Source organism: Symphalangus syndactylus, chromosome 3 (assembly GCF_028878055.3).
Source record: "Symphalangus syndactylus isolate Jambi chromosome 3, NHGRI_mSymSyn1-v2.1_pri, whole genome shotgun sequence".
Taxonomy (NCBI): domain Eukaryota; kingdom Metazoa; phylum Chordata; class Mammalia; order Primates; family Hylobatidae; genus Symphalangus; species Symphalangus syndactylus.
Genome location: NC_072425.2, coordinates 68,920,228 through 68,992,316, shown reverse-complemented (window position 1 = coordinate 68,992,316; position 72,089 = coordinate 68,920,228). Strand labels below are relative to the sequence as shown.

At 39.7% G+C, this 72,089-nt stretch overlaps 1 long non-coding RNA gene across 1 annotated transcript; it reads right to left on the bottom strand.

Annotated features, from left to right (window-relative positions):
* Positions 1-16,732: 16,732 nt before the first annotated feature.
* Positions 16,733-67,975, bottom strand: LOC134736239 (uncharacterized). The gene is made up of 3 exons (XR_010120136.1): positions 67,877-67,975; positions 20,336-20,399; positions 16,733-16,794 (listed from the first exon to the last, which is right to left on the bottom strand). It is a non-coding gene; the product is annotated as an uncharacterized lncRNA (long non-coding RNA).
* Between the last annotated feature and the right edge of the window lie 4,114 nt (positions 67,976-72,089).

Sequence of the window (72,089 nt, the reverse complement as noted above, 5' to 3'; positions counted from 1 at the left end):
AAAATTTTATTTAATTTTAATTAATTTCACATTAAATATATATAGTCACATGTGACTACCACATGGGTCAGTACAGCTCCAGGGTCTCCCTATTTAAGCCTCCAGGGTTATTTCCATGTCTCAGAACTTCCTGACTTTATTTCTTTTTAAATCCACTAGCACCACTTCTCTCTCTGTAACATTGGTAGCTCAGTGGATCATTTTAGTAGTTCCCAAAGACAAGCATACAGACCCTGCCATCTTAAGGGTTTTAATGGTGATCACCATGGGTAAAACAGAGGGCATAGCACAAACGGCAACCTTGGAGGAGTTACCATGATGGGAGGGGGCCGCGAGGGGGGTAGGGGAGATAGGGAGGAGCAGAGACTGAGCAGCCCACGCAAGATTCTGGCACTAGAAGGAAAAACGAAAAAGCGTCTTGCTGCTTATGATCCGGTAGGAATGACGCAACACACTTTTGAGGCCATGTTATGGTTTAATTAGAAAGGAGAGGAAGGTTTAGTCCACCCTTAAAATATAAATAAGAACCCCATCACCATTTTACTAATTAAGGAACTGGAAATTCAGTTATAAAATGTTTGGACTCGCGCATCTGAATGAGAGGCATGTGTGGCTGCTGCTAACACACAGAAGTCTGAGAGATGGAGGCGGAATGGAATGCTGTCCTTTTGAGGTTTTAAACTTCCCTCCCAGCTAAGCAAATCATTTGGGCGTCTATTTCAGGATTTAAATATTTTAAAAAATCAAACTAGCAGTCTGTGTATTTATTTTCTTTTTCTTCTGTGGAATATGAAAGCAATCACGAATGATAACATAGGCTTTATTAGAAGAAAATCTAAAGAAATTCTGGCCAGACAGGCAATGAAGAATGCAGCTCCAAGAAGAATCTGTTGCTGGGTGCCTGCACTTCATGACCTCCACCTCTCCTCTTCTCTTGTTTGGTAAATTCCCTCTGGGAGAATCAATATTGCTTCCCAAGTCCCCCCGTGCTCTCAGAAGGTCAGGTGGACATGAGAAGAGTTCAGGAAAAGAGTGTAAGGAGAGCGAGGTATGGGAGATTCCTCTGGTGGGTGAGAAAGGGGAACTGAGGGTTTTATTATTTCTGTTATTTGGGTTTGTCTGGGTTGAGCTGAGAAAGAAGTGCTGTTGGTGGGACTGTAAACTAGTTCAACCATTGTGGAAGTCAGTGTGGCGATTCCTCAGGGATCTAGAACTAGAAATACCATTTGACCCAGCCATCCCATTACTAGGTATATACCCAAAGGACTATAAATCATGCTGCTATAAAGACACATGGACACGTATGTTTATTGTGGCACTATTCACAATAGCAAAGACTTGGAACCAACCCAAATGTCCAACAACGATAGACTGGATTAAGAAAATGTGGCACATATACACCATGGAATACTATGCAGCCATAAAAAATGATGGGTTCATGTCCTTTGTAGGGACATGGATGAAACTGGAAACCATCATTCTCAGTAAACTATGGCAAGGACAAAAAACCAAACACCGCATGTTCTCACTCATAGGTGGGAATTGAACAATGAGACCTCATGGACACAGGAAGGGGAACATCACACTCTGGGGACAGTTGTGGGTTGGGGGGAGGGGGGAGGGACAGCATTAAGAGATATACCTAATGCTAAATGACGAGTTAATTAGTGCAGCAAACCAACACGGCACATGGATACATATGTAACAAACCTGCACATTGTGCACATGTACCCTAAAACCTAAAGTATAATAATAAAAGAAAAAAAAAGAAAAAAAAGAAAAAAAAAAAGAAGTGCTGGCTGAAGTTTGAGAAGCCATATTACCACTGTGATAATACTACATGTGAGAGGTTGGGACGAGGGGGCACAAAGAAGGTCCATTTTCTCCATGATTTTGGTTCCTTTGAGCAAACCAGATTTTCTAAATTGTGGTGGTAGCTGAGTGGGGGTAGTGCAATTTGTTACCTTGAATTGTTTTTTTTTTTTTTTTTTTTTTTTTTAAATAGTTTGGGTAAAACTACTAAGAGAATTAATGGATGAATGGATAAACAATATGTGGTATATCTGTACAATGGAATATTGTTCAGCCTTAAAAAGAAGGAAATTCTGACACATGCTCCAACATGCATGAAGGCTGAGGATACTATGCAAAGTGAAGTAAGCCATAACAAAAGGACCAATTCCGTTTGATGCCATTCATGCGACGAACCTACAGTAGTCAAATATATAGAGACAGAATGTAGAATGTGGGTTACAGGGACTGGGGGAGGGGGAATGGAGAGTTATTGTTTAATGGGTACAGAGTTTCAGTTTGGGAAGATGAAAAGTTGTGGAGGTTAATTGCACAATGTGAAAATGCCTGACTACTGAATAGTACACCTAGAAATGGTTAAGATAGTAAATTTTATGTTGCACAGTTTTTTATCACAGTAAGAAAAGAGATAAGGCATTTCTGATTTTTTGTTTTTTGGATTCTTCTTAAATTCTGGTGTATGTATTTAAAGGAATTTTTTTTTTTTTTTAAACGAGTAGCAGAAATTTCCAGTGAGCTGGGTACCATAAGCCTTTTTTTTTTCTTCTCCTAAAGATCTTGCTATGGAGAAGAGAGTTTCTTTTTGTTCTTATTTTTGTGTTTCCTACTCATAAGCCCATACAACTTTGGGGGAAGAAAGAAAACATTTAATGAGCACTTTCTCTGTACCTGCCCCTTTTACATATGTTAACTTAATATTCATAATAACTGTTGAAGTCAACATATAAGTAAAACCGAAGGTCAAGAGAGGTTCAATTATTTACCTAAATCATACACGTGGTAATACTAACACATGTGATGATACGTGTGGAGCAACATCCTTAAGACTACTTGGCATTTATTAAACACTTACTGTGTGCCAGACACTTACTATGTGCAAGGGTTTTACTCATTTAAGCACTAGACCTGCGTTAGAATCTAACTGCTTGATCTTCTGACTGCATTCCCCCATTTGTAGGCCAGGTGACTGAGGCTCAGAGAGGATCAATGACATGCCCAAAGTCACACAGCTACTTAACACCAGAGCTAGGATCAGCGGTCATATCAATGCTGTTTCCAATTCATATTCTTTGCTATCTTCTGATTTAGACAAAAGAAGTATAAACCCTATTTAACTGGGAAACACGTTTTTAAAAAATTAAAAAATTATAATTAAAAAATAAAATATTAAAATAAAAAATAGTAATTAAAAAATGGAGATATCTCTTTTAAAGGGAACATTTAGCAAACTCTAGACTGGTTTTATGGGTTGTGTTTCCCTTTGGCATATCTACTAGAGTCATTTAAATCACGAATAAAGAGACAATAAGATCACTTTCCTAGATGTAATTTCAACTCTAAAATGTTGTACTCCATGTAACTTTATGAATAAATAAATATACTGTTCTGAATTTTCTGGGGTGTGGATGAATCAAAGATTATTCTTACTTGTATTACACACTATTTTTTATGGCTACAATGGACATGTCTGACTAATGGGAAGCCACCACATCACAAGAAAATAATAAAGCTGAGGCATGAAGTGCTTGTCTAGGATGAGCTGGAAATTTTTCTGGGTTCCACATTCTGTCTTGTGATGAATTCTTTTTGGTTTTGAATAAATGCCATTGACTCTCAGACCAAGGCCATGCATCAACTTGAGCTATGTTGCTCGTTCTGTCTTTGCCTTTCCTTGTCTCTTTCTTGCTCCTCTTAGGTTCAGCATGGTAACAGTATGCTTTAATTTTATGCTTTTTCCTGGTATCAGAACTGAGCCTTGAAGCCACACAAACCTCAATTCTTTTTTCTTTCAATTTTCTGCTGGAGTCCAGAAGAATTCGGATTTGGAATCAATACATGACATGTCAAAAAAGAATTAAACAAAGTTGGTAACGTGAAGATAAAATGTTTCTTTCATCCCTTGGGTTTAACTTTGTCTAAAGTAATAATAAAAGGGGGAGCTTACCATGAGTAAGCAGTTTGCTCCGCTTCTGTCTAACCTAACAGCCAACTGATTTTACGACACAGGTTGTAAGATGAATTAAACCAATATTATTTATTTGCTTTTCAGCATGAAAAAATAGATCTATCTGTTTCTAAGGTTATTATATGCAGCATTGAAGGAAATGCCACCCAGAGATATGATCTTTCCTGTACTTTGAAGCCTATCATCCTTCTTTCAGAGAAAGCAAACATACGTGTACACATGTACACAAACACACAAACACATACTATATTTTATTAGTTAGCCCCCTTTTTTCTCCTAGCACGCTGAAGGGAAATAGAGACAGTAAAATGCTGCCCACACAATTCAGCAGGCTTCACTGTGGGCTTCTATCAATATTTACTACTGAGGGGCCCTAGGGTTTCTTGCAAGACTGTTTTGGCCTCTAGTGAAAAACCTCTGCGTTCTGACTCTGATTTCAACACTGTTCAATTTCCTGACTGTGGAAAAGGATTTCCACTAAATTTCCCCTCCGTAAACCTGGTATTGTAATAAATAAATGCTTTCTTCTCACCACCTCTTACCCCTAGGACCTCCTTGTATCTGTGAGGATTCAGTAATATTTGTGAGAGACTTTGTACCTAGGATTATCTCTTGTAAGTGTGAATTTCAGGTTATTTGGTTTTTCTGCTGTACTTAAGGATTTATTCCCTTGGATCAAACCTGGATTTGACCTCTCAGAGGTTTAAGTTTCTATCGTGCGACATCGTGCTTGAATCAGAAACACTCTACTTCTGTGTTTTGTCAAAAGCCAATCCTATGACCTTTTTCATAATCAGTTTTGATACTGTCCATCCTACTTTCCATTTCGGTTTCTGTCACTTCTACATCGGGGTAATATCTGAAACAAGACTAGAAATTTGCTGTTCTAATTCTTGATTGAGTGCTGGCTCCTGGGCCTATATTGATGGTGAAGGCCGGGGATTGACAAAAAGGCAAATGACTGATCTCTAAAGTTGTCTTGTGGCAGAAGAACAAATTGTTGAAAATGCAAATTCCTTCAAAACATAACATTTGATTGCCTTGACCTTGTTTTCTGAGTTGGCTTTTTCTTTTGAGTGAGGATAAACCACAGTGATGTTTCAGCTCCATAAACTCCAAAGAGTAGTAGGAGAAGACATACAGTCAGGATGAGAAGAACCAGATCAAGGCCGTTGTCCAGGCTTGAAGACTCACATGGGAGCAGGCTAAACTCTAGGGCTACCCAGAGTGTCAAAATCAGCATTCTCATAGTTGGTGACAATATTCCCTCACTCGTCTCCTTGCTTCAGTCTTTCCCTGGACCTATGAACAATATAAATGGGATCACAGTCATTCTGCTGCTTAAAATTCTGTAGTGGCTTCCACAACCTTAGACTAGAACACCAAATTTTTTATTTTTATTTATTTATTACTTAAACATTTATTTTAGGTTCAGGGGTACATGTGCAGGTTTGTTGTATAGGTAAACTCGTGTCATGGGGGTTTGTTGTACAGACTGTTTTGTCACTAGATATTAAGCTTAGTACCCATTAGTTATTTTTCCTAATCCTCTCCCTCCTCCCACCCTCTGCCTTCCAATAGGCCTTGGTGTGTGTTGTTCCCCTCTATGTGTTTATGTGTTTTAATCATTTAGCTCTCACTTATAAGTGAGAATATGTGGTATTTAGTTTTCTATTCCTGCATTAGTTTACTAAGTATAATGGCCTCCAGCTCCATCCATGTTGCTGCGAAGGACATCATCTCATTCTTTTTTTTTATGGCCGCCTAGTATTCCATGGTGTATATGTATTACATTTTCTTTACCCAATATGCCATTGATGGGCATTTAGATTGATTCCATGTCTCTGCTATTGTGAATAGTGCTGCAATGAATATATAGATCAGATCACACGTGGGCTTGGAGAATGAGTGAAAGGTTTTATTAGTAGAAGTAGCTCTCAGCAGATGGGGGAACCAGAAAGAAGACGGTTTTCCCCTAGAGTTGGGCCACTCGGCAATGTGTGTTTTCCCCTCTATGTGTTTATGTATTTTCATCATTTAGTTCCCACTAATAAGTGAGAACATGTGGTATTTAGTTTTCTGTTCCTGCTTTAGTTTGCTAAGTATAATGGCCTCCGGCTCCATCCATGTTGCTGCAAAGGACATCATCTGCATAGTATTCCACGACGTATATGTATTACATTTTTTTTTAACCAAATATGCCATTGATGGGCATTTAGGTTGATTCCATGTCTTTGCTATTGTGAATAGTGCAATGATTGAACTTCATTCGAGGACTCTGATTGCTCCCACCGAGCCAGCCAAACTCCTTGTAGTTCTGCTTCTTTCTGCCAGTGGATGGCCTGCTCTTCCGCCGGCATGCTCTCGATGACCAGCCGCTTGTGTCTTCCTCACTGATGTGTTCCTCTTGATGTCCTCTTGCTTGTGTCCCTCCCCCTGATGTGTTCCTCTCGCCATCCAGCAACTTCTGTCTCTGTCTTGCTAGGGTCTCTGGTTTTTATAGGCCCAGGATAGGGCATGGCAGGCCAGGGTGGTACTGGAAAATGCAGCATTTGGGCGAGAAGGCAGAGGTGCCTGTCCTTACCTAGGTCTGTGGGGGTGGAGCCCTAGCCAGGGACCACGCCCTCCTCTACCGAGCACTTTCCTTCCCACTTTCCATATCATTTAAAGGGACCACGCTCTTCCCTTCCCAGCGCTCCCGTATTACTTGCTGTTGTGAATCGTGCTGCAATGAACATACGTGTGCCTGTGTCTTTATGGTAGAATGATTTATATTCCTTTGGTTATATATACCCAGTAATAGGATTGCGGGTTGAGTGGTAGTTCTGTTTGCAGCTCTTTGAGGAATAACCACACTACTTTCCACAATGATTGAACCAATTTACGCTTCCACAAACAGTGGATAAGCGTTTCCTTTTCTCCACAACCTCACCAGCATCTGTTAGTTTTTGACTTTTTAATAATAGCCATTCTGACTGGTGTGAGATGGTACCTCATTGTTGTTTGGATTTTTATTTCTCTAATCATCAGTGATATCGAGTTTTTTTTTCATATGCTTGTTGGCCACAGGTATGTCTTCTTTTGAAAAGTGTTCGTGTTCTTCCCACTTTTTAACGGGGTTATTTATTTTTTTCTTGTAAGTTTGTTTAAGTTCCTTACAGATGCTAGATATTAGCATCCTTGCCTTGCACTGGTTTCCAAGGCGAATGTTTCCAACTTTTGCTCATTTAGTATGGTGTTGGCTGTGGGTTTGTCATAGACACCTCTTATTATTTTGAGGTATGTTCCTTCGATACCTAGTTTGTTTAGAATTTTTAACATGAAGGGGTGTCGAATTTTATCAAAAGTCTTTTCTGCATCTATTGAGAAAATTATATGGTTTTTGTCTCGAGTTCTGTTTATGTGATGAGTCACATTTATTGATTTGCATATGTTGAACCAACCTTGCATCCCAGGGATAAAGCCTACTTGATCGTGGTGGATAAGCCTTTTGATATACTGTTAGCTTTGATTTTTCAGTGTTTTGTTGAGTATTTTTACATCAATCTTCATCTAAGGATACTGGCTTAAAGTTTTCTTTTTGTTGTTGTGACTCTCCCAGGTTTTAGTATCAGGATGATGCTGGCCTCATAGAATGAGTTGGGGTAGAGTCCCTCCTTGTCAACTTTTTGGAATAGTTTTAGCAGGAATGGTACCAGCTCTTCTTTTTACATTTGGTAGAATTCAGCTGTGAATCTGTCTAGTCCTGGGCTTTTTTATTGTTGGTGGGCTATTTACTACTGATTCCATTTCAGACCTTGTTATTGGGCTGTTCAGTGAACCAATTTCTTCCTGGTTCAGTCTTGGGAGGGTGTATATATCCAGGAATCTCTCCACCTCTTCTATGTTTTTTAGTACGTGTGTGTAGAGGTGTTCATAGTAGTCTCTGATGGTTGTTTGTATTTCCGTGGGGTCAGTGGGAACATCCCTTTTGTCATTCCTAATTGTCTTTATTTGGATCTTCTCTCTTTTCTTCTTCATTAGTCTAGATAGTGGTCTATCTTATTAATTTTTTCAAAAAATCACATCCTGGACTTCAGAACACAAAATTCTTACTAAGACCTTTTGTTGTCTTGTCCCTGCCTATTCCTGTAACCTGATTTCATTTTCCTCTTGCTCACTACTCTCCAGTCACATTAACTTGCTTTAATTTTCTTGCACTTGCCAAGCTCTTTCTTGCCAGCACATCTTTGGCTATGTTGTTTTTCTTGCCTGAAAAGCTCTTTGTCCATTTGACTCCTACTGATTCTTCAGGTTTTAGCTTAATGTTACTTTCTTGGAAAGGCCTTTCCTGCTGGTCTATGTTTTTTTCATGGTATATGTCATAATTTGTTAATTTGTATTTATATGTTTATTGGGGCATAAGAGAAATATCTGTCTTAATCACTGGATAGTGAGATTTGTAAAGGTAGGACAGAGATTTGTTTTATGTACTATCGAGCTTCCAATAATTGGCAAGTAGATAAATAATGTATGTGTGCATGTGCGTGTGTACATGCATGTATATCTTGGGGTCAAGAGCAAGAGGAACAGCTCATACTCAGATCACATACAGCACCAAGCCAAGTAATGAGATAAAACTAGGCAAGCTGTTGAATATCAGGAAACCCAGTTCCTCAGGAGTAAGGTTGTATATCAAAGACCTGGCAAATAGCACAGGATGAGGAAATGTGTGTGCTCTAAACATAGAGGAGGAATCCAAACAAAAAATTGGGAAAGCTGATAGTGCCAGACATAGGACCTTAGCAAGGTAGTAGATAGCAGACACACAGCACCAGCAACAAGGACACTACAACACAGCAGGAGTGTCCTGGCTCGGCAAGCAAGATTCTTATAGGAGAGCATTTGGATTTCACTAAAATGATTCAACTCACAAGGTCTTACTGTGGGTCTCCTATAACAGCTACCAGGTCTGACATCCCTTTTTTGCCCTACAGGCTACTTGGAATGTCTACATTTGATTTCTCACCTGTGGATACTCAGTGTGCACAATCCCTCATCCTTCATCCCAGCCAGAGTGTGCTGTGCAACCACTGCGTGACCATTTTCAATATTCACCATATAGTTTGTAATTATCATGGCTCTCGTCTCTTCCCGAGGGCATTTAGATTGGGTGATAGAACATTCTCATCTATTTTAAATGAGTTGTATCAGATTAAAAGATCCTGGGGCTGGAAAACCCACACAAGTAACAAAAAGGAAGAAAAATCATTCAAGGCTGCTTTTACAAAATGATTTTTTGCTTTGTAAAGGCTACCCACCCTTATCAGGGAAGAGAGAGACACAGAGGAATGTTCTGGCATCTTGCTGGGTTGATAAAACAAAGGCTGTTTGAATAGGATGTTGTCGACCATTTTCAAATAATTTTCCTTTCTTGAGTAAAGTTATGTGTTTTAAATGAATGAATTACTGCTATTATTATTGATCAATCTTTTTTTCCCCTTCAAGGTTGTTCTTCAAGTGTTTCTATAATAAAATAAGACACAAAATCTAAGACAACATCAGCACAGTTTTCTCCTTCCAACCCATTTCTTCCACTTAAGTACGTATTTCAGTAATGTTGAGAAGGAAGGTTTTCTTTTCCTGACATAAAAGCAGCCCAGTAAAGTGCATCCCACATCCTGTGGCCCTACCTTTTGCCTGTGTGGACACTTTCTGGGGAAACAGTGTCCACGGTAAATGAAAATAAGCAATAAGTTGTGAATTAGGATTGACTTTCCCAGGAACGAGTTTTTAAATGGGCGATCCACCATATCAAAACCAGAGGGGGAAAGTAATAGCAACTGTTAAATTTGGGCCCTAACACTTTGGGAGGCTGAGGCGGGCGGATCACCTGAGGTTGGGAGTTCAAGATCAGCCTGACCAACATGGAGAAACCCCCATCTCTACTAAAAATACAAAAAAATTAGCCGGGCATGGTGGCTCATGCTTGTAATCCCAGCTACTCAGGAGGCTGAGGCAGGAGAATCGCTTGAACCTGGGAGGCGGAGGTTGCAGTGAGCGGAGATAGTGCCATTGCACTTCCAGCCTGGGCAACAAGGGCGAAACTCCATCTCAAAAAAGAAAATAATAATAATAACAATAATAATAATGTGGGCCCTAAGCAAGTGCAAAGCTGTAAGGGTTGGAGGCTGGGGAACTGCCAGGATGACCTAGCTGAATTGGATTATCCCATTGGTATCACAATAGAAACCTGAGGAGCCATAGATGCTAACACTGAGGGCTTCACACTGCAACATGGCTTTGCAACTCAGCAGGTCAGCACTGAAGGCTTAGCACCCCAGGCATCCTGTGAAAGCAGGCCTGAAGTGGTAATGGAATGGCTACATAGTTCAAAAGAAAGGTAACTGCGTTTAAACAGAAGGTAAGGAAACCTGTCTGAGTTGTAATTGTCAATGCACATGGAAGAATATGACAGATGCCCAATTTCACTGCACACTAAGCCAGAAAGGAAGGAAGAGACATAGTGATTACTTCTGGAAATGTACATGTTATTTATTTACCGCGGATTCATCATGATAGTGCATTGTGTGGCTATAGAATGCTTCTTAATGAAAATCCTCATGAGTAGATGGATGTCCTCTTATTTTATAATTTAATACATGGCTCTTCTGTGAATACAGATTTAGTAAATGATGTTAGGAACAGAACAAGAAGATTTTATTTATAGCTGTATGTCCACATCCAGGTACTTGTAGTATGATTTTTCTTTTTCTTTCCTCTTTCCCTCCTTCCCATCCTCCCTCCTCTTCTCTGCTGCTAATGAAAACAGCCCAGCATTAGATAATTCCCTTGATTCTTTTTTAGGGATGATGCAGTAATTTTCAGTCAACAATTCAGCTTATCAGGAGAAAATGACACAGGGTGGGGAGTAAACAAGATAATAACCAGGGGCCTACTTTGAAGTTCATTATTGAAAAGCAGGCAAGTCTTCCTCCTTCCTCTTACAAAGAGAACTCCCTCACAGGCATCTTCCCTCTCTGCCTGGGAGATATCCCTTCCCAACTACTTGTCTGCATGCTCCAAAAAGAATTTTGACTGTCTTCTCACCCAGGCACACTTTTTTATTTAAAAAAAAAAAAAAATCCCCCAGCTATAAAATGACAACTGAGCGCACACATGCAGAGCTACCAGGAAATTACGGTTCTCGCCAGCTTGGATGGCCCAGCCTAGACTATTTGCACTGAGGCTGAGGGTGTATAAACCACTGCTTTGTTGGACTCTCAGGGTGAGAGGAAATTTCTTAACCAAGAGCTCCGCATGGAAAACATTGTTTCTGTAACAGCCTGAGGTCAAACTCTGGGGATAGCTAGCAAGAATTCCACTGGCAGCGTTCAGTTGTCTTGAGGTTATGAAGGGAGAAAGGAATCCCTTTCCCTCTCACCACCTCCAAGATTCAGCGGGGCCTGGATTCTGAAGAACTCTGTCTGCCTCAGCCATTTTTGAAGTGTTCTTAAAAGCAGAGGTATGAATTGCAGCTGAGGTTGTCTTTGTGGTGAAAAAACTCTTAGGCCTGAGGAAGCACTGCCTTTTTATCAGAAATACCCACCGGGTAGGAAAAGATAGAGATTGGAGGCGCTGAGGAGTTGTAGGCCTCCAAGATCTGGCTTATGTGCTTAGAAAATGATACAGCATCATCATGTGTTTTGTTTTGCAAAGGCTGTTATTTTCAAGGAACTGGTCCCACTAGGATATTCTTAGAACAGTTTGAAGTAACATCCTTAGGAGATCGTAGTCATAGGCACTATTCAATCACAAAGGAGACTTTTAAGCCAACTGTTTTCAAATCTTATTTTAAAAAGTTTAAAGAAACAACTTTCAATAAGTTTGGAGATGAGAAAATCCAAATGCAAGGAACTGGGGCGGTGGGAGCCGGGGAAAGGGGAGGGTGGAGCAATTGCTTGGGAGTGAAAGTCAATAGCCACCTGAAAAATCTCTGACTCAGCAAACTTCTTAATTGTTTTTCCCTCTAAACTTTCTACCTTCTAACATCCCTTTCTAGGAGATGAATAGATGGAGGAGGAAAAAGGCCTACCAGAGGTGTCTGGGACTTCTGCACGTATTATCTCTGTGGCTGGTATTAGTACCTGCCTCAAAAGCAGACGGATGATCAGGCACTGTGGCTTGCGTCTATAATCCTAGCACTTGGGGAGGCTGAGGCCAGAGGATAGCTTGAGGTCAGGAGTTCGAGACCAGCCTGGGCAACATAGCAAGACCCGTCTCTCCAAAAAATAAAAAAGATTAGCTGGGTGTGGTGGCATGTGCTTGTGGCTCCAGCTACTCAGAAGGCTGAGGCAGGAAGATCACTTGAGCTCAGGATTTTAAAGCTGCAGTGAGTGATGATTTCAGTACTGTACTCCAGTGGGTGGCAGAGTGAGACCCTGTCTCTGAAATTAAATAAAAATGAAAATAAATTTTAAAAAGCAGATCAATATGAGATGATCAAGGTCCTCTGAATGGCAGAAGGCAGGGCCATGCTTACCTTGGAGCTCCGAGGATATTGACTGGTGCAAGATGGGTGCTCAAATAATACCTGATGAATACAAGAAGAGTGGAGGGGAAAGAGGGAGGGAAGCAAAGAGAGAGAGAGAGTACAAGACAGAAGGGGGAGGGAGATCCCTCAAGTGTGTACTCTGAAGCCTACCTGACTTAATGACTTGATTTTACTGAATTATTGCTTTGAGGAATCAAAGAAATGTACAGGAACTTAAAAATATTTTTTAACCCTAATTCAGCCTCCATTTACATTTTGGACTTACCCAGTGCAAGGATCTTTAAAGTTCAATTTGTGAAAACACCTGATTTTTAGTATCTACTATCTTCCTTCATTTGTTCTCTGGCATACAGCCAGCCATGCCCACCTGCAATGAGCTTCAAATTTGGAAGAAGAGGAAAAAGTGCATTCTTAGAACAAGGTGACCAGAGGTACTGCGTTTGAGATATGCCTTGGGGGCCTCTATGTAGCCCTCATCTTTCTTATTCCCTCATGCTTTTGTCCTCATTTGGGGTCAAAAACTAGAGCGTAACCTATTGTAACAACTGACCACATATGTAGGGAAGTGATAGACATCTATCTGGACTTCCTCAAAAATAATCAAGAACTGTCCCAAGCTGGGGACATAAGTACGTGGGAGGAATGGGATCAAGGACACAATCAAGTGTGGGAGGATGGTTTAATCTCTTACGCTATATGGATTTTCATGTGATTAGTACTACCTGGTAGTAGTTTTCAAATGCCTTGCAGTACCTGGATTACAAAGATCAAGACATGACATTTTCCACTCTTGACTTTTAGTGATTATGCTTTTGTGAATCACTCCATGTTCTTAGATATGAAATATATATGATCTTGTAGTAGGATTTTATTGTGCCTGTTTTTTGGAAGGAGAGAGCTAGGGGACTCATTGCATCAGGAATCAATAGTAAGTTGACACCTTTTCGGGCTTCCCGTTGTTAGAGGTGGGGCTGCAGAGGGATAGAGAGTGCATAGAGGTGTGTAGCCCTCTAGGTGTGCCTGCTCCAAATGAGGCCGTTGGGCCTGCAATTTTGTGAAAAATTTGCTGAGAATGTTCTGGGAGGCAAGAATATTCCTTTCCCAAATACCTCTCATCACAGCAGGAGGTAAAACAAGACACCCCAGAATTAACCTGAATTGAAGGGGAAAAAGATCCTTGAAAAAGCAGTATTGCAAAGCAATATGACATTAATCATGCTTCCTGACCTTTGATTTGCTACAGTCTAGGTCATCTTTCTGACTTTGAAGAGTCTCCAGTTCTGATCATTTGAAGAGGATTTTAGGCTCTGGCAATGAGCCATATGAAAAAAAAAATGCCCACCAGGTGTATCACTCTGGCTTCATTTTTTGTTCTCTCTTTGCTTCAGGCACACTGAACTTTTCTAGGACCTGAAGTTGCCTATCTATCCCTGCTGTATCAAGCACTTATGCCTCACTGGTGCCTTACCTACTCGTTGGCTAATTTCAATGCATTCTGTGGTCACTGAGAAGCCTTTTCTAACCCCCAAGGCTGGGCTAAGATCCCTGCTCTGAGCCCCACATCATCCTGTGTTCCCTCACGCCCGGGGATTAACCCATTGCATTGGCAAGGTTTGTCTACTTGTCTGTGTCCCATAGACAATGGGAAAGTTATATTTAAGTTTTCTGTGCCCCAATGTCCTCATCTGTAAAATGGGACCTTTAGGTATACCAATCATGAGATATGTGAAGATTAACTGAGTTAAAGTATGTGAAGCAAGAGAGGATCTCTGGCATATACTAAATGCTGACAATTGTGAGCTATTATTTTTATACTTGAGGGCAGGACCCATATCTGTCACTTGTATGTCCCTACAGCTTGCCTCAGGGCCAGTGCAGAGTAAGCTGCCAAAACTACTTATTAAATACATGGGAGATACTCAAGAGCTCTGTAAAGACTGAGTCACTGTTTTAGGAACATTGATGTCTTTGGCAAGATTCCTGTGGCTTTGTAAATGTCCAGACTCACTCCAGCTGCCTCTCTGATGTGTGGAGGCAGCAATGCCTTTGACCTCAGCACAGGTGCAACTGGGTGGCCCTGTGGGAATGACAGAGCCCCTCTTCCCCTCTTCCCTCAGTAGTTAGGATTCTGCTGAACTGCTTACAGGGAACTAAATACCTGAGGAGGCGGGAGCTTGGAGAAAGCTGAGAGGTACCTACCCCCATCTACCTACTCAGAGGATTTTAAGAAACGCAGATAAATGCAAGAGACAACGTGGTCATATAATGGGAAAAGAGTGTGGCTTGGAGGTGGATACACTTTGTTTTGCATTCCAGCTCTGCAGTGTAACCAGATGTGGTTTAGTTATTAACCTCTCTCATCCCTGGTGTCTTCATCCATAAAATGGGAATTGTGGGCTGTGGAATTAGTAGGGCTGGAGTTAGAAAGCCAGTTTTGCTATTTACTAGTTGTGTGACATTGAAGCAGTTACATAACCTCTTTAAGCCTCAGTTTCACTAATTAATAAAATGTACTTAATAATCATATCAGATAACAAGGTTGTTAGGAGATTAAATAACATACATAAAAAAGTTAGCTTAGGAAGAGTATGCAATAGTGAAAGCCTCGACTCTCTGTAGTGGTGCTGTAAATTATTTCCTGAAATATAGCGATTGCACATGATAAAAAGAATTCTGATGTGTTGGGCAGAAGCTTACAAGGATGTCTTCCAAATCGCAAACAACATGCATTCCTCTCAGGAGACAATTTTATTACAAAGAACGGCAACCGAACTGGAGGCACAGACATCTAATTTGTTTTAACTCTCTGTAGCATTCAGAATCATTTGTAATATTCCATTGGCCCTGGTTGCTTTTAGCAAGAAGTGTTTTATCACATAGAGAAACACATCAGTGACCATCTCCTCCTTAATAAGCCATGTCTTTAGACACAGCATTGTGCAATATGATTACAAGCCATAATGGGATGTTCCTCTTACTACCAAGAGCAATGGAGCAAGTGATGTTAATATTATTGAGACTTCGCCTGGCTCAGCTGAATTCCACTAATACTTTTAGAAAGCAGTCCCCAAAAATGGCTGATGAATCTGATTGCCAGCCCAGCTCAACAGTCTTCAGACTACATTTTTGCATGTTTTATGCTTTGGAACCGAACACTCTTAAATTGTTCTGTTTTTAACTGCTGAATTGCATTTCATCTTGAGATCACACTAAGGGGGGAACATCTTAACAACTTTAGCAAAATTTTTGGTTTAGCTGTTTCACATTCCTCTGCTTTACAATGAAAGTATTTCTTTATGCTTCTTGGCATCTGGGAGTAGAATATTGTGTATTTAACAGGGTCTTGGGTGACAGTGGTGTCGTGCTGTTGAGTAATTTATTGGCAGGTCTTCTGCAGTGGATCCATCAATATAAGCATGTGGCCCAATTTCCAATTACAGTGTTTCCATTAGAAATGCCTTCAGGACATAGTCTCTAAGACAGAAGGAAAAGAGTAAGGACTCTTACTCTTATCTGCCTTAGAGCCCTGAGGACAAAGAACGGAATATAAAATGGGCCACACTGCACTTGTTGGTCCCCATCCTATCGTCATATTCTTGTCTTTAACTTCTGCTGCTCCAGGCCCAGCCTTTATGAAGTTTCTAAAAAGTGTCCTGTTTCCGTGCCAGTGATGGCCTAGAGGCAAAAAGGAAGTCCAGAATAAAACCACTATCTGAGAACTCTTTTGTGCAAATATTTCTTGTGCAAACACAATGTGCAAGGCCAATGCCAGGCCCCAAGTATTCAATGTAGGACTCCTGAGCTTTGAGGACCTTAGAGGGGGAGACACACACATGCAATTAGAATATGCAGTGAGGTATATCAGAGGAACTAATGAAAAGCTTGAGATGCACAGATGGAGAGTAAATGTGCCTGGAAAACTGGGGAAGCTGTAATTGAGGACACAGCGTTTGGGATATGCCTCAAAGGATGTGCCATGCCTCCAAGAGTGTCCAAAAATGACCAAAAGGCTCTTCTGTCAGATAGAAACGCAAACAGTAGTAACAGCATACTTTTGCAAAATGCATCTTAGGTTTATGAAGTAGACAAGACAGTTGGTATTTCCTCCAATGTATAGCAGAAGTAACGATGTCTGAAGAGCAAGAATCATTTACCCAAGTTCCCATTGGTAAGCAAGGATAAAGCTGGGACAAGGAAATAGATCAGGATCCAAATTCGGGTTTCCTTAATGGCTTCTTGGTCAGCGTGCTTTCACACTCAGCACCTGTGAAAGGACAAGGTCCACGTGCATTAGCGGCTCTGATTGCTGTGCAACCCCTCCTGAAGTGCTTCAGGTTATAGTGCAGCATTTTGTCAGCTGCCTAGATTGGGCCAGCCCGGGCCACAGTCCTGTGCATTTGGGAACCCATGATGGGGAGAAGGGCTAAGGCAGGAGGGATGTCCCGACAGTTACCCAGCTCCCTGTACTTTCCCATCTGAGCGTCTGTCTCTGTATGTGTTGTTTTATGAGCCTTATTACAACAGCTCTGTGATAGTGGTATGACAGATAGGATTTTCTTATTGGAGACAAGGATACTGAAGTGCAGAGAGGTTAGACGACTTGCCTACATGACAAATAAATCATAAAACTGGGGCTGAAATTCAGATATACTTTTAGTCCCACTGGCTCTCGGTCTGCTGAGGAATGTGGTGTCTCTTCATTGTGGTTCCTAGAATTCTTTTGATAGGAAACAATGCCTTTACCCTCTAATTGAGCTATAGTTTAAAATGAAGTATTAGTCTGCCCTCAATTCTTGTCAAATCATAAGTCATCTATATTAGGTCTATCCCTGATAGAAATTTCTGATGAGTGGGAAGGGCTGTAGGAGGGAATACTGAGATATTAATATTCTTCAGGGATGGAAGGAGAGAGAGAGAGGAAAATGCCCTCTTCTGCCAAAGTGGGTGTGTGAAAACAAGAACCGAATACCGAACACCCTCACCTGTGACCCCAACTTCCCCATAATCCCCCTGTTCTGTGCACATATGTTCTACATCAGCCCCTTTTCCTCAGACATGACACTGCTTCTCCACTTTGAAGCTTGGCTCATGCTGTTTCATTCAGCATTTTTGCTTGTAAACATGACACCATTTTCCCATGGTCATTTCAAGTTTTTTTTTTTTTGATGCTGCTACCTGGATTCATTCTCTTGTTTAATACAAAAGGTCTGAGCACTTTTGAGGTTTCTTGGCACTTGCTGTATTGTACCTTGAGCTAGAGTTGAGTTGTGTTCTTGGCTAATTCCTCCCACTGAGTGCAGAGGGCAAGACTTATGTCTTAGTCATCTTAGTAGATAGTAGATATATAGAGATACCGATATAGATATGTACTTACACCAAGAATACAGTAGGTACATGATCAAAGAACAGGGACCATCTAAGTTTTTGAATATACTTTATGATTCTGCTTAGGATCAGCTCTGCTTCATGGGAGGCCCAGTTATGAGGCCATAGACAGCACCTGGACCTTAGGAGGGGCACTAAGTTTCCTGAGTGAACTACTTCAACCATGGATAAGGGTTGGGTGAAGGAGAAACCCTCTGGAAAAAAGATGCCCAGGTCCAAATAGTTGACCATCTGTAGCCTCTTCTCCAAATCTGTAGCACACTCCACTGTAGACAGTCCTATCCAACTGTTTAACTCTAGTGACCTGGCCAGGGCAATGTAGTCAAGGGGAGAGACAGGCCATTATGTCCCTCATTCCTGATTCTGAAGTGCAGCTGCTCAAATGCTGTTTACCTGTGAATGCATTGGCTTCTTTCCAGCCAATGTGTAGAAATCTCTGACTCACAGTAAGAACTTTGCAAAATGACCTCAGTATAGTGAATGAGAAAAGGCAATTGAAGTGTAGGTGTTTCTGGGTGCAACAAGGATCCTTGGATGTCAGCAGCTCATTTAATATGCATAGCACTTGACAATTTACAAAACAGTTTTACACATCTTTCTTCATTTGACCTCCACAATTGTTTCCAGAAATCAGTAGAAGAGTAATTTTACTTCCTTTTTACAGATGGGGCTCAGAGAAGAGCCTTGGCTGTGACCACACGGCTAACAATGGGCAGGTGCGGGAGAGATTCTTGAATCCAGAACTTCATTTGCCAAGTCTAGAGGTATTTGTGTTATCCTCAAAGCATCTTAGATAACATCCACCCACCCAAATGAAAAGGATAAGAGTGTCCAGGAAGTGAAATAAATACATAAAAGAAGGGAGAAGAGTACAATAAGTGAAGCTATCTGAGAATATGCAAACCAGAGCCAGTGCAGGGAGGAATGTATTAGCTTTATTTTGGCAGGTAACTTTTTTTTTTTTGCTTTTTAGAGAAAGAAAGAGAATGAGAAACATGCAGAAGGAGTAATTTGTTGTCTACCCCAACATTCCTCCCTTGGCACCAGTACTTATTCCCAACAGAAGGGCTGGAAATGGCCAACACTGCTTTTCTAGGCTCCCCTGTAGAAAGGCATGCATGTGTGACTTAATCATGGCCAGTGAGACCAGAAGATATGTCTTCTGAGAGCCTTCTGGGGCGGATTTCCCTCCCTGTGCTGGGTATGCACCTTGCTCAGTTCAATGCCTGTGGGATTCACTGACAACACGAAATACACTGATGCACAGCTTGTCTGAGATGAATGCATGTGCTGTGTGATCCTGAAGTTCTTTATGCCTGTGTTGGCTTTTCATAGTACATCTGTTGGAAAGAAGAGCCTTTTTGGACATTTGTAAGCCCTTTGTGATGGGAGGGGGGTAAGTCTGTAAGTATATGTGAAAAGGGGCTGCTATAACGTAAAGCCAACTCACCAAACACGGGCTTTGCAGTAATAAGGATGAGAAGCTAAAGATCAGGCCTCATGGAAAAGAATTTCCCCCTTTCTTCTACTTGGCCTATAAATGTAGTTTTTCTGACACTTTTGAGGCCCTGCTCCTTGTCTTGTATTCAGCACCTAATAATGTTGCAAATGTCAGGACTGCAACAAGCTCCGTTGTGTTGTAGCAAGTAGGAGACTGCTACAAAATGTGAAGAGTCACTAATTGTTTTGGCAACAAAACATGACAAGGTGCGTATTACCAGAGGCAATTATGTGCATCTCATGGGTATTCAATAGACTCTAGGACTGACTTTAATGACCTGAAAATCCACTTGCCCTTTTCGTTTTCTCTGTTATGTCCAAGTAATGAAAATATTGAGAAAGTTACTGTAACTATAAAATTGCAGTATGGTTCCTTTTTTAAAAAAAATAAAGCCTGATCTATCCTTTGACTTGGAAAATGGTTCATTATACTTTGATTCAAAGAGAGAATAAAACTGAGATAGTGGGAAGGGACCAGCTCACTTTGTCTGAGTCACTTGGTACCAAACCATTTGGGCACCAGCCCAGGATAGATGAGTTTTTACACTGCTACATCGGAGCAGACAGCCAGTTCCACATTCAGTTTTCAGAAAGTCTCCAAAGACCAATGGTCAACTATAATCTGTATTTATTTATTTATTGCTAATTTTTAAAATGTGTATAAATTGCTGGGGTACAGTGCAATTTTGCTATATTGATATATTGCACTGTGGTGAAGTCAGGGTTTCACTGGGGCCATCACTAGAGTAGCACATGTTGTATCCACCAAGCAGCCTCCCATTAGCTATAATCTTATTAATGTTATTCCTGAGAGGCTTTGGAAAGACTTTGCCAAATTGGATGAGAAATTATTCATAAAATGTAAAATGTAATCAACAAACACAGAAGTAGATTCCTCATTTTAGTCAAACTGTTGTTACCTGTGGTCTCATTTGTGCTACTGCTCGGTTGTAGCTCTTGGAGTGAAGCTACCCCTTAGGATGCCTGTAAGTGACAACAACAACAAAAAACTCAGCAAATTAGGACTACATCTAAATATTTTAGCTTAATAATAGGTGTCTACCAAAAATAAAACATCAGACACAATTCCTAACAGTGAGATGTTAGTGGAATGCATTTAAAAATCAGAATAAGATAAGCCTGTCAGCTCCCACCACTTCCATTCACCACGGGAGGTCCTTACCTGTGTAAAGGTATGAAAATAAAGGATATGGATTTGATTTCTAAAACCGGAAGCAAACAGAGAGTAGCATACAAAAAGAGATACTAATGGCAAAACGGTTCAAGAATATATTTAGTAAATGATGCACAAGATCTGTATGAAGAATAGTGTTGTTTGTATATCAGTAAAAGTTTATTGAAATTCACTAAGAAGACCTCAATAAATACAGAAATATGCTATTTAATGTATAGAATGCCTCAATATTATACATTTGTAACTTCTCCCTAAGTTGAATTATAGATTTCTGGTAACTTTCTTTAAAATCTCGACTGGTTTTTGGAGAATTTAATGAACCAATTATAACATTTAAATGGAGCAAAGTCTCAAGGAGAACCAGGATTCTTCTCAAGAAGAAAACATCAGAAGGGCTAGAATTACCAGATAACCAGGCATAAAGTTATTATAATCAATGTAATGTGGCATTTTCACAGAGAGTTACAAATTAAACTAAATAAGGAGAATAGATGGCCCAGACACAGATCTACATATGGAACTTTACGTAGCAGAGGTGGCATTGTAAATGACTAGGAGAAGAGGTAGTATTTAATAGATAGTGCTGAGAAAGTTAATTATCCATATGGAAAAAAATGAAACTAGTTCTATTTTCACACTGTAAAGAAAAATCAATTCTAGTTGAATTAATGCATACATATAAAAGGCAGAACTTTTCCAAGAAAGTGTGGGATGATTTGCATTCTTGGGTAAAGAAATATACATTTGAATAAAATGTAGCAACTACTAACCTAATTTTTAAAAATTAACTACATTAAGTTAGGAACTTATGTTCAAAGACAAATAAGGTAAATGAAAACACAAGGAGATGGCATTTGCCTGACATATAACAAATAGAATTTATTTCTGAAATATACAAAAAAAAATTCTACAAATCAATTAAAATGGAGATAACCCAAGAGAAGAATGGGGGAAAGACATTTTACTGAGGAGGCATCATGAATGGCAAATGTATGTAAGAAAAGATGTTTAACTTCATTTGTAAGCAGAGAAATGCAAATTAAAACTCCTTTAATAAAGCTCAAAACCAAGCAAGAGTACATAATATATTGCTTATTTATAAATACATGTGCTAAAATTAGAAAGCAAATCAACGGTGACTACTACATTCAGTGCAGTGTTCACCTCTGGAAGGAAAGCTTTAGGGTAGGGGAAGAGGAAGCCCACAGATGGATTAAATGCTAAGAGTAAAGCTCTAGTTTTAAGTTTCTTGATGGGTTCATAATGTTCATTGTGTTATTTTATAATTCATATATTTGCTACATAAATTCTTTAGTAGGTATCATATCTTTTATGTCAGTGAAAAAAGGCAAGGAAGAGAAGAAAGAGACTGGATACAGCCTTTGCACTATTTCCTTGCATCTCCAATTCTATCTTGGAGAGTGAGACCTTTGAAGTCACAAGAAACATTTTTCTGTGCCATATTTCTTTCAGGGTGCCAGATAGAAAAGAGCCCCTTCTCCTGGACCCTGGTAAAATCTCTTTGTGTAGCCTCCTGATTCTCTGGCTTCTGCTCTGTAGGTGGTAGAAGTCGACTCACTGTTTCTTGAATAAAGTAAAGAAAGGTAAATGAGTTGTTGCAGCAGAGTTATAATTCAAGCATTGACTCAGCCATCCCATTACTGGGTATATACCCAAAGGATTATAAATCATGCTGCTATAAAGACACATGAACACGTATGTTTATTGGGGCACTATTCACAATAGCAAAGACTTGGAACCAACCCAAACGTCCATCAGTGATAGACTGGATTAAGAAAATGTGACACATATACCCCATGGAATACTATGCAGCCATAAAAAAGGATGTGCTCATGACCTTTGTAGGGACATGGATGAAGCTGGAAACCATTATTCTGAGCAAACTATCGCAAGGACAGAAAACCAAACACTGCATGTTCTCACTCATAGGTGGGAACTGAACAATGAGAACACTTGGACACAGGGTGGGGAACATCACACACTGGGGCCTGTCAGGGGGTGGGGGAATGGGGGAGAGATAGCATTAGGAGATATACCTAATGTAAATGATGAGTTAATGGGTGCAGCACACCAACATGGCACATGTATACATATGTAACAAAACTGCACATTGTGCACATGTACCCTAGAACTTAGAGTATAATTTAAAAAAAATTGCTGTTTTGCTGTATCGTACCCAATGCCACATGCAGATGGGTGTTTAATAAATGCTTTTTGATGATAGCATTGATGAGAAAAAATATTCCTTTGAGAGAAGGTGTTGGTTTATGCTGGCAGTCATGAAACTTATAACTGTTAACCTTTTGGGCACTTGGATAAATACCAAATAAACACATATTTACAAAGCATAGGCTATGAGCTTCGTTGAATTTTTACAGTTGAAATTGCTCCTGGAGGCTAAGCAAGGAGTTTTGTCCTAAAGACTTTGCCTCCCGTGGCTGTTCTGTTCTGGGGATAATGGGAATCCAAGTGATATCTCTGTAGTGCCAACTGCCTCATTCTTTTACCTGCAGGTCCCAGAGTCTAGCCGGGAAATAGGATGGGGTGAGGAGGTGGGGCAGTCAGCGTCGTTTTGCCTTTCCCTGGCTTTAAAGAATTCTTAGCAGAGCAGCAAGGTGAAGGAAGGAGAGTTTTATCCTACATTCCAAAAGAAACTTGAGACTTCTCAGAATATCTTGTGGAAGGGAAAGGACTCTCTTGAAATGTATCTCTATGGCCAAAACCATCAGGGTGATGTGTCTGAATGGTGCTGTGATTCCTTTGCTTAGGAATGGCAAGACCACCTGCCACTTCACCTTTAGGATCACAGTTTCTGCCTAGAGGACGGGGTGTCAGAGAATGGAAAGAAAAACTCTCTAAAAAAGAAAGTAGGTTTTGATTTGAATTCGACAAATATAAAATAGGGACCCCCCAAACCGTTTTAAAGCAAAAACAAAATGAAACTTAAATAATGACTTTGAAGACCATGAAGCAAACCTGAATTGTTTTCTGTAATTTTTCTCTCTCTTCCGTTGCCTTAAGTCTGCCCCTATGTCCATCTTGCTTCTCTCAGCATTTCGTGGCCTGACTGGAATCTCACCTCTCTAAGTCAATCCATCTGAGTGACAGTGGACGGATCTTTCCTTTTGTGACTGTTTATGGCATTTTTTTTTTTTTTTTTTTTTGGTCTGAACACTGTATTAGGCAACAATTCTTTTTTTTTTTTTTTTTTTTTTTTCCCATTTCTTACTGATTGCAATTTCCCCCAATTCCTTTATTGGGTCTATCAAAGGTATAGCAATAAAATGTCCCACTACTTATACATGCCGTATAATTTACCAGTGCTTCCCATCGTCACTCGGCAAGACTTCCCTCCCCAGTTCTCTGTCCTACTGTTTCAGGCTGAGCTGGCTACTATCTCCCTGCCCTGAGATTTTACTTATCTTTTGCCACCCATGTTCCTGGATGCCTTGGCTTCCTCTTTCATGATTTTGAGTTTTTGAGTCCTGTATTCCAGAAATGGTTTTATTTTCCCTTCATATTTGATTGATCATTTGGCTGGATATAAAATTCTGGGTTGAATTTTATATCTGGGTTGAATCTGAGTTGAAAATCGTTTTCCTTCAGAATTTTGAAGACATTTCTCCACTGTGTTTAGTGCTTCTGATGAGAAGTTTGATCCCTTCCTGCTTTCATTCCTTTGTCTATTAGGTGTGTTTCTCCTTCTAGGACTTTCTGGATGTTCTCTTGATCATTTGGTTCTAAAATTTGATACTGATGTGCTCTGGTGTGAACCTTTTTTTTTTTTTTAAACTCCCTGTACTGGGCAGCTTCTATTCAATTTTTTTTGCTTTAGTTATATTTTAAGCTTCAAAGAGCTTTCTTCTCTGACTGTTCCTTTTATGTCGTATTTTTCCAAGATTACTAATTTATAGCTTCCTTTTTGTTTTTTAAGGTTTTTCTACTTACTGTATATTCTTGGTGTCTGATTCTTCTGAGTCTTTTTTTTTTTTTTATTATTATACTTTAGGGTTTTAGGGTACATGTGCACAATGTGCAGGTTTGTTACATATGTATCCATGTGCCATGTTGATTTCCTGCACCCAATAACTCGTCATTTAGCATTAGGTGTATCTCCTAATGCTATCCCTCCCCCCTCCCCCCACCCCACAACAGTCCCCGGAGTGTGACGTTCCCCTTCCTGTGTCCATGAGTTCTCATTGTTGAATTCCCACCTATGAGTGAGAATATGCGGTGTTTGGTTTTTTGTCCTTGCGATAGTTTACTGAGAATGATGTTTTCCAGTTTCATCCATGTCCCTACAAAGGACACAAACTCATCATTTTTTATGGCTGCATAGTATTCCATGGTGTATATGTGCCACGTTTTCTTAATCCAGTCTATCGTTGTTGGACATTTGGGTTGGTTCCAACTCTTTGCTATTGTGAATAGTACTGCAATAAACATACGTGTGCATGTGTCTTTATAGCAGCATGATTTATAGTCCTTTGGGTATATACCCAGTAATGGGATGGCTGGGTCAAATGGTATTTCTAGTTCGAGATCCCTGAGGAATCGCCACACTGACTTCCACAATGGTTGAACTAGTTTACAGTCCCACCAACAGTGTAAAAGTGTTCCTATTTCTCCACATCCTCTCCAGCACCTGTTGTTTCCTGATTTTTTAATGATGGCCATTCTAACTGGTGTGAGATGGTATCTCACTGTGGTTTTGATTTGCATTTCTCTGATGGCCAGTGATGATGAGCATTTCTTCATGTGTTTTTTGGCTGCATAAATGTCTTCTTTTGAGAAGTGTCTGTTCATGTCCTCTGCCCACTTTTTGATGGGGTTGTTTGTTTTTTTCTTGTAAATTTGTTTGAGTTCATTGTAGATTCTGGATATTAGCCCTTTGACAGATGAGTAGGTTGCAAAAATTTTCTCCCATTCTGTAGGTTGCCTGTTCACTCTGATGGTAGTTTCTTTTGCTGTGCAGAAGCTCTTTAGTTTAATGAGATCCCATTTGTCAATTTTGGCTTTTGTTGCCATTGCTTTTGATGTTTTAGACATGAAGTCCTTGCCCACGCCTATGTCCTGAATGGTATTGCCTAGGTTTTCTTGTAGGATTTTAATGGTTTTAGGTCTAACATATAAGTCTTTAATCCATCTTGAATTAATTTTTGTATAAGGTGTAAGGAAGGGATCCAGTTTCAGGTTTCTACATATGGCTAGCCAGTTTTCCCAGCACCATTTATTAAATAGGGAATCCTTTCCCCATTTCTTGTTTTTGTCAGGTTTGTCAAAGATCAGATAGTTGTAGATATGCGGCATCATTTCTGAGGGCTCTGTTCTGTTCCATTGATCTATGTCTCTGTTGCGGTACCAGTACCATGCTGTTTTGGTTACTGTAGCCTTGTAGTATAGTTTAAAGTCAGGTAGCGTGATGCCTCCAGCTTTGTTCTTTTGGCTTAGGATTGACTTGGCGGTGCGGGCTCTTTTTTGGTTCCATATGAACTTTAAAGTAGTTTTTTCCAATTCTGTGAAGAAAGTCATTGGTAGCTTGATGGGGATGGCATTGAATCTATAAATTACCTTGGGCAGTATGGCCATTTTCACGATATTGATTCTTCCAACCCATGAGCATGGAATGTTCTTCCATTTGTTTGTATCCTCTTTTATTTCATTGAGCAGTGGTTTGTAGTTCTCCTTGAAGAGGTCCTTCACATCCCTTGTAAGTTGGATTCCAAGGTATTTTATTCCCTTTGAAGCAATTGTGAATGGGAGTTCACTCATGATTTGGCTCTCTGTTTGTCTGTTATTGGTGTACAAGAATGCTTGTGATTTTTGTACATTGATTTTTGTATCCTGAGACTTTGCTGAAGTTGCTAATCAGCTTAAGGGGATTTTGGGCTGAGACAATGGGGTTTTCTAGATATACAATCATGTCATCTGCAAACAGGGATAATTTGACTTCCTCTTTTCCTAATTGAATACCCTTTATTTCCTTCTCCTGCCTGATTGCTCTGGCCAGAACTTCCAGCACTATGTTGAATAGGAGCGGTGAGAAAGGGCATCCCTGTCTTGTGCCAGTTTTCAGAGGGAATGCTTCCAGTTTTTGCCCATTCAGTATGATATTGGCTGTGGGTTCGTCATAGATAGCTCTTATTATTTTGAGATACGTCCCATCAATACCTAATTTATTGAGAGTTTTTAGCATGAAGGGTTGTTGAATTTTGTCAAAGGCCTTTTCTGCATCTATTGAAATAATCATGTGGTTTTTGTCTTTGGTTCTGTTTATATGCTGGATTACATTTATTGATTTTCGTATGTTGAACCAGCCTTGCATCCCAGGGATGAAGCCCACTTGATTATGGTGGATAAGCTTTTTGATGTGCTGCTGGATTCGGTTTGCCAGTATTTTATTGAGGATTTTTGCATCAATGTTCATCAAGGATATTGGTCTGAAATTCTCTTTTTTGGTTATGTCTCTGCCAGGCTTTGGTATCAGGACGATGCTGGCTTCGTAAAATGTGTTAGGGAGGATTCCCTCTTTTTCTATCGATTGGAATAGTTTCAGAAGGAATGGTACCAGTTCCTCCTTGTACCTCTGGTAGAATTCAGCTGTGAATCCATCAGGTCCTGGACTCTTTTTGGTTGGTAAGCTATTGATTACTGCCACAATCTCAGAACCTGTTATTGGTCTATTCAGAGATTCAACTTCTTCCTGGTTTAGTCTTGGGAGGGTGTATTTGTCGAGGAATTTATCCATTTCTTCCAGATTTTCTAGTTTATTTGCATAGAGGTGTTTGTAGTATTCTCTGATGGTAGATTGTATTTCTGTGGGATCAGTGGTGATATCCCCGTTTTCGTTCTTTATTGCATCTATTTGATTCTTCTCTCTTTTCTTCTTTATTAGTCTTGCTAGCAGTCTATCAATTTTGTTGATCTTTTCAAAAAACCAGCTCCTGGATTCATTAATTTTTTGAAGGGTTTTTTGTGTCTCTATTTCCTTCAGTTCTGCTCTGATTTTAGTTATTTCTAGACTTCTGCTAGCTTTTGAATGTGTTTGCTCTTGCTTTTCTAGTTCTTTTAATTGTGATGTTAGGGTGTCAATTTTGGATCTTTCCTGCTTTCTCTTGTGGGCATTTAGTGCTATAAATTTCCCTCTACACACTGCTTTGAACGTGTCCCAGAGATTCTGGTATATTGTGTCTTTGTTCTCGTTGGTTTCAAAGAACATCTTTATTTCTGCCTTCATTTCATTATGTACCCAATAGTCATTCAGGAGCAGGTTGTTCAGTTTCCATGTAGTTGAGTGGTTTTGAGTGAGTTTCTTAATCCTGAGTTCTAGTTTGATTGCACTGTGGTCTGAGAAACAGTTTGTTATAATTTCTGTTCTTTTACATTTGCTGAGGAGAGCTTTACTTCCAACTATGTGGTCAATTTTGGAATAGGTGTGGTATGGTGCTGAAAAAAATGTATATTCTGTTGACTTGGGGTGGAGAATTCTGTAGATGTCTAATAGGTCCACTTTATGTAGAGCTGAGTTCAATTCCTGGATATCCTTGTTAACTTTCTGTCTCGTTGATCTGTCTAATGTTGACAGTGGGGTGTTAAAATCTCCCATTATTATTGTGTGGGAGTTTAAGTCCCTTTGTAGGTCACTCAGGACTTGCTTTATGAATCTGGGTGCTCCTGTGTTGGGTGCATATATATTTAGGATAGTTAGCTCTTCTTGTTGAATTGATCCCTTTACCATTATGTAATGGCCTTCTTTGTCTCTTTTGATCTTTGTTGTTTTAAAGTCTATTTTATCAGAGACTAGGATTGCAACCCCTGCCTTTTTTTGTTTTCCAGTTGCTTGATAGATCTTCCTCCATCCCTTTATTTTGAGTCCATGTGTGTCTCTGCACATGAGATGGGTTTCCTGAATACAGCACACTGATGGGTCCTGACTCCTTATCCAGTTTGCCAGTCTGTGTCTTTTGATTGGAGCATTTAGCCCATTTACATTTAACGTTAATATTGTTATGTGTGAATCTGATCCTGTCATTATGATGTTAGTTGGTTATTTTGCTCGTTAGTTGCTATAGTTTCTTCCTAGCCTCGATGGTCTTTACAATTTGGCGTGTTTTTGCAGTGGCTGTTACCGGTTGTTCCTTTCCATGTTTAGTGCTTCCTTCAGGAGCTCTTTTAGGGCAGGCCTGGTGGTGACAAAAATCACTCAGCGTTTGCTTGTCTGTAAAGTATTTTATTTCTCCTTCACTTATGAAGCTTAGTTTGGCAGGATAGGAAATTCTGGGTTGAAAATTCTTTTCTTTAAGAATGTTGAATATCGGCCCCCACTCTCTTCTGGCTTGTAGAGTTTCTGCTGAGAGATCAGCTGTTAGTCTGATGGGCTTCCCTTTGTGGGTAACCCGACCTTTCTCTCTGGCTGCCCTTAACATTTTTTCCTTCATTTCAACTTTGGTGAATCTGACAGTTATGTGTCTTGGAGTTGCTCTTCTCGAGGAGTATCTTTGTGGCGTTCTCTGTATTTCCTGAATCTGAATGCTGGCCTGCTTTGCTAGATTGGGGAAGTTCTCCTGGATAATATCTTGCAGAGTGTTTTCCAGCTTGGTTCCATTCTCCCCATCGTTTTCAGGTACACCAATCAGACGTAGGTTTGGTCTTTTCACATAGTCCCAAATTTCTTGGAGGCTTTGTTCATTTCTTTTTATTCTTTTTTCTCTAAACTTCCTTTCTCTCTTCATTTCATTCATTTCATCTTCCATCAGCGATACCCTTTCTTCCAGTTGATCGCATCTGCTACTGAGGCTTCTGCAATCTTCGCGTAGTTCTCGAAACTTGGCTTTCAGCTCCATGAGCTCCTTTAAGCCCTTCTCTCCATTGGTTATTCTAGTTATCCATTCTTCTAATTTTTTTCAAAGTTTTTAACTTCTTTGCTATTGTTTTGAATTTCCTCTCGTAGCTCAGAGTAGTTTGATCATCTGAAGCCTTCTTGTCTCAACTCGTCAAAGTCATCCTCCACCCAGCTTTGTTCCATTGCTGGTGAGGAACTGCGTTCCTTTGGAGGAGGAGAGGTGCTCTGTTTTTTAGAGTTTCCAGTTTTTTTGCTCTGTTTTTTCCCCATCTTTGTGGTTTTATCTACTTTTTGTCTTTGATGATGGTGATGTACAGATGGGTTTTTGGTGTGGATGTCCTTTCTGTTTGTTAGTTTTCCTTCTACCAGACAGGACCCTCAGCTGCAGGTCTGTTGGAGTTTACTAGAGGTCCACTCCAGACCCTGTTTGGCTGGGTGTCAGCAGCGGTGGCTGCAGAACAGTGGATTTTCGTGAGACCACAAATTCAGCTGTCTGATAGTTCCTCTGAAAGTTTTGTCTCAGAGGAGTACCCGGCTGAATGAGGTGTCAGTCTGTCCCTACTGGGGGGGTGCCTCCCAGTTAGGCTGCTCAGGGGTGAGGGACCCACTTTAGGAGGCAGTCTGTCCGTTCTCAGATCTCCAACTGCGTGCTGGGAGAACCACTACTCTCTTCAAAGCTGTCAGTCAGACAGGGACATTTAAGGCTGTGGAGGTTCTTGCTGGGTTTTTGTTTGTCTGTGCCCTGCCCCCAGAGGTGGAGCCTACAGAGGCAGGCAGGCCTCCTTGAGCTGTGGTGGGCTCCACCCAGTTCGAGCTTCCTGGCTGCTTTGTTTACCTAAGCAAGCCTGGGCAATGGCGGGCGCCCCTCCCCCAGCCTCGCTGCCACCTTGCAGCTTGATCTCAGACTGCTGTGCTAGCAATCAGCGAGACTCCGTGGGCATAGGACCCTCCGAGCCAGGTGCGGGACACAATCTCCTAGTGTGCCGTTTTCCAGGCCCATTGGAAAAGCGCAGTATTAGGATGGGACTGACCCGATATTCCAGGTGCCGTCTGTTTCCCCTTTCTTTGACTAGGAAAGGGAACTCCCTGACCCCTTGGGCTTCCGGAGTGAGGCAATGCCTCGCCCTGCTTCGGCTCGCGCACAGTGCGCTTCACCGACTGTCCTGCACCCACTGTTTGGCACTCCCTAGTGAGATGAAACCGGTACCTCAAGCAGAAATGCAGAAATCACCCGTCTTCTGTGTCGCTGGGGCTGGGAGCTGGAGACCGGAGCTGTTCCTATTCGGCCATCTTGGCTCCACCCCCCTTGGCAACAATTCTTGTTCAGCCTTTGGATTTTGATTGTTGCTGAGACCCGTTACTTTAATGCAGGGCATGATACAATAGGCAAAACATGAGCTTTTAAGTCAATCTAATTCAATTTATTTGTGTAGACTCAGCTTTCCTCCAGAAAGGAATTACAAAAACATTTAAAAAAAAAGTTGCCATAAAATTAACCACATAGCAGAAATATGCCAATCATAAGGATAAATAGAGCTGAAAACCTGGCACCGAGCCACCTGTCAGCATTGTGAAAAGAGAAACATGACAAACTAGAAAGAGCTCATTACCTAAGAAGGGGAAATACTGGCTCTGAAGAGGAGGTAAGTCCCACCCCCACCATTAAGCTCTGAAAAAACATTTATAGAGTTATATGTAAATTCAAATCCCATTCTACCACTTAACTAGCCTTGAATCCCTAATTAGTTTTTTAAATGGCTCCAAGGTTGGGTTTTTGTGAATCTTTAAAGTGGGTATAAATACATAACTGGGTGATTGTAAAGATTAAAATGAAATTTGTGTATACATTAAAGTACATGGCACATAATAGCTAATTATCTATCCACCCACTTATCTACCCATATATCTGGTATCATTTCTCCTGTTTCATAAATCATTTATTGTTGTTTTATTTTCCATGGTTTTGGTACTTTTGTCCATGAGACTAAACTTTTTAAAGGCAGGGACTGAATCTTATATTGCTTATTCTCATTCACTCTGGCAAAGCACTGGTCATAAAGCTGTTATTCCATAGCCTTTATTAGTTTGGTTTTTCCCATGAGTGTGTCTTGGGTTCTCGTTTACTTCTCTTCTCTGTTAGGCTTCTCTTTCCTCTTGACTTAAGTGATGAAGGAAATGTTCTCTTTTCCTAGACTGCGTCCCTGGGCTAACTCCTCCATGGTTTTCTGTGTTCTTTCCAGAGAGTGGTGAGTATTGGCTACCACTCTGCTGTGTACCTCATTGGGTTCCATTGATGCCCAGACCAACAGAAGAAGGAAAAATGGCAAGTGGGTTTGTCTAACCCAAATTCTGGTCAATCAGATCTGCTGCCTGAGAGTGACCTCAACAGGTGTATGGGCATACACCCCCTGAAAGAAACTTGAAAATCTTTTGAATCCACAGGCATCCTGCACTGTTAATTGTGCATAAGGGTGGCCCTCTTTCATCAGGTAAAAAAATGAGAGCCCCTGCCCCTGCTCCCTGGAGAAGCTCTGAATTCAGAGAAGGCACAGGGAACTATGAATATTATGTCAGTCCAAATGTGTTGGTATTCATATCTTCCCACAGAACCAACAAAGCCTTAATGAGAACTCCTAGGCTCTGACGTTCAATTCCCCTTTGAAAACATGGTATCATAGCCTCCCCCAATTCCTACACACAGAACCCAGAAGAGCTGCCACAGGAGCTGCCAGCCAACTGGAGGAAAATAGAGACCCTCCTGAATTGTCCTAAACTGTGCTTTCAAGGAAGGCTTAATCCACTCAGTTTTCCGTGGTACGCTAACTCAGGCCTTCAGAGATGCCTTAACAGTTGACATCTGTATCATTTAATCCTCATAATGACTCTCCAGGCAGACATGATCACCCCAATTTTACAGAAAAGAAAACAGAGGCTAGCAAATACCAGTTTCAACACATCATCTTTCTCACTTCAGAGCCCTTGCTTTTTCCAGTGGGCTGGGATGCCTTCTTTCTAGAGTATAAAAACTTGGTGTTTATTAAAAAATCATTTAACATTGCAACTCCCACACTTAATTAGCACTCTTTTTTGGGTTTGGATTTTTTTTGTTTGGGGTGCCATATGACAAGTCCAAAGATGTTTTGGAAAGCCAGAAGCTGGAAGCTTATTTAAGAAAGCAATAATGTATTCAGAAATACAATAATTTAGCAGTGAAGCTCCAAAGAAGAGTGGCAGAAGGTTTGCCCATCGATGCCAGCTGTTGGGACCTACTGATTCATGCATACTCTTTCTTCCAGATGGTCTTCTCAGATTCGTAGTAGATGGGAGTTTATTACACATAGTGCCTTTATAAATAAATCTAAGGTCTTACGTGTACAATGCACATTATATTAATAAAAGGAAAAAGAAAAAAGAGCATGAGAGCCTTTTTTTAAAGTTCTAAGCATATACAGTTTTCTTTATCCTTATACTTTGTGAGTCAGAGGTGGAGATCACTATTTGAATTCATAAAGTTTCAAGCTTGGATCTCTGTCTTTTGTTTCTCTTAATTTGTCATGTCTCTTGATAAGCAACTATATTATCAAGCAAACTTCTTCAAGTATGGATGGCATGATTCTCAAGTTCAAGTAAAGCTGAACGAATAATTTGAATTGTTGGTTGGTGTGTCCTACTCTGTGGGTGAACACAGTTCTTTCTAATGTTGCTCAGTGCAAACAACTATGGAGATGAGAAGTAACATTAAAAATAAACACAGTAAGCCAGGGCAAAATGTTAAGCACAAGACTGTGCTGATGAACATTGAAGTTGAGCTCTGAGTAGCTGGGACTACAGGTGCATGCCACCACACCCAGCTAAGTTTTGTACTTTTAGTAGAGATGGGGTTTCACCATGTTGGCCAGGATGGTCTTGATTTCCTGATCTTGTGATCCACCTGCCTTGGCCTCCCAAAGTGCTGGGATTGCAGGCATGAGCCACCACGCCCAGCCTAGACTGAGTTTTTAAGGGCAAGCTATTGCTGTATTAGCCTTTGAACCTTGAGAGTCTAGTACAGTGATTAGACACAACTCAATAAATGCTCTTAAAGGTGAACAGATCAATGAATGGTTACTACATTCATCAGCTTGCTTTCTGTCTGGGGCAGCTAGCTGAAAGCAAGCCTGTAAGGGGATGTGATTCTGGGTAGGCAATTAGAAAAACAGACCACAGAATAGTTGGGGGTGTGCAAAATCCCTCTATATAAAAATTGTTCACCTCATCATTTCCTTGGAGGCTGGGCTTAACTGGGAGGAGAACCAGACCGCAGAACCAGGACCATTGCTACCGTTGCTAATATTTTTGCTGGCTATTTAATTTTATAATTAGACTTTAGTTTTCTAGAATCTCATTCTTTATCATATAAGCTGCAAGTCTCTCACCAACATATTATTCACCTTGTATTGCTCTACTTCAGCTTCCTCACCTGTGAGATGGGATCAAAGATACCTTTCACTCAGCCACTTGGAAATTCATTTTGAGGTCTCTAATGTGAAAGGGAATCTCAGCACCAGTTGATGATTCTGCAGCCTATTCAGGCTCTAACTTGATGATGCGGCTGTGATATTTTGCCTCAGAACTAAGTTAATGCAACACAGAACATGTTTTCCCCTGAGGCAAAGCAGCTTGCTTGTGTGTAGCAGACTGTGCTCAGTCCTTAGCATGAATCATAAACAGATAGTTCTCAAGCCACATCACTCCCATTATGAGAAAAATTATTGGATTTTTAGTCTTGGGTGGGGAAAGAAAAAGTAGCCTGCAGCTACATGGCATAACAAAATGTTTTTGTCCATTTCTGGTGCTCGAGTGATGGGTTGGTATTACTCACTGCTCCTAAGAGCAATAATTGCATTATAATATTGTGGTTTTTGTGCCCTAAAACTGAATCCTATGTGTAACAGAAAGATGACTTAATGATCTGATATTTTCAATATGTGTGGGTTTTCATAGTTTTTAACTACTGGCAAGATAAATTTAATTAAGGTATAGTAATAAAATAATAATATGGCAGCAGTAATTGTAACACTAGAGATTGAGTTCAATTTTCCATTGGTTTGCTGTCCATACAAACGCGTTTCCATACTTGTGGGAAATGTGTGTCAACATCTATAGATCACCACAAAGCTCTAGTTTTGTCCAACTTTGTCAAACACAATCTTGTGAACTTGAGTTGACATGCTCTTTCCCATAGGACAAAATTGGGGAATCAATAATAGTCCTATGAAGAGAGTGAGTAGTCAAGGAATACTCCTATAATTGAATAGAGCTCCATGTTTGTTCATTGCTTTCAATTTTTTACATTATTTTCTTATCCGTGATCTCCTTTATTTTTAATCCCAGCAGCCTTGTGTGTGTGGTAGAGAAAGGGTCAGTGTCTTCTTTTATACACAGAGGAGTTCATCCACACATACATTAAGCAACTTCTCCCAGGTAACTCAGGTAGTTACTGACATCATCAGGAGGAGAGCCCTGGCTGGCATCCAGACTCCTGGCTGGCAATGGATGTTGTTGAAAGTTGCAAGCACAGAAGGAATAGAACCTTTTAAATAGCACATTTGCATCTGGAGTTGTGCAGGGACATTGCTGCCTGGACGCCAACGGATGGAAACATGACCTAGATGGCCCCCTGATAAAAATCAAAGTTCTATGTTATTCCATGTGGTGATGATTGTGCAAGCATATTAGCAATTAAAAGCTGCTGAGTAACCTTAGTTTTTCCATGAGACCATTTTCCAGGAGACGAAGAATTAGTGTCAGTACAAAGGGACAAAGATGGAGGTACTTTTACCCTAGGTCTGTCGTGGTGTGAACACCCGCCCAGGTCAGCTCACCTACTGAGAGCTGAGTGCTCTCATTGAGGCCACGTTATTGTATGTTACAGTCCAGCTGGCTCTAACTTGATGATGCATTTTTCAAGAGAATCATTGATCACTGTTGAATAATAAATCGCTGTTGTCCCTGTGGCTTTGTGCTATTATCTGTGAGAGAAGCAGCTTGGGGCAAATTGCCACCTGCTGTACAGAGTATATGCTGTTTTAATTTTTGATTTATGGTTCATATTTGAAACTGCTCTTTGTTTTCTTGATCCATGATATCTCTCTTCTGAATGGCAATCATGTGACCTCCATTGCCCTATTTCTCTGGATAGACTCCTGTCTCTTTAATGTGCCTCTCAGAGCTTCCTGAAGTGGATTTCATCAATAACATGTAGCCTATAGTTCTAGACAGACCATTCCAATATGAACTCTAAATTTGGTAAAAATCCATTTCATGTGAGGTGGTAAAAGAGATGAAAGTCTTTTTTTAAAAAATTTTATACATTTCAAGATCAACATATCTAAAAGACAATAATGTCTTCCTCCTGCAAGTTCCTGGATGAGCTTAGGTATTTTGTTGGTTAGAGTCCATCTACTTATCTGGAACCTCTTTTCTTAACTTTTAAGGTTAACTTTTGAGCTTGCTTTTTACCCCTTGCTTAGCCTACAGCCCCCTAGATCAATGTTTCTCAAATTCGAGTTTCAGAAATGCTGGAGTGTCTAAGGAACATTTTTTGCAGGATTTGAGAATTCCTTACAATAATTTTTAAAATTTGGATTTATGTTTTAATAAATAGAAAAATTAATGGGTGTAGTGGACATTTATTGGTGGTGGTTTGGCACATCTTTTTCATTCTTCCTTGATCACAGTACCACCAATTTCCTTTGGAAACCACTTCTCTCTTTTTTCAGGTACATAACTTGAGTGAGGTTAATCTTATCCATTGTTCCTGGCCTTAGCTCTGATTGTGATTAGTGTATCCCCCCTTGTTGGCCTCAGGGATGAGCATGTAATCTGGTCAGAGCCGATGGGGAAGGTTTGCTCAGGATTCTTTCACTTATGACCTAGTTTAAGTTAGATTTTCTTTTATTTGTAACCAAAAGAAATCCTGACAGGTACATAGATCATTTGGATGAATTTAGTGCCCATGTTTGTGTTTGTTTCCAGTATCTTTTGTGCCAAGTAATACTACTTAATTATCTTGAGCTAATAAGAAAATAATAGAGGTCAATTTAATATGTAAATGATGCACATTTTGTAAATGAAGGTTTTGTAGTAATCAAATAGAGAGAAGTGAGTCATCAGATATTCTACTCTTTGAAGCCTGCGGAACCTGAAAGGACCCATAGCACAGTTATGGGTGCCAAGTTCAGACTGCAAACAATGATTAATTCTTAGCAACATACTACCATCCATCATATTAAATTAAGTTTGCTAATTAAAAACTTATTGGCTTGAAGTGTTGTTTGTATTTAATTTAAAACTTTTTTAGTTGCTTAAGAACTATAAGCATAAGGACTTTTACAGCTATAGGTTTAAGGCTATATAGATTTGAATGACAAAATAAAATTAACACCAGGGGATCAAGGAGAAATGTGTTTTTTTCGTTACAGGGAATCTGTTCATTTCTTAAGTTTTAGAAGTGGTGCTATCAATGGTAAAAGGTACATTTATGTTAAAAAAGACAGACTATGGAACTGGATAAACATCCTCCTGTCTGGAATATTACTGAATTGTACCAAGCTATATAAAAATCTACCCCTAAACTTTCAACCCTTAAAAAGGAGCTTCTCTCTTCTAAGGAGGACAAAATATTTTGCAAGCATAACTGCTCTCATTTTCAACTCACCAGTGTGTGAGTTTATTCAGCAGATGTGAATATGAGCCTGAGCTCAGCAAGTTCAGTTCCTTTGGTTGCAAGTGCAGCTCATGTTGCCCCAACTTCTTCTGTAAAATTTGCTTCTGGAGAAAAGCCAAGCACTGCCAGGGGTCAGGGAAGGTGAGGTGAGTTTGTGAAGGGTGGTGGAATATGGGGTGACTTTTTCTGTAAGACTGCTCTCACCAACAAACCCCAGATGGATGCATCCCAAGATGTCAATTTGCACTACAATTTGGAAATCACAAGTTGTTCCATGAGAAAGCCGGGATTTTGTATGACTTGTACTGTGTTATACAAGGAGCAACCTTTTTCTAGAAGGAGCCTTTGGGTTTACCTATTGCAAGAACAAATTCAGGTCCATTTCGGTCAGCTCAACAAATACTTTCCAAGTTCCTACTATGTGCCCAGCATTGTGCTGTATACTTGGGGACACAAAGAAATACTAAAATATGATCGTTTCCCTGAAAATTTTGTAGTATAGTGAGAATGCAGATTTCAATGCAATGTGGTAATCCAATGACAGGGATAATCAGAGAATACTACAGAAACCCATTTACCCTCATCATCTGTGAATACATAGGAAAAAGGAAGACAAAACTAGTTATTTTCACTGTCTTACACACACACACACACACACACACACACAGTTGTTTGACTAATTATTTTGGTTTTAGAATGGTTGCATGGACATTACCTCAGGTAGATTCAGGTAGACTTAGATATTGATAAGTGAAAGATGGAGATTCAACTATGATAACCAATAGATGGAGATTGTTGCTGATTTTTTGGTTATCATATTTTAAAGCTGTCAGCAATGCCTTTGGCCAGTTTATCTCTGCTGTTGGAGAAAACGTATGTGGTGAGACAATTACAACTTTTGTTTTCTCACCTATGTGCAATGAAAACTACTTTCTTGCCAGCAAAGCTGTAGGGCCATTTTCCCAATGATACCCTGGCAGGATGAAGCCAGAGTTTGCTTTCAGTATTCATCAGAGTCCCGCTTTCCTTGCTCATTAATTCTGGGTAAATTTTAAGTTGTTTCTTCAAGTGCTGAAACTCTCAGACCGAAGTATAACAGAAATAACACAGGGGAGGAGGTGGTTGTCTTTGTTGAAACCATTTGGAAGAGAGAAGGGCTGGTGTGGAAGTGTGAATTTGCGGTTGTTGATGAATGAACTAGGAGACTGCAGCCTGTGGCCATTGTAATTCCCCCCAGCCTCCAAGCATCATAAAGAGAGTGTTGTAGTTTCAGAGCTGAATTTCTCTCTGTTTGCTTGGCTTTGTAATTTGGGCCAATATGTCCGGGCTGTCAAAAACCACATCCTCTTTATTTTAAGTCTTTCCATTTTTACCTTTCATTGCCTCACCGGCCAAAGCTCTTCTTGTGCTAATTCTATTGATTCCTTCTTTTTATTATTTGGAAAATAAACCACCTTGAATGTCACTCCATATAATGCAGATAGCCTGTGTCTGAGGAGACTTTTCTGTAAAATTAAGAATTTCGAATGCATTGCTCAAGGATATTTTTCTTTAAATTTCTTTTTGGGTCTTATCTAACGGCACATTAAAAGTCGGCTGGGTACTAAATTTATTGAGAGGTCCAGAAAAAGTGCAATTTAATCTAATAAAGATTTAATTATGCTGGGAAATAATGAGGTCTAAAGATTCCAGCGGAGTGCTCACTGGGTTAACTTGCTCCTGTGATAGATTTCTTAGCATTGGCATAAAAAATCATGGGGGACACTCTCTGTGTGTGCATTCGTCTTTGGAAGAAAATGAGACTACCTGAAGGGGGGAATGTGTTTGCATAAGTATTGCTTAAAGGTATTTATGAAAAATAGATCTATGTTTGCATAGTCTTTTGAAAGGGGCCTCAAAGATTACACTCTTTAAGAGAACAGTCATAACCGAGCAGCTAATTCTGGCTTGGCTAAATTATTCATCTACTCCTCCACCATTTATTGAATACATCATGGGGAATTTGGAGCAGTGAAGCCTAAGGCAGTGTCTGCCTGCTTTGTTTAACGTTCTTAGCTTAGAGTTTCAAAAATATAGTTGTTAATAGATGTTACATAGAAAACAAGGGAGAGAGAGGGTGGCGTAGAGAGGACCTGTGGTTAGGTGTTAGGAAAACACTGCTAACTTACACTCCTCTAGGAAGCATATAGTAATTAAAGGCTCTAAGATGTCTTTCTATAAAATAAGTGTTTACCTTTATTCAGTGTAGACGTTTTAGTTCTTACAGGATCATGCATATCCTCTTTCTTTCCAGTGAATATCTATACATCTCATGGAACACAGTACAAGAACAAAATAGTCATATGGGTTGTTCTCATTGTCTAAGATGGTTGGCTGATACGTTGTGATGTTGTATAGATACAACCTCACACAGGGCAGTGATTCTCAAAGGGTGATATATTTGTAATAAAACAATGCCTTTCAAGACAGGGTTTCTTTACTGCTATGCTAATGGCTTGACCAAAAGGAGCCCAAGCGTCCTGCCTCAGGGTGGAATGGCAGCCTGGCCCCATGTCTGCTTGGCTAAAGCACCTCCTACCTCTGTTCCTTCCCTTTCAGGTTTAAGGATGCTCCTGTGTCACACAAACTACAGAAGCAGCTTCCTTTCTTGCTTATTTGTTCCACCTCTGCAAAGGCCATAATCAGGATATGTAATGTGTCCGCTCATTTTTCTCTAAGAGCGTTCACTGTGGGATTTGGACAAACCTTCCTAATCTCTGACTTCTCTCCATTCTCAGCCTACTCTTAGAATAAGGATCACAAGATATGAGATAGGAAGCCAAAACCTGGTAGAGACAAATATATGAATTTTTCGTATGAACTGTTTGAACTACTTAATATAAGGCATTCTATAGATAATAATTCCTTTGATCGTATCCAGGCAAATCCCATTTTATTGTGCTTTGCTTTATGTGTTTTGCAGATATTTCATCTTTTACCAATTGTAGGTTTGTGGCAACCCTGCACTGTGTAAGTCTATGGGCACCATTTTTCTGACAGCATGTGCTCACTTCGTGTCTGTGTCAGCATTTTTTAGCAAAAACATATTTTAAATTGTTATGTATATTTTTTTACACATAATGCTAGTACACACTTAATAGACTATAGCATAGTGTAAACATAATTTTTATATTATGTTTTATAGGCACTAGGAAGCCAACAAATTGTGTGACTCATTTTATTGTGGTAGTCTGAAACCAAACCTGCAAATTCTGAGATATGCCTGTATTCTTTTCTTGGTATTTTCATATACATTATCTTATTTGATCCCAACTCATTTTTTGAGAGATATCCTGATGAGAAGAATTAACACTAGATGGGTTAGGCAGATTTGGAAAATAATGAGCACCCAAGACTAGAAGCAACAACTCCCCAGTTAAATGCTTTTTCTGTGATGCTAGAGTTTCCCAAAGGATGTAGATTTTAGGGAGGGCAAAGACATGGCAGTAAATGTCATTGAGTCATAAGGTAAGAATATTAGGGATGTTTTGGTTTCTTTCTCTTTTTGTTTTTCTATTTGATACAGAGTCTGTCACTCAGGCTGTAATGCAGTGGCACGGTGAGCTGTAGTCTTGACCTCCAGGACTCAAGCAATCTTCCTGTCTCAGCCTCCTGGGTGGCTGGGCAGTTTCCTTTTTAAACACTTTCATATACATAAAGGAGAAAGCCTCTAATTCTAGTCTTTAACCTCTCTTTAATATTGGCACATCTTCTCTTTCAATAAATACAGAGCAGGGCACAGATAACAGTGCATTAGTTTCATTTCACAGTGACCTTCTATTTGTGGTGACATGAAGTTTTCTTTTAATTGAATACATTGTATTTATTTTGTTGACCAGATAATATATACAAATGGTACAACATTCAAAAAGTACACAAAGGTAATATACCTTTACCTGCTAGCCACCCAAATTTTCTACAAAGGTAATTGTGGTCTATACTTTCTTATTGGTATTTCCAGAGATATATTCATAGTAATATGTACATATATGTGTGTATTTTTATATGGGTTTTTAAAACCTCAGTGGAAGTAAATTAGTCATGCTGTTCTGTACTTTGACTTTTTTTCTATTAAATATTTATCTGGTGGTCCCAGATACGGCAAGAATTTTTAAGCAGGTTCATAGAAGACTGGTCACCTGCTTATAACATGCTGTCTCTCTCCTCTTGCCTGTAAATGGACACAAAAAAATGTCACTGAAAGTTTTTTTCCAAAAATAAAACTTGAATGATTAAATGAGGTCTAATCATATGCTTTTTGCCTCCACATTTTTTTCTTTTGCCCTTTGTGTTGTCTTGCTCCCTATGCTCTCCTTGAATGAGGGGAAGGACCAGAATCTTACTTACCCAGCAGAGAGGAGGTCTGCAAGGAAAGAATAGTGCTAGTGAACATTTTCATCCCCTAATGGTTAAGAGGAGCCTGGAGCATGAATCAAACTAACAAAAGGGGAAAAATAGTTTTTTCTAATGGCTGTCTTTCTGAAAAGCTAAGGTAGATTTAACAAGAAGACGCTGATAGTCTGATTTGCTGAGGTCTGTGAAAACCAGTCCACAAATTTCAGCCATTCATGAAAACTGTTCTGTCTAAGCCATAAGCAGTCAACCTGACACAACGTTTGGACTCACCAGCTTTTGTCCCACCCTAATAGGTAGGCAGGCTTTTCTTCCTTTGGTAGGTTTTCACCAAAAATATATTTTGGCAGATATAATCTGTTTAAAAACCAACCTGATGCCAAGTTCTATGAACTTGAGCACATTCAACCTCAAATAGATATGTTTTCAGAGGGTCAAAAATATCTGCTTAACTGTGGTCCAGGCTGGTTGGCTCAGTTCTTTAGTGGATGTGGCCAAGGATAGGAGTTAAATCTTTATGTGGGAAAGAGGAAAAGCTGCTTGCTTGCCCCAGATGATGCTATAGATCTCAGTGAATCCCCTGTAGAGCGCAGGAGGTTTGCTCCAGACCAGTGACAGGTGGTCTAGTACAGACTCCTTCCCACACCTGGGAGGAAGACTCCAACCAACTGAAAGTACATATGATTAAGTAATTCATTATGCATCTCCATAAAAGTTACAAAATGCTCTGCTAATTTCAACAGCCTTCTTGAGAACATGAAATAATAATGCTGGCTGTTATTATTAGCACCTCCATTTTATATAGGTCAGGAAGCTAGGGCTCAGGGAGGTTGAGAAGTTTGACAACTTCCTAAGGCTAAAGGGCAAATCCTAATTCAAACCAGGGTCCTTTGACTCCAAATCCCATCATGGGTCAGTAGCCCCACCCTCATGCAGATGGGCAATCAGTGCTTCTTAAATCACCTGCCGGCTAGCCCAAACTAACCCTCTCTATCATCTGTTATAATTTAATATTATAATCCCATAGGAAAAAATTTAGGTGGGATGCAATTATATGCCAATCATAGTGTAGGTTTTATTTATTTAAAAAAATGAACCTCAAATGGTAGCACATTAGTCCATTGTTTTGCTTACAGCCTTTGCCAATTAAACCTGTATCTGGGAATGGGGTCTAGATATGGCAAAACTGTTGCAGCCTGTGTAAGAATGACTGAAGGTCATAGAAGTCATATTTGAAATTGTTCTAAAGATGATTCTTCATTTCCTCTGCATCATAATTATGAAGGGAAGATCAGAAGCGCTATAAGAAACATTTTGTTGGGAGGCTGAGGCAGGTGACCACTCACGAGATCAGGAGATCGAGACCATTCTGGCTAACACGGTGAAACCCAGTCTCTACTAAAAATACAAAAATTAGCCGGGCATGGTGGTGGGCACCTGTAGTCCCAGCTACTTGGGAGACTGAGGCAGGAGAATGGCGTGAACCCGGAAGACGAAGCTTTCAGTGAGCTGAGATCACGCCACTGCACTCCAGCCTGGGCGACAGAACGAGACTCCGTCGCAAAAAAAGAAGAAACACTTTGTCACAAGGAAGCTATAGGGCTGTTGAGGGTTTTATCCCACAATTTGCTACTCAAATATGAAAGTTGTAAAGAGGTATGGTGAGGTTTCATTTGTGTTCAAGCTCTTTGAGCTGAGTCAGCTGTTTCCAGAACAAAGATTATAATGCAGCAAGTTCATGTGCTGGGGCAGAACACTGAAATGTGGTGATTATATTCCCCATAGATAATGCTTCTTAAACTGGGGGCATAAAGACATCTGTAGTGTGAACATTACTAGGGCCAGTTTTTATGTATCAGGTAACTAATTCCAGCTGTTTAACTGTGTCCTCCTCTGCCAAAGGCTTTCCCCAAAGGTAGCGTTGGTTCCAGGAGTTCTATGCTGAATACTGCAAAAGATGGCCATTATGCAGCCTGTCTGATAGTTTTGTCTGATAGTTTCTTTAGAGGCAAATGCACTCCTCCTACCAAGTCTCTTCTACAGTGAGCACAAATTTACCTTGATGCTGCACTTTATGGATTAAAACATTTGACCCTTGATACCCAACTCCTTCCCTGACCACGCTTTCCTCAAGGCATCCAAGTGCAGCAGAATATAAAGGCATTTGTCCAAAATATTTGAGGCCCACCCAAGGGTCAGATAAATGTCATCATGTTTATTTTCTGGAATCAGGGTTAAGGGACAGGGTTAAGGGAAAGATTTTTCCTGCTTCAACTCAAGTTTACTGGAAATGAAGCAATCATATTTTATGCAAAATACTGTTTTTCTGTCTCTGTGCGACATCATAATCTGGCATGCTCTAATGAGTCTTTGATTGTCTTACCTTTGAATGTCATGTGCCTGTTTTATTTGTATTCCAAGATGCAGTATTTCAGAAAGAGGACAAAAAACTACCCATTTGGGCAAATTGGGGTGGCTTGGCTTTCTCTGGTTGTGGGTAACTAACACTGGCAAATGTAGGCTTATTAAGTCCAGGGTAATGTATATCCATTGGTCTGAAATTCAAATTCTTGTAGATGTTTGGGTCACTTTAACAATTCTCTGGAGATGAGAATAAACTTGGAGCAGTGAGTGATTTAAAACAAATGACCAACACACCATCAGATTGTTCACTGATGCAAACTGCACCAAATTCAGAAAGTAAGGAGGCTCGAAAAGTAATATAAGCCATGGTATCATTGGCTCCCCACCCACCCCCGAATGAGACAAATATGTATTTCATATGAAGCCTAAAGCATATGCATGGGTGAATCAGGCAGTCCCCAGTTGGTGAATGGTATTCATTATTTCCAGAACACACAATCTTCACCCCTTTTTGGCTTTTCACAAAGTGTTCCCTCTTCTTGAAATTCTTCCCTTCTTACATCATTTATTGGAATCCTTCTTTGGAAGAACCTTACTTATCCTCCAGTGTCCTTTACCTCATCTTCCATAGTATTAGAATGTTGAGCTGGACATGTGGCTACCCAGAAAAATACTACCTTTTCCAGCTTCTCTTGCAGCTAGATGTGACTCTGTGACTAAGTTCTGGCCAATGACATATAAGCAGAAGTGTCAGCTGGCAGCACCCTGGAAATCTCCATTGCTATTTTTTGCTCCTTCTGTCCTGCTTTGCTGACTGGCATGGAGAGACAAGGTGGCTGCAGCTGGAGAAGCTACCCCAGAGCCTATGGGGGGATAGAGAATGGAGTTAGTTCATGGGGCAGCAATAAGATAGAAGGAGCCTGAATCCCTAATACTGTGGGAAGCCAACTCAGCATTGGATTACCTGCCTCTTGACTCATACTATAGAAAAAAACAAACTTGTAAGTTATTTAAGTCACTGTTATATTGGGGTTCCTGTCAATCACATTGAACTTAATTGTAAGAAATCCACTGTCTCATGCTTTAAAGCTCACTTTAATGCCAACATCGCGTGCAAGAACATGGGCTTGAGCAAGAGCTCTGGGCTCCAAGTTTTCATAATACATGGTGGTCTTTTTCATCCTCTCTCTTTTCTTTCCACGCAGGCTTCTTGAAGCCCACTCTTCTTCTGGCTCCCTTCTAGTCAGTATACTTATTTTCATAAGTGGGCATCAACATTTTTAAGGAATTTTCTGGAAAACCATGTTTTTCCTTTGAAAGAGGCATGCAATGTGGCTGCCTGGAGGCCCCATCTCAAGCTCGTTTGAATTCTTCCCTTCACATTCTAGAAACTCTGTAGGATGTTGTAAGCTGATGTTCTCTAAATCTACTGGCCATAACCTATATCCCATCTGTGATTCCAGGTTCTGTGGCCTCAGGACCCCTGACACCTCATGATGTTCCTCAGAGCTCTGTTTCCCACCCCCTGTAGTCTCTAGCCCCACGCCAGGGTCTTAGGCACAGTTGCCCACCCCCAAACCCCCAATGTCTCTCTGGCTACCTACTATGTTCAGACATTGTCTTGGCATGGGTATCCAGCAACAACCAGTGCAAGATAGCCTCTAGACATCTTCCTGGGCTCCAGTTTTCAGCCACATTTATACCCCAAAGGCCTTTCCAATGCAAAAATTAACTCCTGGCCCCATCAGTCTTCATGCTTTCTATACAGTCAAGTTAGCTTTATCAGAGTCTGTCAGAGTCAATTTTTATTATTTTTGTTTCACTGGATTATAAAAATTATACTACTGTAGAAAATGTGGAACTACTGAAACATATCAAGAAGAAAATAACGCCTTCTCATAATCTCTCAGCCTAGAGGGAAGCATATCTAATATATTTATTTCCTTGTAGCTTCTTTGTGTGTATGTTTGTGCATTCTTAATTTTATGGTGTAATATACAATGTATGCAATTCTTGTATCTATCTACCTACCTGTCTATCTATCTATGGCTGCAAAACACTGTATTTTGTGGATATACTAGAATTTACTCAACTAGTTTCTTACTGTTTAATATTTAAATTTCCTGGCCAGCCACGGTGGCTCACGCCTGTAATCCCAGCACTTTGGGAGGCCGAGGCAGGCGGATCATGAGGTCAGGAGTTGGAGACCATTCTGGCTAAGACGGTGAAACCCCGTCTCTACTAAAAATACAAAAAATTAGCTGGGCATGGTGACAGGCACCTGTAGTCCAAGCTACTCTGGAGGCTGAGGCAGGAGAATCGCTTGAACCCAGGAGGCGGAGGTTGCAGTGAGCCAAGATCACGCCACTGCACTCCAGCCTGGGCAACAGAGTGAGACTCTGTCTCAAAAAAAAAAAAAATTTAATTTCCCCCCAATTTTACCTGACTATAAGTAACATTGTGATTAACATTTATGTGTACCTATGTTTTCTATCTGGATTATTTCCTTAGGTTTGAATTTTTGAAGGTCAAAGAATTTTAGATTCTTAGGAGGTTTAAGTCCTCTTGATACATATTGCAAATTGCTTAACAGAAAGTTGTCTCAATTTCTTATTCTCCTATTAATGTCTCATTACTCCCTTGCATGCCTAGAATTTTTATCATTAAAAATCTTTACTAATGTAAAAGTTAAAAAAATTGTCTCATTTTAAAATGTGCATTTCTTTAATTACAATGAAAGTTGAATACATTTTTGATCATTAATTTACATCTCTTCTTTATGTCTCTTTATGTCCTTGGCCTATTTATCTGGGATCATGTTTTCTTAAAAATTTGAGAAAACTCTATAAAAAAAAATTTAACCCTTTGCCTGTCATATTTAGTGAACATATTTTTTCCCCATTTTTCAATTTGCCTTTTAATTTGTGTCACATTTGTGATTAACAACCATGCAAATAATTATGGAAGCAAGTATAATTTTTGTGACATTTTTCATAAATTTTAACTTTAGACAATCTCTATCCTCTCCTCAAAGTCTAACCAATAGTAAGAGGGCCTCACTTTCCTCGACCTGTTTACAGTGATATTTTCATTAAATTCTGTCTATTACATTCTCTATCTCCTAAGGATCACTTTTGGGCTTTTGTTCTGTTTCATTGATTTATCTTTTTTGTACCAATATTACTGCCTTCATTCTTATAGCTTTACAATGAATAATTTCTATTTAATAATTATTGAACATCTACCACATTCAGAAACTGTCTTGGCTTAGGGATACACCAATAAAACAGAGGGACATATTCCTGCCTTCACATTTGTGGTATTTAGTGCAGGAAACAGGAGACTAATTGATATGTACAACCAGTGAAACATGAGTGGTGAGAAGAGAGGCACAAGCTCCTGGGGAGCGTATGATAAGGGTCCACCCTGGGCTCAGGGTGAATGAAGTTTCCTAGACAAGTGACATCTAAGTTTAGTCCTGAGGTTCAGGATAGGCAAACAGAGGAGGGAGAATAATATTGAAGATAGATGGAGCTGCATGCAGAAAATCCAAGAGTTAATAGCAAGCCCGATGCATTTGAGAAACTGAAAATAATTCTGTGTTACTGGGGCAGAATGTGATTGGTTCTAAACAGGGACCAGAGTAAGAGTCACTCAAACCATGTGAAGGAGCATGTAGTCTACCCTGGGAACCATGGAAAATTTTGAAAGGGTTTAAGTAAGAAAGTTACTTAACTTGATTCATAGTCAAGAAAGATCTGTCTGGCTGCAATATGGAGGGTTGGTTGGAGTGGGGGCAAAAATTATGGCAGGGAAATAGCTTGTTCTAATAAACCAGAAGAAAGGAAATTGATGCTGGCCTGAGCTAGGGTAGTGGCACCAAAAATAGATGAATATGGATGGATTTGACAAATGTGGACTATTTGGAAGACATTTAGGATGTAAACTTGATGGAAATTGGTGATAGATTAGATACGCTGAATTAGAGAGGGAGGAATCAGGGATGACACCACAGGACAATTGGGTACATGTTGGTTTCATTCACTGAAAAGAAATGCAGGAAAGGTGGGCTTGAGGTGGGAAGATGCTATAGTTTGAAATGTGTGTGGTACAACCTAAAGCTGCATGTCCAATAGACAATTGGCTTTGCTGGCCTAGAGGCTGGAGGAGAGTGAGATGAACTAGGGATATAAATTCATGTGTCTTCAGTATTTAAAGGGTGAGTAAAGCTATAAGAGTGAATGTAACCCAACCTCTCACACAGAGTCTGCAGAATGAACATAGCAGAGGATCTAAGGAACAACAATATTTAAGGTACAAACAGAGGATGGGAAGCTACAAAGTTAGACACAGCAAGCAGCCAGAGGGAGGGCAGAAATACGGGAGAGTGTGGTATCTTTGAAGTGGAAGAAAGATGGATGTTTGGAAAATGGGACTGGCATGACATTGGTGCTCTGAGACATCAGGCAAGATAATGACTGCAAGGTTGTCACTGGTATTAAGAAGTTTGTTAATGACCTTGAAGAGAACAGTTTTGGTTGCCTAGAGAGGGCATAGGACAGACTGCAGTCAACTGGAAAATCAGAAGTAAGCAAACGGAAATGGGCAGTGTTGACAACTATAAAAGTTTTGAGTATGAAGGGAAGAGCAGAAGAGGATGATGATAGCTGAAAGGAGATGTGAGACCAAGGAAATTCAGACTTTCCATCCAGAAATATTTTATGACTCTCCTTTTATTTACTTAAATATTTTCTAGTTCTTGGAAAAGTTTGTAGCTATCCGCGTGGATGTTGCAGATTTCTTGTATGGTTGTTCCTGTTTAACTGGTGCTTTCTCCCCTTATTTTAAATGTAATCTTTTTTAACCTTATTACTTTATATTTACTAACCAGCTATTGTTAGTAAATGGAAATCATGCTGATTCCTTGTATTTGTATACTTATTTTGTTTCCATCCACTTTATGAGAATATATTATTATATAATTATTTTGCATAATATAATTATATATTATAATAGTTATAATCAATTATATTGAGTTCTCCATCTATATAAGTACTGATCTTTCATAGTGTAAATGTCATTCCTTTTCATAGTTTTTCAAGGAAGGGACTGTGCCCTAAAATATAAAATTAAAGGGTCCTGGGAAATCACCCAGACTAATATTTTTATTTCTTAAAATGAAGAATTCAGGTTAAGAGCAATTAGGCCTCTACAGTCTTATTCATGCCAGGGCCTGTTACAACACCATAAAATGGATATACATTTCATTTTCATCTGAAGACAACAGCTTCAGGATGGGGGAGAGAATATTAAAGGTTTATATCACATTAATTATGGTAATAAAATACAACTAATTCAGTGAGACCTCCAGCAACATCCTCAGAAACTAAATTTTGCTCTTGCTATTGGTGCCAACATGCACTGTTTGGTGACCTTAACTAGCTCATTCTGCTTCTCCCCATTCTGCAGGGTAACTGAACTGGGTTTTATGCCATTATCCCTCTCTTGTTGATACCCACCACTGGAGAAAAGTATTCTTGCCCTTTCTGTTGGCACTTACACCTGTTTCAATGGATTTCTGAAAATAATCTGGCTCTGTAAAGTTATAATTCCCACTGCCAATAAATGTGATACAAGTTCCCAGGCAGGGAGTCCCTTTGAAAGACCCCATGTGCTTTCTGTAAAAGTTTACCAATTTTATTAAACCATAATTTACGTCTAATAAGACATCTAAATATATGTACTAGTCAGGGTTCTCGAGAGAGAATACATACATATGTTCAGACACACAGAGAGACAGAGTTATTAGAAGGTATTGGCTCATGCAATTACGGAGGCTGAGAAGTTGCACTATCTGCCCTTGACAAGCTGGAGGCCCAGGAAAGCCAGTGATGCAGTTCGAAGGTCTGAGAGCTAACGGTATAGACTCCAGTCGAGTCTGAGAGACAGGAATGCAGAGAGTAGGAGAAGATTGATGTCTCAGCTCTCTCAGACAAAGAGTGCAAATTCTCCCATCCTCTACCACTTTGTTCTATTCAGACCCTCAGTGGATTGGATGATGCCCACCCACACTGGGGAGGGCAAACCGCTTGACTCAGCCTACCCATTTACATGCTAATCTCTTCCAGGAGCACCCCCACAGACACACCCAGAAATAATATTTAACTAGCAATCCTGGCAACCCGTGAGCCAGTCAAATTGTTACATAAAATTAACAATCGCAGTATAGCTCAATGAATTTTGACAAATGTCTACACCTGCATAACCATCCCAATCAAACCATGGAACATTTTTGTCTTCCTCAAAATTCCTGTGTACCCCCTTTGCTATCAATGCCCTCTTCCCCTCCTCCACTGTATTTCCAGGAAACCAATGATCTGCTGTCACTTTAGATTAATTTTGTTCATGCTACAATCTCAAAGAAGGGAATCAAACTGTATGTGGTCTTTTGTGCTTGGATTTTTTACTCAGAATGAAGTTTTAGTTTATTAACACAAAGGAGTCAGTAGTTAGCTCCTTTTTATAGCTCAATAGCTTTCTATTTATGAGTATACTGCGATTTGTGTATCCATTCACCTGTTAATGGATTAACATTGGCTTTTTTCCAGTTTGGGCTAATACAAATAAATATGCTGTGAGTAATCATGTACAAACCATTTCTGGTGGGTGAATACCCAGGAGTGAAATTGCTGGGTCATAAGCCAAGTTTATGCATTTCTCAGCCCTTTCCTCTTTCAAATTACTTGTGGATTTTTTTAAATTTCTTTTTGTAATTATGTCAACTTTCAGTGTCCATGTTTCACATCAATGTTGTTAGAAAGATACAGGTTTAGAATTGTAATAAATTCCTGGGGAGATGTTACTTTTATCATTGAATACAGCTTTCATTTTTCTAATAATACTTTTGCCTGAAACTCTATTTTACTGGATATTAATATTTTCTCTGGTTAATATTTTAATAGTTTATTTTACCATTCCTATCATTTAAAATATTTAAGTTTTCTTAAAATAATATATGACCATAATTTTTAAAAGTCAAATTGTGCTGCAAAGTTTAATGAAAGCCTGAAGTACTCTTTCCTACCACTCCCCAACCACAATCCTCCAGAGCCAACATTTAAAGTCATTTTTAGTTTTCTGTTCCATTCATTTTAAGTACCACATTTATTCTTTTTCTATTTGGGGCATTATCTATTGATTTCCAAGCATAATAGATAAGACCTATTCATTCAGACCTGCTCCCTCATCCTCCTGCTATGGACAGACACAATTCTTGGTTAAATCATTATTCAGAGTTTGTGTCATGGGAGTATTGAATGCTGTTTACACCTGAGACCTAACAATGTTGTATAATTGCATTTAATTTTTTGTACAGTGTTCTTTTCAGTACCAATAACTGCTTCATTTTGCTGTTTTCTTAAAAAAAACTGTCACTGATTCTTCCTCAAACTTTTCCACATGGTCATGTGTACTGGATAATCCATCCATTCTCTTTCTTTGTGACGTACTCTGGAGTCATCCATTCCTCTGCATATCTCAGTGATATCTTTCTTCCTTCTTCTCAACATTGTATTTAAGCTTCCTGACTCATTTTACAATACTTAACCCTCCTTTTTCTGAGAAGGATTTCTTTCTCTCCTGGCTCACTACATATACCATACTGATTTATAATCATTTGGTTAAACTCAAGTTCCTGAAATAAATACAAATCTTCCTTCCCCCCCTCCTTTTTTTAACATTTTAAACAGCAAATGACAACAAAGGAAAGAGAGTAAAAAGGCTGCTGAAGGGTTGTAAGCGTGAGAGCAGTGAGTTTTAAACCATCACTGTTGGCCAGGCGCAGTGGCTCATGCCTGTAATCTCAGCACTTTGGGAGGCCGAGGTGGGCAGATCACAAGGTCAGGAGTCCGAGACCATCCTGGCCAACATGGTGAAACCCTGTCTCTACTAAAAATACAAAAATTAGCCGAGAGTGGTGGTGTGCATCTGTAATCTCAGCTACTTGGGAGACTGAGGCAGGAGAATCACTTGAACCCAGGAGGCAGAGGTTGCAGTGAGCTAGATCACACCACTGCACTCCAGCCTGGGCTACAAGAGCAAAACTCCACCTCAAAAAACAAAACAAAACAAAACCCATCACTCTTGCAGAGTGGAAAATGAGGGGCTAGCTGTGGGTGCAGTTATTACCACAGTTCGGTCACAAGATGATGGTGCCCACGTGGACTCAGGTAGAAGAAATGCGGATGGAGAAAACTGGACATATCCAAAAGATATTAAAGAAGTAACATGCATACTGCTTGGTGATTGGATGGTGATGGGTAGAGAGGTAGGAGAGGTCAAGGATGATTCTCAGGATTCTGGCTGGATGGACATGGTGCCGTTTACTGAGACGGGGAATATTGGAAGTCACGGAGGAGGAGGAAAAGGAGAAAGAAAAGGACAAAGCATTCATTTTCAGGTGATAATGATGTGACCTATTGTATATAAGGCATTTTTCACATAAACTTTCTAAATTTGCTAAACTTTTTAAAGCAGTAGATAGCTGCCAAAAGTAGATTGGTTCTGGCAGAGTAGGTGTACTATCAAGGATCAGAATTCTACTATAATTGATTACTTTGTTTAGTTGCTTCTGTTTATTTTCTGAGATAACCATTTCACATTGAATTTTTTTCTCATGCTCTTTCCTTCCAAGTAGAAAAGACAGGCTTGTCTGGCAAGCAGATGAAGTTGGAAACTGATTGGAGCTAATTAAAAAATATCAAGATGGAAAACAAAATGTGAAAGGGCGCAGAGCTTGAGTTGAAAAAACCCTAGGAGAAAAATGCAACAAGCTTACTTAATGAACTAACCAATTCCAATGGAAAATTATTGGAAAAATAATTTTTTGAAGGACGTGTGGTGATATGCCACCTCCACAATGCATAGTGCCAAAAATGCTGCTGGAAGGAAAAAAAGTGCAGGCCTATTCAACAAGGAGAAAAGAGAGAGTTACGAAAACTAGGACTCTCAAGGCTCTAAATATCTCAGAGAGTAAAACAGAATAAATGGTTCTTAGATCTCACGTTCTTAAGTCACATAATGATGCGGCATTACATATATATTCTGAGTTATGGCATGAGTCTTGTACCAAAGCAAACAGAGGACCAAGAGAGGTTAGTTAGCATTGACCGTAGAGGTATGATTTGTGTCATAATAGAAATAGAATAATGTAACAAAATGAGCCAATTTCCCTGTTGACCTGCCATCATCAAGGAGATTGTAAGACCACATTTTATTCATTGTGAATTCTGTGCAAACTAAATCACACATTTGCTAATAAATTCAGCACTGCTTAGTGTCTCATAAATTTGTAAGAAATAAGCAATCTTGAAATACGTCTACCTCTACTAAATTTATGCTTTGCACACACATTTCTTTGCTGTTATTATTCATTTTAGTACTATGTTGTTATTGAAACATATATTCCCTTGCCAATCTAGTATACCTTAGTGAAGATAATGGCCTTTTAAAGTATAGAGATAAAGAATATATTACTAATTTTTTTCTTCTCCAATGTTAGTGCAAAATGATATGTTGGCCACAAAAGAAAACCCTAATAAAACCATTCTGATTCATTTCCATCTCACGGGCCTTCTTGGCTGCAGATTCTGTCCAGGTGACACCATCCATATTATCTCATCCAGTAATAAACATTGAAATTATTTTTTCAAAGTCTCAGCAAATCCTAAAGTTTCTTTAGGATCTTTGATTAGGGTTATCAAGGGCTGAAATTTATGACTACACTAAAAAAATCAATGCCCATATCATAGAGGGAAATCATACAACCATAATCAGACTGAACTTTCCTCTCACAAAGTCATTCTATGACAAAGTTAAGAATAAAAAGAATTCTATTATACCATTCAAATATACTCCCCACATGGAATTAATAATTGTTGATGCTTGGCACATTGTTCTCAACTATCAGACTATTTAGTGTGATAGAGGCAAAACAATCAGGTTGTATAAAGAATTTTTGTTTTGGTAATATTATATTAACAAGTCTACATGATGAAGGCAGAAATTTGCTGAAATTATTTATTTCTTTATGAATTGGCTTTGGTAACACTACTGTCCCAAAGAGATGCTGTTTTGGTATAACTGTAGTTTTATCTCATAAAAAAGCAGCATAGAAAAGCAGAAAAATCATGGTATAAATAGTCAAACACCTGGGTTTCAAATCAGACATTACCACTTGAAAACTCCATGATACTGACAAATATCAATTAATCTCATCTTAAAACAGCAACAATAGTAACACCTGGATGCTATTTCACATGATCACTGAGAAGATCAAAGAATCCAATGAGCATGCTTTGGAAATTATATTCAGAAATATGCCTTTCCTTTTAAGTAGAATGTTTTATCTGAATTGAGATCACAGTGGTGAACTCTGTTATTGAGTTATCCATAAGGTTTGTTTGGAAATGAATATTTTGATCTTTTACATTTTGTGTGAATTCAGCTGAGAAGGCTGCTTGAAGAGAGGGAAGTGAAACTGACTTACTGATTCTTATAGAATGAACTAACCGTTAAGGCAAGCTGTAGTTTGATACTCCATGTGTTAGTTTCACAAAAACAATTTGAATGCTTCTCCATGAGTTGGGAAAATTTATGTTGGACACGCTTGCTGCTTCAATTTCATATTTCAAATAGGCATTCTGAAGTCCATATAGGGAGACACTGAGACTCATAAAGCAGCCTATCTGCACTTCCTGATTTGTAGTCCTGTTTGTTTCCTTGTGGGGATCTTCAGAAACCCTAAGAGGCCATATTTCTGTCAACACCATGCATCACAGGACCAGGGTTTAGGACTTCATCCCTGGAAGCTGTGCAGTTAAACTTGCCTTATAACACTGGGATAGAATGTTTGGACTTGAGGGGATCTGGATCCGATGTCTTAAAAGCCATTGTCCTGAAGAGCTGTCAGGAGCAGCCAGCTGCCTAGCCCTGGTTGCTGATGTGGTACTAATGACACTCCTAGGATGTCTCAGGTCTCCAGGGAGGGAGGGAGGAAAAGAGCCTTTGCCAAGTCCATGGGCTAAAGCAGACAGTGTTCTCAGTTCTCTTCCAGTACTTGTGGGATATTAAGCTATGTGAGATTTTGATTTTCTTATAAATCTCTTATCATGTGGCTGGGGTGACTGATTGTGTGTGAACTGAAGTGTTGATGTGACCCCGTCAGAGGGCTATGTGCTAGGTCCCATGTCCACCTTCTCTACCCTGCTCTGGGGCCTGGGTGGCTATCTCATAAGAATGGCATCAAATTGGCTTTCCTGCCCTTTGGCCTCTGGTCAGAGGGTTCAATGGGTGGAAGGAAGAGAGTGAGGCAAAGTGTTTGTTTCCGTGGCTGTCTCCCTGCAAGGGGGCCCAGGGGAGGCAAAGCTCTGTTAGGTGTCCCATCCATGCAGCCTTCTGTGTCTCTGACTCCAATAAACACACCGTCTGCTTACCCCTTCAGGTACATGGAGGTGATGGTGCACCGTTGTCACCACCCTGGGTTATAGTACTCTTCTTCACAGTTTCCCTGTTCCCAGCTCATCGATAGGAACTAGTCCCTTTATTAAATTCTCTTGACGTATCCCAGTTTGAGTGCCAGCTTTTTCCTGCCAAAACTCTGACACACCAGGCAAGCTGGATTGCCACTGGCCTGCAAATGGGGTCAAACCTGAACTCCAGGTGCCAAATAGCTGTTGGGCAGAACGCCATTCAATTACAGTGACAACAGGGGTCCTCTGCTTCTGTTACTTTCTAGTTAAGGGTTGGTTTCTCTTAGTTTTGTCTTTAAAATGTTGTATCAGAAATGTCTAATTTTGTGAGGAGTGCAAGTTGCTTATTGAAAGGAGGTCATGAGTACTATTGCTTAATCTAAAAAATCATTTATTTGATATATTCATTTTGGGTGGGGTAAAAAATGAGGTACTACTTTTGCTATTATGAAAAAATAAAATCTCTTTCCCTCTCCTTTCCTTATTTGTACCTTTCTTTCCTTATTAATAATGGGATCACTTGAGGTCAGGGATTCGAGACCAGCCTGGCCAACATGGCAAAACCCCATCCCTACTAAAAATACAAAAGTTAGCTGGTAATGGTGGCAGGTGCCTGTAATCTGAGCTACTTGGGAGGCTGAGGCAGGAGAATTGCTTGAACCTGGGAAGTGGAGGTTGCAGTGAGCCCAGATTGTGCCACTGCACTGCAGCCTGGGCAACAGAGTGAGACTCCATCTCAAAAAAAAAAAAAAGAAAATTGTCCATTGTTTAAACTTAGAGTAAATATCTTACTCAGAACACCAGATTTAGGTCAATATGCATACTCTGAAAGAATAAGAAGGAAAACAAAAATCTTATCATTCTTTAATGTTGATATGGTTTGGCTCAGTATCCACCCAAATCACATCTTGAATTATAGCTCCTGTAATTCCCATATGTCATGGGAATTACCTGGTGGGGGGTAACTCAATCATGGGTGCAGGATTTTCTGGTGCTGTTCTTTTGATAGTAAGTCTCATGAGACTTGATGGTTTTATTTTTTTTATTATTTTTTTTTTTTGGTTTCTTTTTTTTTTTTTTTTTTTTTTATTATACTTTAGGGTTTTAGGGTACATGTGCACAATGTGCAGGTTTGTTACATATGTATCCATGTGCCATGTTGATTTCCTGCACCCATTAATTCGTCATTTAGCATTAGGTGTATCTCCTAATGCTGTCCCTCCCCCCTCCCCCCACCCCACCACAGTCCCCAGAGCGTGAAGTTCCCCTTCCTGTGTCCATGAGTTCTCATTGTTCAATTCCCACCTATGAGTGAGAACATGCGGTGTTTGGTTTTTTGTCCTTGCGATAGTTTACTGAGAATGATGTTTTCCAGTTTCATCCATGTCCCTACAAAGGACACGAACTCATCATTTTTTATGGCTGCATAGTATTCCATGGTGTATATGTGCCACATTTTCTTAATCCAGTCTATCGTTGTTGGACATTTGGGTTGGTTCCAAGTCTTTGCTATTGTGAATAGTGCCGCAATAAACATACGTGTGCATGTGTCTTTATAGCAGCATGATTTATAGTCCTTTGGGTATATACCCAGTAATGGGATGGCTGGGTCAAATGGTATTTCTAGTTCGAGATCCCTGAGGAATCGCCACACTGACTTCCACAATGGTTGAACTAGTTTACAGTCCCACCAACAGTGTAAAAGTGTTCCTATTTCTCCACATCCTCTCCAGCACCTGTTGTTTCCTGATTTTTTAATGATGGCCATTCTAACTGGTGTGAGATGGTATCTCACTGTGGTTTTGATTTGCATTTCTCTGATGGCCAGTGATGAGGAGCATTTCTTCATGTGTTTTTTGGCTGCATAAATGTCTTCTTTTGAGAAGTGTCTGTTCATGTCCTCTGCCCACTTTTTGATGGGGTTGTTTGTTTTTTTCTTGTAAATTTGTTTGAGTTCATTGTAGATTCTGGATATTAGCCCTTTGTCAGATGAGTAGGTTGCAAAAATTTTCTCCCATTGTGTAGGTTGCCTGTTCACTCTGATGATAGTTTCTTTTGCTGTGCAGAAGCTCTTTAGTTTAATGAGATCCCATTTGTCGATTTTGGCTTTTGTTGCCATTGCTTTTGGTGTTTTAGACATGAAGTCCTTGCCCACGCCTATGTCCTGAATGGTATTGCCTAGGTTTTCTTGTAGGATTTTAATGGTTTTAGGTCTAACATATAAGTCTTTAATCCATCTTGAATTAATTTTTGTATAAGGTGTAAGGAAGGGATCCAGTTGCAGCTTTCTATATATGGCTAGCCAGTTTTCCCAGCACCATTTATTAAATAGGGAATCCTTTCCCCATTTCTTGTTTTTGTCAGGTTTGTCAAAGATCAGATAGTTGTAGCTATGCGGCATCATTTCTGAGGGCTCTGTTCTGTTCCATTGATCTATGTCTCTGTTGTGGTACCAGTACCATGCTGTTTTGGTTACTGTAGCCTTGTAGTATAGTTTAAAGTCAGGTAGCGTGATGCCTCCAGCTTTGTTCTTTTGGCTTAGGATTGACTTGGCGATGCGGGCTTTTTTTTGGTTCCATATGAACTTTAAAGTAGTTTTTTCCAATTCTGTGAAGAAAGTCATTGGTAGCTTGATGGGGATGGCATTGAATCTATAAATTACCTTGGGCAGTATGGCCATTTTCACGATATTGATTCTTCCAACCCATGAGCATGGAATGTTCTTCCATTTGTTTGTATCCTCTTTTATTTCATTGAGCAGTGGTTTGTAGTTCTCCTTGAAGAGGTCCTTCAAATCCCTGGTAAGTTGGATTCCTAGGTATTTTATTCTCTTTGAAGCAATTGTGAATGGGAGTTCACTCATGATTTGGCTCTCTGTTTGTCTGTTATTGGTGTACAAGAATGCTTGTGATTTTTGTACATTAATTTTGTATCCTGAGACATTGCTGAAATTGCTAATCAGCTTAAGGAGATTTTGGGCTGAGATGATGGGGTTTTCTAGATATACAATCATGTCATCTGCAAACAGGGACAATTTGACTTCCTCTTTTCCTAATTGAATACCCTTTATTTCCTTCTCCTGCCTGATTGCTCTGGCCAGAACTTCCAGCACTATGTTGAATAGTAGCGGTGAGAGAGGGCATCCCTGTCTTGTGCCAGTTTTCAGAGGGAATGCTTCCAGTTTTTGCCCATTCAGTATGATATTGGCTGTGGGTTTGTTGTAGATAGCTCTTATTATTTTGAGATACGTCCCATCAATACCTAATTTATTGAGAGTTTTTAGCATGAAGGGTTGTTGAATTTTGTCAAAGGCCTTTTCTGCATCTATTGAGATAATCATGTGGTTTTTGTCTTTGGTTCTGTTTATATGCTGGATTACATTTATTGATTTGCGTATGTTGAACCAGCCTTGCATCCCAGGGATGAAGCCCACTTGATCATGGTGGATAAGCTTTTTGATGTGCTGCTGGATTCGGTTGGCCAGTATTTTATTGAGGATTTTTGCATCAATGTTCATCAAGGATATTGGTCTGAAATTCTCTTTTTTGGTTATGTCCCTGCCAGGTTTTGGTATCAGGACGATGCTGGCTTCGTAAAATGTGTTAGGGAGGATTCCCTCTTTTTCTATCGATTGGAATAGTTTCAGAAGGAATGGTACCAGTTCCTCCTTGTACCTCTGGTAGAATTCAGCTGTGAATCCATCAGGTCCTGGACTCTTTTTGGTTGGTAAGCTATTGATTATTGCCACAATTTCAGAACCTGTTATTGGTCTATTCAGAGATTCAACTTCTTCCTGGTTTAGTCTTGGGAGGGTGTATTTGTCGAGGAATTTATCCATTTCTTCTAGATTTTCTAGTTTATTTGCATAGAGGTGTTTGTAGTATTCTCTGATGGTAGATTGTATTTCTGTGGGATCGGTGGTGATATCCCCTTTTTCGTTTTTTATTGCATCTATTTGATTCTTCTCTCTTCTTTATTAGTCTTGCTAGCGGTCCATCAATTTTGTTGATCTTTTCAAAAAACCAGCTCCTAGATTCATTAATTTTTTGAAGGGTTTTTTGTGTCTCTATTTCCTTCAGTTCTGCTCTGATTTTAGTTATTTCTAGCCTTCTGCTAGCTTTTGAATGTGTTTGCTCTTGCTTTTCTAGTTCTTTTAATTGTGATGTTAGGGTGTCAATTTTGGATCTTTCCTGCTTTCTCTTGTGGGCATTTAGTGCTATAAATTTCCCTCTACACACTGCTTTGAACGTGTCCCAGAGATTCTGGTATGTTGTGTCTTTGTTCTCGTTGGTTTCAAAGAACATCTTTATTTCTGCCTTCATTTCATTATGTACCCAATAGTCATTCAGGAGCAGGTTGTTCAGTTTCCATGTAGTTGAGCGGTTTTGACTGAGTTTCTTAATCCTGAGTTCTAGTTTGATTGCACTGTGGTCTGAGAGACAGTTTGTTATAATCTCTGTTCTTTTACATTTGCTGAGAAGAGCTTTACTTCCAACTATGTGGTCAATTTTGGAATAGGTGTGGTGTGGTGCTGAAAAAAATGTATATTCTGTTGATTTGGGGTGGAGAGTTCTGTAGATGTCTATTAGGTCCACTTTATGTAGAGCTGAGTTCAATTCCTGGATATCCTTGTTAACTTTCTGTCTCGTTGATCTGTCTAATGCTGACAGTGGGGTGTTAAAATCTCCCATTATTATTGTGTGGGAGTTTAAGTCCCTTTGTAGGTCACTGAGGACTTGCTTTATGAATCTGGGTGCTCCTGTGTTGGGTGCATATATATTTAGGATAGTTAGCTCTTCTTGTTGAATTGATCCCTTTACCATTATGTAATGGCCTTCTTTGTCTCTTTTGATCTTTGTTGGTTTAAAGTCTATTTTATCAGAGACTAGGATTGCAACCCCTGCCTTTTTTTGTTTTCCAGTTGCTTGATAGATCTTCCTCCATCCCTTTATTTTGAGTCTATGTGTGTCTCTGCACGTGAGATGGGTTTCCTGAATACAGCACACTGATGGGTCCTGACTCCTTATCCAGTTTGCCAGTCTGTGTCTTTTGATTGGAGCATTTAGCCCATTTACATTTAACGTGAATATTGTTATGTGTGAATCTGATCCTGTCATTATGATGTTAGTTGGTTATTTTGCTCGTTAGTTGCTATAGTTTCTTCCTAGCCTCGATGGTCTTTACAATTTGGCATGTTTTTGCAGGGGCTGGTACCGGTTGTTCCTTTCCATGTTTAGTGCTTCCTTCAGGAGCTCTTTTAGGGCAGGCCTGGTGGTGACAAAATCACTCAGCGTTTGCTTGTCTGTAAAGTATTTTATTTCTCCTTCACTTATGAAGCTTAGTTTGGCGGGATAGGAAATTCTGGGTTGAAAATTCTTTTCTTTAAGAATGTTGAATATCAGCCCCCACTCTCTTCTGGCTTGTAGAGTTTCTGCTGAGAGATCAGCTGTTAGTCTGATGGGCTTCCCTTTGTGGGTAACCCGACCTTTCTCTCTGGCTGCCCTTAACATTTTTTCCTTCATTTCCACTTTGGTGAATCTGACAATTATGTGTCTTGGAGTTGCCCTTCTCGAGGAGTATCTTTGTGGCGTTCTCTGTATTTCCTGAATCTGAATGCTGGCCTGCCTTGCTAGATTGGGGAAGTTCTCCTGGATAATATCTTGCAGAGTGTTTTCCAACTTGGTTCCATTCTCCCCATCATTTTCAGGTACACCAATCAGACGTAGGTTTGGTCTTTTCACATAGTCCCAAATTTCTTGGAGGCTTTGTTCATTTCTTTTTATTCTTTTTTCTCTAAACATCCCTTCTCTCTTCATTTCATTCATTTCATCTTCTATCAGCGATACCCTTTCTTCCAGTTGATCGCATCTGCTACTGAGGCTTCTGCAATCTTCGCGTAGTTCTCGAAACTTGGCTTTCAGCTCCATCATCTCCTTTAAGCCCTTCTCTCCATTGGTTATTCTAGTTATCCATTCTTCTAATTTTTTTTCAAAGTTTTTAACTTCTTTGCTATTGTTTTGAATTTCCTCTCGTAGCTCAGAGTAGTTTGATCGTCTGAAGCCTTCTTCTCTCAACTCATCAAAGTCATCCTCCATCCAGCTTTTTTCCGTTGCTGGTGAGGAACTGCGTTCCTTTGGAGGAGGAGAGGTGCTCTGTTTTTTAGAGTTTCCAGTTTTTTTGGTCTGTTTTTTCCCCATTTTTGTGGTTGTGTCTACTTTTTGTCTTCGATGATGGTGATGTACAGATGGGTTTTTGGTGTGGATGTCCTTTCTGTTTGTTAATTTTCCTTCTACCAGACAAGACCCTCAGCTGCAGGTCTGTTGGAGTTTACTAGAGGTCCACTCCAGACCCTGTTTGGCTGGGTGTCAGCAGCGGTGGCTGCAGAACAGCGGATTTTCGTGAGACCACAAATTCAGCTGTCTGATAGTTCCTCTGAAAGTTTTGTCTCAGAGGAGTACCCGGTTGAATGAGGTGTCAGTCTGTCCCACTGGGGGGATGCCTCCCAGTTAGGCTGCTCAGGGGTGAGGGGCCCACTTTAGGAGGCAGTCTGTCCGTTCCCAGATCTCCAGCTGCGTGCTGGGAGAACCACTACTCTCTTCAAAGCTGTCAGTCAGACAGGGACATTTAAGGCTGTGGAGGTTCTCGCTGAGTTTTTGGTTGTCTGTGCCCTGCCCCCAGAGGTGGAGCCTACAGAGGCAGGCGGGCCTCCTTGAGCTGTGGTGGGCTCCACCCAGTTCGAGCTTCCTGGCTGCTTTGTTTACCTAAGCAAGCCTGGGCAATGGCGGGCGCCCCTCCCCCAGCCTCGTTGCCGCCTTGCAGCGTGATCTCAGACTGCTGTGCTAGCAATCAGCAAGACTCTGTGGGCATAGGACCCTCCGAGCCAGGTGCGGGACACAATCTCCTAGTGTGCCGTTTTCCAGGCCCGTTGGAAAAGCGCAGTATTAGGACGGGACTGACCCGATATTCCAGGTGCCGTCTGTTTTCCCTTTCTTTGACTAGGAAAGGGAACTCCCTGACCCCTTGCGCTTCCCGAGTGAGGCAATGCCTCGCCCTGCTTCGGCTCGCGCACAGTGCGCTTCACCGACTGTCCTGAACCCACTGTTAGGCACTCCCTAGTGAGATGAAACCGGTACCTCAAGCAGAAATGCAGAAATCACCCGTCTTCTGTGTTGCTGGGGCTGGGAGCTGGAGACCGGAGCTGTTCCTATTCGGCCATCTTGGCTCCACCCCTTGATGGTTTTAAAGGGAAGTTCCCCTGCACAAGCTCTCTTGTCTGCTGCCATATAAGATGTGACTTTGCTCCTCCTTTGCCTTCTGCCATTATTGTGAGGCCTCCCAAACCATGTGGAACTGTGAGTGAATTAAATTCCTTTCCTTTATAAATTACCTGGTATATCTTTATTAGCAGCATGAGAACAGACTAATACAAATGTTCACCAATATGAAAACATTGAAACATTTAAAATTTATGTGGATGCTAAGCATACCATTCTAGTCAAATGATCTATTTAAGTTGGCTATTCGATTTATTTGTGAGATAATATCACACTTTAAAAGTTTCAGCACGTACTGTTTTTTAAACTATTGATATTGTGTTCCCTCATATTTATGGAGCTATACTAGTCCTGAAGCTTTAATGCCACTCTACTCCTCCAAATACTGTATGTGTGCAGACATGAAAATTATTAGAGTATATCCAAATTAACTTTGTTTGGGGAACAGTGTGGCACCCTATGCCCATAGTTTAGTGCACATCATGTGGTATTTTCTGTCCTGTACCCTTTCTGCCTCTAGGAACAGGGTTTTCCTCTCTTAGGAACTGCCTCTTCCCCAGATCCAACCATATGGTTACTCAGGATCCACCCTGGTCTTCCATGATGCTGTCATACTCTGACCTCAAGTAATTTCTCTAGAAGCAGGCACATAGCCAGAGTTCAGCCAATAGGAATCCTTCCCCTGGGATTTTTGTGAAAGGAAGAGAGGAAGAGTCAGTTCTTCTCTAGAGATGGAAACTATTCGTAAAATCCGGTTCTCTTGGCAGCCACTTTTCCTCTCACTTGAAGGAAGCCTGTTTTTGGTGGCAGAAACTAAAGTGGACAGAAATGTGGGTCAGAGGGCAGCCTTGCCATAGTCAAGTCCTTGGCTCCAGCTGTTTCAGAAGCCAGGTGCATTTCTGCCTTTATCAAGTTGTGGTTGTTCAGATTTCATTCAATTATATAAGACATACTCAGTATTGTACTGAAGGCTTACCCATTTGCCTAAGCTAGTTTGATTGTGGTCTCTATCAGTTACAATGGAAAGCATCATGACTAAAGCAAGTGGCTATAACTTCAATTTAAATTTGTTCAACACTTTCTGGGTAGTTTTGAGCCAAACCCTCCAAAGGAAGCAATGCAATATGAAGCCTTGTCCCTATCCTCTGTGAGTTTATGCTAAAGTAGGAGAGAGAATAATAATGATAATAACAACATTGATGATACAACCACCATGATATTTTGCACACTCTCTATGGGCATCTGCTAAGTCTTTTAAATGCATGATTTTATTTAATGCTTATAATAACGCTATTGTGTAACATCATCTCTTTTGAAAATGCTGTAATTAAGGCTCTGTAAGCTTGAGTCATACAGAAAGTTAAGGGTAAAGGCATGACTTGAACTCAGGATTGTTGGGTTTCTAGGTCCTTGCTCTTGTTCGCTATACCTTACCTCTTATGTCTAAGGAAAAATATGTTTGACTTAAAAATTAATTCACAGAAGGCAGAGATGACATTCATTTGTAGGATCTAGAGTTGTTTAATGGAGGATATGGCCTTTGAGGGTAGCTATAGGATGTGATGGGGGCAGAAAACACAATCCACAGCCCCCCTCCATGCTTTGAGTGTACTCACAACTGAGACTGGTCCAGGATAAAAATAGGAGATAGCATCAATTCAAATACCTCTTAGGTTGCATCTTATACTTTTCATAGTAGCTCATATTTTCCCATTCAAGTTTGCCTTCCTAATGATTCTGCTAAGTGTAAGGAATTAACCTGCAATTCTAAAGAGTCACAGCTGGAAGGATTTCATTTTGGAGGCAGTGAGACCGAGAAAACTTAACAGTGTTGATTGAGCAGGCCCAGAAGTTATTGAGCTCGGAGGGAACATGTGCTTCCTGGACCGATGAGGTTTACATGACTGATAATGGCTTTATTGTGTTGCTATTGGGCAACTTGTGTGTTGAAAGCTTTGCTTTCTCTTTTGAGGCTCTTTGAAAGCAGGGGCTGATGCATTCTTCTGTCTCAGCACAGTGCCCCATGCACCTGACAGACACACACAGCAATTTTTATGCACAGCAAGTCTGATCCCTGGAAATACCTTAGAAGTTGTAAAACCAGGGATAATAATGATTTTTGTATACCCTGCTTCTCCCTTTCTAGGGTAGAGCAGACATGGCCGTAAGTAACCCCAGCTCCCTCCATGAATATTTTGGATAAAAGCAACCTGCTGAGAACTCTCAGTAACCCTCCTTCATAGTTTTGTAGCAGTACTCCTAGGCCAGTGAGTTTCAACTGCTTTATAAGGAACGAATATTTATTATTTACAATGTATCAGACACTGAGTTAGAGACCTTAATAGACCACCCTCTTAACTCTTAACACTTCACAGTAACACTGCAAAACTTGAGATTCAGAGAGCTTAAGAATCTTGCTGAAGGTCACACAGCCAGCAGATGGCAGAGTTAAAATTGGAATCTGCTCATATATGGCATAAAGCCAATGATGCCTTCACTTTAAGCTGTTAGTAGGCATGATTACTATTGTTTGGCTGGGGATAGTGAAACCTGGAAGTTAAATAATTTGAAAGGTCACATTGCAACCCAGGAGTAGATATTATATATATCCAGTCACAGCAGTGTGTTTTTGTCAGAGCAGACTTCCAAACAGTGTCACTCGTCAGGTACTGGTCAGAAATAGAACATGTAGAAGTGAGAAAACACACTATTTGGAGAAAAAAACAAAATCAAACTTCTAGAAAACTGCCTGAGCGTTTCCATTAAAAGCAACTTGAGGAATTATTGTTATTTACAGCTGGTTATCACCGAGATCCTTCCAAATTGGCCATTTATTTTTGAAGGTGTTAATGTCAGGCTCAAAATACGTCAACACTGGGAAACTTCAGAATAATCAGTTGGACAGATGATCTGTAGGCTTGTTGCACAGATACTCTTTGTGAAACAGACAGCTTCCTACTAGGACCTGGCAGGAAAGCAGCCTCTATTGCCATATTTTTCTGAAAACAGCCTGGGTAGTTTGAGGGGCAAGAATCAAATACTGTATGTATCACCTAGAGATGATGATCTGTCCATTATGGCTTGTGGTTTTATTTTACATTATTTGATGACTGTACTTAAAAGAACTGCGTTTTTGCATGCATTGGATAAAGTGTCCAAGGCAAGCAATTAATGGTACATCCATTTTAAATCTAATGTTAGAAGGAGAGATATTCTAAAGTAACAAAGAAATAAAAATCTCCCACTAAGAAATAACTAGGGTATATCACCTTGGGACTAAAATGCAGTTGAAGATTCACATAGGCTAAATTGTAAACATCTGGATATCATATGGTTAGCCTTGTACTTTCTTAAAAGTTTCCAATTTTAGTAATGTGGAAAAATAATCTATGTGGCTTAAGATTTTCTCTATGTCAAGGGAAGTTTCTGTCTTAGGCTTAATAACCATGAAATAAATGTCAAATCGTATCAGATAATGCTGTGTGTCTCCTGGGTTAAAGCAATGCTTATAATATTCAGAGCAACATCGATGATTCTTTTCTAAATTGGCTGCCATAGAAGTTTTGTGGGGAACTTTGGTGAGCCTGGAGCTCTTCCTACACCCTTTGGGTCTAATAACTAGGTCCTGGTAAAGCTGTGTGGACTTAAAAAAACATAAGATCCTAGACTGCTCCTTGGGGAAAATATGTAACAACGGTATGTAGCATTACTTGGGCTTCTTTTCTCTATCAGTCAGAATCGGATAAACAATGCTGCAGTAACAATCCCCTAAATTTATGTGGCTTTCTACAATAAAAAACTGTTTCTTGCTTATGTCATCATCTGTGTCAGGTTGGATGGCTTCTCTAGGCAGCTTTCTTCAGGCAGTGACTCAGGTATCTGGGTTTCTTCCACTGTATGTCTGTATCACTGTATCACTGCATGTTCCGATTCCTGTTTCATGGATGGGACAAAGAAGGTGTTTACAATCACATGGATACTTTAAAGGCCAAGCCCAGAAGTGGCATATCTTATTTCTACCTATGTTCCAGAGACTAGAATTTAGTCACATTCGCAGCCTAACTGCAAGAGAGCCCCAAAATTGTAAAATGTAGAACATACGAGTGGGAGAAGAATTTTTACATTTCAGCTACTTTATTTTCTGGGGCTTGGGATAGAAGAATGGGGATAGAAGAAGACAGGAGGGAGCTTTTGGTTATATTGGTGACAGGTCATTGTAGGAAGAAAGGACATGTTAAACCCAGTGATACTGTAGAAATCAACACTCAGATACAAAATCTTTAAACCACCACTTTGGCTGCTGAATACTTAGCAATGCTAAGATTGGCAAGCTAGATTCTAAAAAACAAGAAACAAACAAACAAAAAGTCTTTCCATCTTGTCTGGTCAAATAGGTCAAGGTAAGGAATATTGTGATAGTGTAACCATTATCATTAGGTTTGTTTTGGGGGCTTTTGGTCATAGTATATCATTATACACAAATATAATCTAATCAGTTAGAAAATCTAAGAAAACAAAACTTGGGTAGAGCAAGATTTGGTATCATAGGTAATAGTATTAACAATTGTTGTATACACCTGTTGTTTGCTATCCAGAATCCATTTCCCTTTCTTTTTTTTATTGTGGTAAAACACACACACACACACACACACACACACACACACACACACACACATAACATGAGATCTACCCTCTTAACAAATTTTGAAGTGTACAGTACAGCATTGTTAACTATATGTACAATGTGTCCAGCAGATCTCCAGAACGTTTTCGTCTGTGATGACTAAAACATTATACCCATTGAACAGCAACTGCCCATTTCCCCCTCCCTCTAGCCCCTGGCAACTACCATCCTGCTTTCTGTTTCTATGAGTTTTGACTCTTTTAAATTTCTCGTATAGGTGGAATCCACCAGTATTTGTCCTTCTGTGACTGAATTATTTCACTTAGCATAATGTCCTGGGGCTCATCCACATTGAAGTATATGACAAGATTTTCTTTTTTTAAGGATAAATAATATTCCATTATATGTATATACAGCATCTTCTTAATCTATTCATCTGTCAATAGATATTTAGGTTGTTTCCAGCTCTTGAATATTGTGACTAATGCTGAAATGAACATGGAGTGTAAATACCTCTTCAACATTTTGTTTTCAATCCTTTCAGATAAATGTTCAGAAGTCAGGTTGCTGGATCATGTGGTAGTCCTACATCAAACTGAAAAGCTTCTTTCTGTGCAGCAAAGAAAACAATCAACAGGATGAAAAGGTAACCTCTGAAAAATATTTGCAATATACCCTATATATGATAAGGGGCTAATACCCAAAAATATAAAGAACTACTCAATAGCAAAATAACCAAATAACCCAATTAAAAAATGGGCAAACAATTTGAGTAGACATTTCTCCAAAAAAACACAAATGGCTAATAGGTATATGAAAAGATGTTCAATATTACTAGTCATCAAAACCACAGTGAAGTATCTTACCTCATATCTATTGGGATGGTCATTATAGACAAACCACCCAACCAACAAATCTAGAAAATAATAAGTGTTGACAAGGATATGGAGAGATTGGAACCCTTGTGCATTGTTGGTGGGATTCTAAAATGGTGTAGTCTCTATGGAAAACAGTATGGAAATTCTTCAAACATTCCCCCTTCTTATAATGACAGTACTTTGAATATCCTTTTGAGAAATGTTTCTCTTCCTTTATTAGCAATTCTGTCTGTATAATATTTATTCCACCTTCAACTCTAGGAGTGGGCCATAGTTAGCTTAAGCCAATTGTGGACCTCATCATTTTTGCTAGAATGATTGATTTTTAGAAAAGGCATAACACCTAATTGGATCAATAATAAATTCTTGGAAAGACTAATTCTTTTCTTTTCTTGTCTTTTTTTTTTTTTTTTTTGAGACGGTGTCTTGCTCTTTTGCCAGGCTGGAGTGCGGTAGCACCAACTTGGCTCACTGCAATCTCTGCCTCTTAGGTTCAAACAATTCGCCTGCCTCAGCTTCCTGAGTAGCTGGGATTACAGGTGCACACCATCAAGCCCAGATAATTTTTTGTATTTTTTAGTAAAGATGGAGTTTCACCATGTTGACCATGATGGTCTCAATCTCCTGACCTCATAATCCATCCAACTCAGCCTCCCAAAGTGCTGGAATTACAGGTGTGAGCCACCATGCCCGGCCAGAAAGACTCATTCTTAAAGTCATTCCCCCTCATTCCTTGAAGATGTGAACATTTAGGCAGTTGGTTCACTATTCCTCTTTCTGACCTTATGCCTAATTAAGTATTGGCAAACTCAGTAACTACATGGAGGATCCATCTAATTTCCTAGACTCTCAATTCCTTTATCTTCTATTCTCCTCCACTCTAAGTGAGATGCCCAGACTTTGTCATTACCAATCAGTATATCTGTCCATAATCTCTTTTAACTATCCCATTCTATGATGACTTTTGTTATCATTCCAGCTTAATCCATCCTGTAAACTCATTTCCAAAATTCACTGATCAAAACTGAATCTAAAATTGAACATACTACCTCATTATTTTCCCTTACCACCCTTGTGCACATGTTATAACTCTCCTCCTTATTTATCTTAAATGTCATGATATAACATTAAAATTACTTCTCGCATACATTCTGAATTCCCTTGCCCCTTTCTCTCTCCTTTGAACTTGCCTAGCAAAAACCCCTACATGGATTAAACCCAACTTTATCTGCTTCATGGCTTCACTAAGATAGATGAACAGAACTGGACAAAAACACAAACTGTTGATTAATATCGTTTTAAATCCATGGCCATAACTTCACATTGGCCCTCAGGTATTGGGTCAGTTCACTGTGTTTGTTTCCCTGACTATTAAGTCTTCCATTTTCCTTGGTGACTATTTCAAAGTTCCTCGTTTCTCAAATCACCCAAACCCTTTGCCCTCGTCTCTCTCTGGTCCACCATCACATCTACCACCTCACCTGTATCTCTGCTCATGTAGTCGGCTTTCCTTCTCATTGCTATGGATCAACTACCTGTGGAAGGCCAGGTCCTCCACTGGATAATAGCTCTTCCTACCTACTCAAGAGCATTGTCCCAGCAATTTTTTCTTTTCTCTCTTTGTTGTTAAATTTCCCCACTCTCCTGGATCATTCACATGAGCATAGAAACATGCTATCAGTATGTCTAAAAAGCCAATAAACTTTCCTGACCCATATTTCTTTCTAGGGACTGCCCCGTTTCTCTGTTTCCCTTTTCACTAAAGATCTGTCTCTGTTTGCAGTATCCACTTGCCCTCCTTTCCATACTAGATAGTCTCACATTGCCAAATCCAATGGTCAATTCGCAATCATCTTATTTGACCCAATTTATCATTTCTTATTCCTTGAAGGACTTCATTTTTCTCCTAGAAAAGCCCTCACCCCGAGTTCTTCTCATACTTCACTGTATATCTTTTCTGAACTTCTTTGCTGGCTCATCCTCACTACCTTACCCCTACTAGAGTGTCCCTGAGTTCAGCCCCTAGGCTGCTTCTCTCTTCCACCTACACCATCTTCTTGGGTGACCTCATCCAGTTTTGTGGCTTTAAACAGCATTTATTTGCCAAGGATTCTCAAATTTATTTCAGGTCCAGAATTTTTTCTCTGATTTTACGTGTGATATCCTTATTTGAATATCTATAAGCTTCTCAAACATTTTCAAATCGAACCACTGGATTATATATCCACCAGCCCCTCCACCATAAATTTGCTTTTTCTGTACTCTCCCATCTCTGAAAATGGAAACTCCATTCTTCCGATTGCTCAGGCCAAAAACCTTGGTGTTATTCCCGATTTTTCTTTTTCTTTCGCATCCTATGTTCAATCCATTACCAAATCCTGTCATTTGTACCACCAAAATATATGTACCTATCATTTCAACTTCAACTATGCTGAGCTAAACCATCACATCTGTCACATGGAAATTCTCTTGCCTGGTTTCCTTACTTCTACTTTTTACTGTCCTATGATCTATTCCCCACATAGAAACTAGAATGATCTTTTTAATAACAAAGGGGCGACTATGGTATTAAAAGGATCATGGGTATTAAAAGGATCATTCTAGTTTCTACGTGGGGAATAGATCATAGGGTGGTAAAAGTAGAAGTAAGGAAACCAGTTAAGAGAATTTTCATGTGACAGATGTGATGGTTTAGCTCAGCATGGTCGAGGTTGAAATGGTAAGTACATATATATTGGTGGTAGAAATGACGGGATCTGGTAATGGATTGAACATGGGATGTAAAAGAAAAAGAAAAAATCAGGAGTTTGGGTCCAGCTGGGTATAAAATCTTATTGAAGGACATAAACAAGATGTAGTCATTTAGAAAGAAAATCTATGCTTTTGCATGAGATGATTTCATAACTCAAAAATTTCCATAAAATAAACAAATTAGATAAAATTTAATTGGAATACCTTTAGATTTGTAGTTTGTTGGAATTAGATAATAAGACCTTGAAAATCGTTTGAGAGATTAAGTATGTAAGAAGAGCCAAGAAAAGTATAAAAAATAGTGGTGAGGTAATATTGCCTTATTAAATGTTCAAATACTTGATTAAGTATCAATTATTCAAATATACTATATATCATGTATATTATTCCATTTTATGCTGCTGATAAAGACATACCTGAGGCTGGATAATTTATGAAGAAGAAGAGGTTTAATTGACTCACAGTTCCCTGTGGCTGGGGAGGCCTCACAATCACAGTAGAAGATCAAGGGACGTATTACATGGCCGCAGGCAAGAGAAAGAATGAGATTTCTTTTATAATTGAAAGAATAAATTTCTTTTATATTTGCTTAGATTTGAGATCCCAAATTGTCAACATTTTATTTAATGATTTTGTGGAGAGAGAAATAAATGAAACTATATATAGAGAATAATGATCTTCTTGGTAGGAAACTGGGCAATGTGTCTGAGGGGGAAATTAATCAAATAGCATTTCAGGAAATTTTTACTTTTGTTCTATTTGAGATTTTTAAAATCAGTGTATTAATATAATCTGTAAAAAAGAAGAAAGAAGTTATTGTAATTGTGGGGGAAAATAAAAAGGGATATAGATAGAGACTAATTTGCTCTTGAAGAAGCAAGTGAATCATTTTTTGCATTGAGATCAATGTATCCCCTTAAACATGACTGTTGGTCCTAACTATAAACCAATCTCAAAAGTAGTTAAAACATGAAATAGGAGCTAACATTTAAAAAATTGGTTGTTTTACATAAGAGTCACATGGACTATTTGTGAATGACATCCTGAGTTGTGCAATGCACGGTCCGCACATCCATCTACAGGAGCTCTGGCTACAG